Source organism: Erigeron canadensis, chromosome 9 (assembly GCF_010389155.1).
Source record: "Erigeron canadensis isolate Cc75 chromosome 9, C_canadensis_v1, whole genome shotgun sequence".
NCBI lineage: Eukaryota > Viridiplantae > Streptophyta > Magnoliopsida > Asterales > Asteraceae > Erigeron > Erigeron canadensis.
Genome location: NC_057769.1, coordinates 29,238,236 through 29,309,288, shown reverse-complemented (window position 1 = coordinate 29,309,288; position 71,053 = coordinate 29,238,236). Strand labels below are relative to the sequence as shown.

At 34.4% G+C, this 71,053-nt stretch overlaps 10 protein-coding genes across 12 annotated transcripts; 6 read left to right on the top strand and 4 right to left on the bottom strand.

The window, feature by feature from the left end:
- Positions 1–7,731: 7,731 nt before the first annotated feature.
- Positions 7,732–10,608, bottom strand: LOC122582390. Its single transcript, XM_043754776.1, has 5 exons — positions 10,427–10,608; positions 10,197–10,322; positions 9,498–9,568; positions 9,372–9,422; positions 7,732–8,163 (listed from the first exon to the last, which is right to left on the bottom strand). Exons 1-5 carry the CDS (start codon positions 10,488–10,490, stop codon positions 7,855–7,857), a joined length of 621 nt encoding a protein of 206 aa, XP_043610711.1. The 5' UTR covers positions 10,491–10,608; the 3' UTR covers positions 7,732–7,854.
- Positions 10,609–12,478: 1,870 nt separating this feature from the next.
- On the top strand, positions 12,479–13,683 carry LOC122583040. The gene has a single exon (XM_043755483.1). It carries the CDS (start codon positions 12,504–12,506, stop codon positions 13,467–13,469), a length of 966 nt encoding a protein of 321 aa, XP_043611418.1. The 5' UTR covers positions 12,479–12,503; the 3' UTR covers positions 13,470–13,683.
- Positions 13,684–16,935: 3,252 nt separating this feature from the next.
- On the top strand, positions 16,936–18,386 carry LOC122583510. Its single transcript, XM_043755906.1, has 2 exons — positions 16,936–17,500; positions 17,644–18,386. The coding sequence occupies exons 1-2, from the start codon at positions 16,936–16,938 to the stop codon at positions 18,384–18,386; spliced, it is 1,308 nt and encodes a 435-aa protein (XP_043611841.1).
- Positions 18,387–20,045: 1,659 nt separating this feature from the next.
- Positions 20,046–25,799, bottom strand: LOC122580905 (pentatricopeptide repeat-containing protein At1g06710, mitochondrial). The gene is made up of 5 exons (XM_043753052.1): positions 22,845–25,799; positions 21,938–22,220; positions 21,031–21,204; positions 20,655–20,907; positions 20,046–20,310 (listed from the first exon to the last, which is right to left on the bottom strand). Exons 1-2 carry the CDS (start codon positions 25,797–25,799, stop codon positions 22,179–22,181), a joined length of 2,997 nt encoding a protein of 998 aa, XP_043608987.1. The 3' UTR covers positions 20,046–20,310; positions 20,655–20,907; positions 21,031–21,204; positions 21,938–22,178.
- Positions 25,800–28,757: 2,958 nt separating this feature from the next.
- On the top strand, positions 28,758–33,759 carry LOC122581397 (PTI1-like tyrosine-protein kinase 3). Of its 3 annotated transcripts, XR_006321008.1 has the most exons (10): positions 28,758–28,935; positions 29,693–29,866; positions 30,006–30,259; positions 30,463–30,589; positions 30,686–30,959; positions 31,454–31,586; positions 31,711–31,797; positions 32,428–32,570; positions 32,842–32,913; positions 33,624–33,759. XR_006321008.1 is itself a non-coding variant. In XM_043753623.1 (9 exons), exons 2-8 carry the CDS (start codon positions 29,776–29,778, stop codon positions 32,551–32,553), a joined length of 1,092 nt encoding a protein of 363 aa, XP_043609558.1. In that variant the 5' UTR covers positions 28,758–28,935; positions 29,693–29,775; the 3' UTR covers positions 32,554–32,570; positions 32,842–33,056. The 3 variants fall into 3 exon arrangements, 2 of the variants coding, with proteins under 2 accessions (XP_043609558.1, XP_043609557.1); XM_043753623.1 differs by lacking the exon at positions 33,624–33,759 and having other exon boundaries at positions 32,842–33,056; XM_043753622.1 differs by lacking the exons at positions 32,842–32,913; positions 33,624–33,759 and having other exon boundaries at positions 28,762–28,935; positions 32,428–32,782.
- Positions 33,760–35,405: 1,646 nt separating this feature from the next.
- On the top strand, positions 35,406–43,438 carry LOC122582071 (U11/U12 small nuclear ribonucleoprotein 35 kDa protein). The gene is made up of 8 exons (XM_043754420.1): positions 35,406–35,678; positions 35,783–35,883; positions 41,248–41,299; positions 41,538–41,608; positions 41,712–41,802; positions 41,882–41,957; positions 42,041–42,119; positions 42,811–43,438. Exons 1-8 carry the CDS (start codon positions 35,519–35,521, stop codon positions 43,183–43,185), a joined length of 1,005 nt encoding a protein of 334 aa, XP_043610355.1. The 5' UTR covers positions 35,406–35,518; the 3' UTR covers positions 43,186–43,438.
- Positions 43,439–44,212: 774 nt separating this feature from the next.
- On the top strand, positions 44,213–47,163 carry LOC122582286 (pentatricopeptide repeat-containing protein At2g13600). The gene is made up of 3 exons (XM_043754655.1): positions 44,213–46,394; positions 46,812–46,862; positions 47,122–47,163. The coding sequence occupies exon 1, from the start codon at positions 44,274–44,276 to the stop codon at positions 46,380–46,382; it is 2,109 nt and encodes a 702-aa protein (XP_043610590.1). The 5' UTR covers positions 44,213–44,273; the 3' UTR covers positions 46,383–46,394; positions 46,812–46,862; positions 47,122–47,163.
- A 5,980-nt stretch (positions 47,164–53,143) lies between these two features.
- Positions 53,144–54,408, bottom strand: LOC122582287. Its single transcript, XM_043754656.1, has 2 exons — positions 53,892–54,408; positions 53,144–53,478 (listed from the first exon to the last, which is right to left on the bottom strand). Exons 1-2 carry the CDS (start codon positions 54,355–54,357, stop codon positions 53,399–53,401), a joined length of 546 nt encoding a protein of 181 aa, XP_043610591.1. The 5' UTR covers positions 54,358–54,408; the 3' UTR covers positions 53,144–53,398.
- Positions 54,409–60,344: 5,936 nt separating this feature from the next.
- On the bottom strand, positions 60,345–61,676 carry LOC122583509. Its single transcript, XM_043755905.1, has one exon. The coding sequence runs from the start codon at positions 61,674–61,676 to the stop codon at positions 60,345–60,347; it is 1,332 nt and encodes a 443-aa protein (XP_043611840.1).
- Positions 61,677–69,161: 7,485 nt separating this feature from the next.
- On the top strand, positions 69,162–69,905 carry LOC122583508 (uncharacterized mitochondrial protein AtMg00310-like). Its single transcript, XM_043755904.1, has one exon. It carries the CDS (start codon positions 69,162–69,164, stop codon positions 69,903–69,905), a length of 744 nt encoding a protein of 247 aa, XP_043611839.1.
- Positions 69,906–71,053: the final 1,148 nt, after the last annotated feature.

Here is a 71,053-nt window from a genome sequence, read left to right as displayed (position 1 = left end):
ATGCTTTTGTTTGTTTTCTATTTAAAACAAAAGGATAGAAGAATATAAAATCAAAAGATATCACAAGGTCACTTGAAATATGTCATTTGATTTTTTTTTTTAAAGGTTTGGATAATTTGTTCATTACAGGAGATCCAACTTAAACTGTCTTAACCGGGTTTGCACTAGAGAGCCCCTCACCCTCAATACCTAGTAGGAGGAGAAACCCTTAACTAAACCGTCCGAAGGCACGACTTTTAATTGGGATAAAACATTGCCCCTTCTGCAGGACTCAAACTTGATTCACTACAGGACTTTATTTATGAAATTTCATAAAATGTCTTTCTCATGTCTTGAACTCAAGATCTTCAGTATGTAAAACTTAAACTTCAATTTAAATTCATTCAAGTTATGATAAGTTTTTTTAATACGACAAAAAGAATATTATTATAGAAAATAAATCTAGCATGGTACAGTGCTAGGTAACGAAGTACAATGCAATACATAAATACAAACAGAAAACAATTCTAGACCTACACCATAACCAGTTAACCACGAACTAAAACCATCTCAAGATACGACAAGTTAATTTACTAGAAATTTTCAGCTTTCGACTTTGGTTCCTTTTGAACTATTAGCAATTAGCCTCATTTCAAGAGTGGATAATGTTATATACGTTATACGTAAACTTATCAATCGTTGACATAAACCACTAATAGCCAACATTTTACTCTAAGTCTTGATAGAATAATTAAAAAATAAATTTTTGAAAAACGTTTTGTCCTCCAATAAGTTGATTTTTAACTTTTTTTTTTAGGAAAAAATTTTCTAATCTATACATTTTAGCTTATTCGGGAGAAAAAATCTCACTGGATATCTATCTTAAATAAAGATAGTATATTTTGTCGCTTCAATTTTAAGAGAAAAAAACTTACTCATTCAACTTATCTATGTTAAATTAAGAAATCTCTGATATGTTATTAAAAAACCATTTTTTCTAAAAGTATTATAATTTTCTACTTAAAACACTCAATATGTCAAATAAATAGAGATTTAGTAATATTTTCAATGTTTTAAATGAATATTTAAAACATTTTGAACAAGTAATGAAAAAACATTTAATGTTCAAATATTTTAATATATAATCTTTTATTAATGCATGTGTGATATGCTTTATTTTATACCCATTTTCCACGTCTTTATTAGTTGTTTTTAAGTGCTTTTCGAGTTGTTTTCGTATACATTTGGTGCGTTTATGATATTTGTTAGTGTTTCAGGATATTAACAGATACTTGAGCATAATTTATGGAGAAAACGACATTTTGAAGTGAAATGAGCGTTCACGGAAGATTTATTAGACACAAATCAAGAGTTGAAGCTGTTCAGCACTAGGATGCTACGCAGTCAAGAAACTGCGTCGCAGTGGGTTGCAATCTAAAGGACTGCGTTGCAGTTACCAAACTGCGCTGCAACTTTTGTTTCGAGAATTTAACTGCGAAGCAGTAAGGAAAGTTGCGTCGCAGTTGTACCATTTCCATAAGCTCACCAAGTCAACGGATTGAAGACAGACTGCGCCGTAGTGGCGTCGGGATTTTGATTATTTTTTGGAAAAATATAAATAGCTTGCTTAATTATTCATAAACCCTACCTTTACTTTTTCGTAACCGTTTTAGAAGATAAAAAAGGAGATTTTTCATTCGTTCTATCACCTTTGAAGATCAATATTACGATCGGGATTATCTCGTTCATTGCTTTTCATTTTTATCATTCGGTAACAATGAATTCTTCGATTTTGATTTGTTATTCCTTTTCAATAATGAGTAGCTAATCATTTCATCATCCATCTTGATGAAGTGAGACAATATGTAAGGATCGCACTCTTTTATTAATTCAATGTTGATTTCATTAAACGTTATATCGTGATCTTAGCGTATTACTTCCTTTTAATTTATCTTGAATCGGTTGGTGGTGTATGTGTGTCTTTAATGGTAATTATTGCCTACACATATTTTGATTGTTTGGGTACAAATGATTGGATCTTTGACGGATACGGTAGATAGTCATTCAATGATAATAGGGATTAATGTGTTAACGGTTGGGTACAATCGGTAGATATAATTGTTATCTTAGTAACCAAAACCATTGTTTGATTAGAGAAGTTATAAAAGATGTCTTGGGGTACCGGTCTTTGTAATGAAAGTAGTTTAAGGAAGAGAATCAAATAATGTCATTAACTTAACGGGTACGGGGTTGGTGCTTTGTTTGAGTCTCGGTTATTTAATCAACTCAAATTGATATTGAACTTCATTTATGTGCAATCTGAACATGTTGTTGAACGAATTCGAGATGAATGTCTTTTAAATATTGTTTTTAATTACAAACTCTCTTTTCGATTAATCCTGCGGGATTACTATTTGATCTTACTAACTTTTGCAACGTGACAATTCAGTCACAAAACCCCCCATTTCTACTTAAACTGTTTTATTTTAACAATTGCTTTAGTTTAGTCTTATGATTGATCTCGGAGTTACCAAGTTAACTATACTATATACGAACGGGTTTACATCAATGTGTGGCTTTTAAGAGGGGATAATAGTTTGGTTGGCATGGGCTATTTGAAAAATGTTATTCTTGGACGAAAGTTGTTGATTGCAACGGATTTAACCCTTTTCCGCCTCTGCATATCAACGTCAAATGAAACTTATTTGATTACATGAAAATTTCATATCATGTTTTTTATTTCTTTTTAGTCATTAGTCCATGTAATTTGACACATGTATTTGTAAATTTTTGTTTGTATATAATGTGTAAGTTTAACATTTCTTTTTTTAAATATCCCATTAATTAAATTACGGAGTATATCATGTGAAGTTGTACATAGAAAGTGGTTGGTGAGGCGATGGGAGTCTTGGATGTATTATCTCTTACGTATGCTGATTTCGTTGGATATGGGGTTAACAAATAACCCTTTGAGTACGTAAGATATTGACTTATATAAGTGTTTTCTTTTGATTGGTCAAAATACAATCTATCACTCCCAGGGAAAAAAAAAAGGTATGTGGCCTAAAGAATACAGAATGGGTCAAAATACGTAAGCTGATTCAGTGCTATGTTCTTTTCTTTTTAGTATATTTAAAGGTAGATAACAGATCTTTTAGTCACAAAAGAAAGCAAGATAAAAATCTTTTTAAAGTTAGGTTTAGAGGTGTCACCACACCACAGTTACACTATTCACTTTCAATCAATCTTTTATCTATCTTCATTATTTCTTACTCGCCCCTAATTTCACTATTTTGATGATAATATTTTTCTCGGTCACCACTAATATTCTTCTAAAAATTAGCTTCAAAATCTTCTTAAAACATTAAAATTGTGACATGTGGATTCAATTAATTTTCTTTTCTAGTTTTATCACTTGTTTTCATCTTATGACTAAAAAGATTTATAGGCTATTTAGTTAGAAAAATTAATCAATATTCATACATAAATATAAGTAAAATAGGAAAAGACAAACTAAAAAAAGAAAAAGACAAAAAAAAAACAAAAAAAAAAACAAAGAAATGCCTCACACACTCAAATGCGGTATACTACCACGGTACCACCCATTTACTTGCCACACTACAAAAAGAAAATGTTTGCGGTGGTGTTCTAGTGTTGCACCATGCCCACACTTCGCCTACCACTCATGTAATGCCAACACTCTAACTATAACGTATTTTTGTAAAATGTTCACTTTTAACATTATATATAATGTTTCATTAAACGAAACCGTATATAAAATCATTAAATATTTGTACACTTATCAAAAAATTTAGTAAGCGAATTTTTAATAACAAATTTAAATTTTCTTAACGTTAAATACAATCCTTTTAACATTTCCTTATATATATCATTTTTTTTTCCAGTTGGGTCTCTACTACTCGGTTACTTCTTGTTTTGGAAATATATATGACATTTTTGTGCATAACGGTACATAACTTTTTATTGTAATTCAGTTGTTAGATTACTTTTTCAACATTAATTGAGTTGTTAGTTTTCGATTCTCATCCCATGCAAAAGTTGGAGAGTCTTTTCTAACTAAAACAAACCACTCATTTTATTCTTTAAATTTCTACCTTTGAAAAAACCAAAAATACCATTCACCTTTATTCACTAATTTAAACATCTTCATCTAATATACTTATAATATTCTTAGGCCTCAGCCAACCGATGGACTAGTTCATGCTCTTCCTCACTGCCACATCAGCTTTTCTCTCTTCTAAAACACCTCTTCCTCATTCACTACCAACCCCACCTCTTCCTCAACTTTTATTTTATTTTAATATATCAAAATATAAAACACAAACTTAATTTTATTTATTAAAAAATATTACATTACATTTAAATAAAAACACAATACATTAATTAAAAAAAAAAACATAACAAACAAAGTACATAATTAAAAAAACACAACACATTTAAATTAAACTACATTATTCAAACTAAATTAAAACTACTCGTCGCCCTCGTCTTTGTCTTCGGCATTTGCATAGAACCTGCTCCCCCACATTTAAAATATGGGTTCACGAAACAACTTGCAGAAGGACCCATATTGGGTAGCGGGTTTGAAGAACCTGTCGGTTGGCTTGTTTGCCCTTGGTTTATAATGAACTCGCCGGTGACGCAAAGTCGAGAACTTGTTGCCACATATCGGTACCAACGTTTTGTTGTTGGTTGAAGTTATCATTGTTGTTGTTCATGATTTTGGTTGAGGGGAAGTTAAAGAACTTTTTTAGTTTGAAAGATAGAAATGAATGTATGTGTGTGTTATTTGAAAATTGAAAGTGACATGAGAAATGATGGTGAAATGGTTGTTTAAATATAAAAGGAATAAAACAAAAAAACAAAAAAAAAAACTACCGTTAGAATTCAAATTTTTTTAAAAAAAAGCTTTTTTATTGTTTGATTCTCCATCGGACCCCACCCTCACGCTCCACCTTCCCGTCGTCCCATTTCCTTCCAACGACACCATGCGGTCGACGGACTCCATGAACTAGCCGCTGCCAACGGCTTCGTCGTCAACGGAGGCCATGGACGAGCCACAAACTACACGTTGGCAAAGGCCTTAATGAGATAATTTACAGTATAGATGCCCCAATACTTAAAATAAATACAATACTACCTTTAACATCAAATACTTTTACATTCACCATCATCGCTGCCCCCATCACCGTTCTCACTGCCGCCCTTACCACCGTCACCACCACCACCTCCGTTATCACTACCCCCACCGCCGCCGCATTGCGCGGACATAAATCTAAACATTTAAATTTAAATGATGCCTTAACTTTTGAATCTTTTGGAATTATATTTTTTACATACCATTTAATGTTTATTTTAACTATATATTAATTCCAAATTTAAATATTTTGCTTTTTAATATCGCAGTACGTATCCCGACCCTCTTTTTTGGTATTTCGACCACCCACTTTTTGCATTGAGGGTCGTTGCAAAAAGTCTCGCCACGTCAGATTTCCACTACCACCACCTTTAATTGTTTGACCGCCTTTAATGTAGTTTTTGCAGCGCGGATCGCTGCAAAAACCGTAGTAGGAACCATTTTCAAAATAAAAGCTATCAATCCATCCATTCCATCATTTTCATCATAAAAATCAAAAAACAAATTCTCCCCCTAAACTATATAAAAGTTAATTAAGAAAAAGTGAATATAAAAGTAAGTATAAGAAAATATATATATATATATATAAAATACATAGAATTACGTACAATTAGTATAACAAAAATATAAAATTTAGTAAAAAAAAATACAAAACTTTAAAATAACTACTTAAAACGTATAAAAATTAGTGTAACAAAAATATAGATAAAAGTAAATATAAAAATTAAGTTAAAAAGTATTAAATATGACGTTTAAAAAATTTAGTAAAAAAGTTAAACATAAAAACGTAGATATAAGTAAACTATATTAGTATAAAAAGAATATTAAAGATTACGTAGAAAAAACATATAAGTAAACTATATTAGGTATAAAACACAAGTAAATAAATAAGTAAAGAGAATAAGAATAAAACTAAAAGTGTAAAAGTTAATATAATTTTTAATTTCTTGTTTGATGTTTGTATAAATTTTTAATTGCGCTAACTATTACTTTAAAAAATTTGTTTTATTCATTTTTTGCAGCGACCCTCGCTGTAAAAAGTGCTGCAAAAAGTGAATAAAACAAATTTACACTAATGTCTGTCAAGTCAATACTGTACGGATAATGATGGTAACTTTTTGCAGCGACCCTCGCTACAAAAAGTATAGTCCAGTTACTAAAAAGTATACATATGTGTTGGGACTATTTAGAATCGACGGTCAGGGAAACCGGCTATATGCAACCATCATGTAAATGATGCCTCATTGAATGAAATCATCCATTACTGTGCATTGCATGGATTTTGTGGTACAAATAATTTATTTTTAAAGTGGAGTTATCTATACTATTTTAATAAACGAACTATTTTATTCTCTTTTCAACTTTCTACCTTTAAAATACCCTTAATTTTTAACACAATTCTAACTCACACACTAAATCTACCCAATATATCCTTTAAATATATTACACCCACATTAATCTAAATTATCCATTACACCCACGTTAATCTAAATTATCTATCTCTTTTATTAATTAATTTAAATATTTCCATCTAATATAATATTCTTAATAAAGTTATTTATAAAAGATACATCTCTTAACCATAAAATAACTACACTACCATTTATGTCAATTACTTTTAGATTAATAACAACATTGTTACCACCACCGCCACTAGCATCACCCGTTGCGCGGGTACCTATCTCGTATATGTATATTTATTTTATATGTTAAAACTAGTTGAAACAATAGCGATTATTAAATGAAAAAAGAAAAAAGAAAATACATGATAAAAGATGAATGTTATACATTTATGTCTTTAACATATAATTATCCAACGTCGTTTTTATATAGTATTAATTAATAAAAACAGACTATTATTAGAATTAAATAAGAGATTTATGTTAAAAAGCTGACTTATAATAACAAATCACCAACCGCTTAGATATGGTTTCTTTAGTCGGTAACCACTTCAACGTGATTATGATAAGCTATTAGACTTGTAAGTTGTAACAACGATATATAATAACCTTTTTTTATCTTACTATACATTGTCAACCATCGAGTTGGTCATGACAAACGGGTTGTTATACATGGTTTACACCTACCAACGTGTGGCCCACTTTATCTAGACTCAGTTGACCTAAAACCAATATGTTTGATCCATTTGATCCTACGCCAATTTGATAGAGCCATTTGAGTTGAGGCCAAAATTGTTTTACCCGAAACTAACCCGTCAGTCAGTTTTAACTTTATTTTTAAGTCATGTTACATGTTACGATTAAATTTAATAACTCAATTATATTATCAAGTCATTTTCCACCCTCGAGCACAAACATGACTTTTAAGCCAATCGTCGTTTATATAAAGCTCGAGTCCTTTTGACATAAACATGCTACATTTTGACGTTGCTACAAAGTAATGCGAATAGATTTAGGAGTGGCTCGAAACTCATGGTGTATTTCGGATTAACGTTCAAACTATATAGTAAATGATAAACTTAATTTAGTTTGTAGTGGTTTAAAAAATTTGACTATAACGATACGTTTACTATTTCGTTGACCGGAATTATTATACATGGTTTACCCTACAACAGTACAACCCCATATTCAAAATAGAAAATAACAAAGCAGTTAAGATAAATAGACATTAAGAAAACTGTTTAAACCCGAAGGTAATATTTCATACATATGCTACAAGTAATTGTCGTGCTTTCTTGCAGTCTAAATAGATACAAATTATGAAAGCTCAACGATCTTTGATCGTTTCCTTTTTTGACTTTTATCAGGCACTGCATTTGTCGGTTTCTCATTAAGAGTTTGACTTTTTGACTTCAAAGGGGAGCAGGTACCCGTGTTAATTTCACCATTGGTATCGTCTTCTAAGTCATTACAACTATCATCATTGTCATCTTCACTGCTATCTTCCGAGTCGGAGTCACTGCTACTAGCATCCAGAGAGATGACTGGCTGAGAACCAGCAAGCGCTAATTCAGCAGCAGCAACAGCCCCAGGGGTGTTTAGATCAGCAACACCTAGCATTAGATCCTGCGAAGGCCCGTGAACATTAACTTATAATCTCTAATTTAACATGCATTTGTTACAGAAATTTAAGACCCATTAAAAAAAGAACAAGAAAACATGGTGTAAACAATATTGAAGAGCCATTCACTTTTCAAACCGTAATACTTGGCTATTCACCAAACCATAATAAGAATATTTGTTTCTTAAAAGAGAATAGAACAATCCTCACATAGGTTGCAAGATGATTTGTGTTGATTTTATAGTGTTAACATTCAATTTCCAATGTGAATCGATTTTATCAAAGCTTATTTAGGTTAGGACTTCTCTGTAGACAGCCAAAGAAAGAAACAAGTGGAAACAAATAGACCCCAACTTGAGCCATATCAGCAGGCTGGCCACTGTGGTCTTCGATCTCATGATAGATTTACAACAACCAGTCAACCACTATTCCGTGAATGCAAGAGTTGCAATGGCTATGGCTAGAGTGTTTTTCTTTTTGTTTTTGTTCTTCAAATTTCATTCTGCTTTTCCACTCATTACCAAGATGGTGTGCCAACAGGTTGATTTCAGATGAAACAATCTAATATATCAGTTGACCCACCTAAGCAGATTATGATAAGCCCCTAGCTAATGGATTGTGATGTGACCCACGATTTATATAATCTAACCAGATAGACCATGTACTATATTCACCCATTCAATTTTGCCATCCATTGGATCAAATAAAGATCAAGATCAAACATAATGGTTATCAAGAAAACACACATCCTTATATAGGTTATGGAGTGGTAAGATAAAGTGACAATGCTAGCAAGATAAACATAATGGAGTTGCAATTCTAGCACAAATCCTACATCCTATATCATAAAACACACAACTATTATTCTTAAACATAGAAACAAGGGCAAGGGTTTGCAATGACTGATATGGGGTAAAAGATCCAAACAGTTTCTGTGTGCAACTATATTTTTACAACTTCTCTAAAATAGTTTTTTTCATATCGAGATATAGAGTCGTACTTCTTGCATTTCTTATAAGAAAGACGAAACTCAACGGTTATGATGCAAAAATCTAATCACCATATACTGTATTAGTTCATAAAGCATCACAAAAAGCGGGGAAAAAAAACTTAAATTGAACTTAATAGGTCAGCATAGTGTACCGTTTTTTACTGTCTACAAAGAGTGCATGTAATTTCAAATGTTTGAAGTGTAAAGATAGCTCTTACATACCATTTCGATATACTCAGATTCATCCCCGGTGAGAGCCTCAATATCATAGTTCTACATACAAAAGTACATAAGTTGGTAAAATAATATAAGCAAACGTTAAAGAAGAAAAGACAAAATGCTCCATACCAGCGGGTTTTGCAGCAACTTTTTGTTCGACTCTGCCATGACTCCTAGAAAGTCTTTCAGTTTTCCCATAACTAAAACAGAGATAAAAACATTAAGCATGGCTTAAAGATAAAACATATTTTAAGCAACAAAGTGTGTAATAAGTTACTTTGTTTTACTAAAATATGAGATATGGATGTAGTTCATTTGTTTATCTAGCTATCCTGGAATAAACCGAGGGACGAACGGTATACATTTGTTTAAAAGTTTGGACCATGTTATTTGCCAAGTGTGCCAATGCTGGTTCGAATGTATACTTTTGCTTCGGTTGTATTGAAGTGAATTGAGAATCCCATTACATGAATAACTAGAAATGTGGTAAGCTCTACTTTTGGGGTAACGTAATGTATGCGGATATGGTGATTGTTAACAAGTTCACAATATTGGCATTAACCGAAAGATGAAACCAGCAGATGGTAAATAAATCTATATCTGTCCAGTGACTTGACTGTTTTGTGACGAAAAAAAAATTATGTGATTTTTCATTAATCAAGAGTTATCATTATGAATCCCTACCTGCATTTTGCAATCTAATCATATTTGCATAACTACACAAAAACCAACTCGATCGTCGCACACTCGCTCTCTTTCGTGTTAAAACCAATCTAATCATATTTGCATAATTCTATATATAACACAAAAATATCGGACAATAATAACCTTGGCTAGGAGGAGGTGCGGAAATAGTAGGTTTGGTAAGAGGAAGTGAGCTTGCTTTTGCTTTCGCGGCTTCGAGCTTTTTCAACAGACGATCATCACCACTTTTGCATACAAGAAGTGCTGATTCTATATATATTATATATTTTATATAAGTGTGAGAGTCAATAAATAGCTTTACAAACTTATGATAATATGATTTAAATTAAAATAAAAAAGGAAGAATGTTATACCGGAATTGTGAGTATTGTTTTCTATATCGAGAAGAGCTTGGCTGCTTCCGGTATTAGGCCCCATGGTTGCTCGCCGGAATTACTACACGCACCAAATACGTGTATGTGTTTGTCTGTCTGTGTGTGTGAGAGCGGCAGGGGCCAGGTTCTGTTTAGGTTATGTTTTTAGGGCCAGGTTATGTTGTTTTTGTTTTAGGGGTGGAGTTTTAAAATTTTTATGATTTTTTTTTAACTTATTCTACGAGTATATCTATATTTATTTTGGAAAAATAATGGTATTTTACCTAATTTTAGGTACTGGATAAATTAAACCTTTGAATTTGATAAACATACATAAACCTTTGAATTTTACATAAATCCTCCTAAATTTTATATAATACCCCCTATTTTACCTAAGATAGATACTGCATGTTTTACCTAATTTTTCCTCAATTATTTTTCTATGGATGACATGCGTAGCTCGGGTTTTGTTTTTTTCTTTTTAATCCTATACTTACAACTAAAAATGATAGTTTCTTCGTCCTATTAGAAGTTTCATATTTTGAATTATCAAAGTCTAATACAAGTAATTTTGACCTTAAATAATTTATTTGTGTTAAATAATATTTGATAAAAATTGATTATGTTTTAAACGTATTTTTTAATGATATAACTTTTATCAAATTTTATATATCACAACAAAATATATTTAAGGTCAAACTTTAAAAATAAATCAACATATAATTAATCAGAATAGTAAAGGAAACAAAAAATAAAAAGACATGTAAAAATAATAATCCACAAAATTATAAAAAAAAATATATATAAAGGATCCAAAAATAAGCAAAAAACTCTAAAATGAGAAATGTTCAAACCAAGAGTGCAAATACTTATGAATATGGGTTTATGTGACAACTAGTAAAGTATTTAAATCCAATCCTATCTACTTCATCCAATCTTATCTTTATACGCCTACAATATGAAAGTCATCCTTAACATCTTCATCTTTTACATCTTTACGTGTACTTGTTGTTACGGTTGCAGAAGTTGTTGATCGTAAACTTGGTTCCAGTCGAGAAACTTGTTCCATTTGATATCCAGTTTTTGAGTTCTCATCCTATGCACTACAAGATAAAAAAAAATGTTGGACCGATCATGAGACACCGATTCTTTGCAAATTGCTACCCGCGTTTCACGCTGCGTGGTTTTAGTTTAGTATCAGACTATCCGGAGCAAGGCTTTCCTTTGAAGCCCCTCCTAAGGACTTCTCGCGACACGTGGCAGCCTAGTCATTAGAGGGCGTTCCATAATTTTTGTAGGAGAAAGGCTTCCTATATTAAAGCCCCTCAAGGGACCCACAATTTATATAATTCTATATTTTTAATTAAATAAAACTTTAATTGTTGTGTTGTCATATCCCTAGTGGACAATAAATATGTCATTACGTGAACTAAAAGCTTGTTGCAGTGATTCTCTATTCAACTCATGTCTCTTGAATCAAGTTGTCAATTTGTGGGTCCTACCTGTGTGTAAGGCACACCTATTTGTGGGTCCTACCTGTGGGTAAGGCACGCCCAAATTTCACGTCATCCCATAATTTTTTACCAATAACGCCCCTTAGGCCAATATTCATGGCATACCATAGCTTTTCAAGGCGTTCCGAAGCTGAAAAATGAAAAAGAAACGCTTTGTGCCGTTGAGCCTCAGTTCCGTTTAGTACAACACCTGACAGACATATGTCCAATAGAAATTAACACATGTCTTGTAATGTTTCATTACAATTCTTTTAAAAAATCCAAATTTACCACAAGTGTTTTTGGATATGAACCAGCTTAAAATGTTGGTTAGTTAAACGGCTTATAAAACCTGGCCCAACATTTTTTATAAAACGGGGGTTTAATTCCTAGTTTAAAATAATCAACAGTAGTTATGTAATTCACGCTGTTATCGTAAGACTTGGCAATGTAGCCCCATCAATAAAACGAGTAATATTTATTTTGAAGACTTGGCGCTTAAAATCGTACTGTATATAAATGGGATCATACATATCAAATCCACAACACCAATCACATCTTTCACAATTTTGTCCAATCGAGAAATGGGGAATGTTTTTGTTTCGTCTCCGTTTAATCAATTGAGTCAACGCATGATCTCGGTCAACAACGAGATTCGAAGATTGAATGAACTAGAAGCGAGGTCCGGCCGCAACTTTCCAGGCTCCGATCACCGCCCGATTGACCGAAGAAACTGGATATCCGGCCTTGACCCGGAGAAGGTCCACCTGAACCAGATTGTCTGGCCCGGAACCCATAATTCCGGCTCCAACCAGATAGGAGACATCTTTACTCGACCATTCGGTGAGTGCCAATCTCTGTCCATTTATGACCAATTAGTACTCGGTACTCGACTTCTCGATGTTCGGGTCAACCAAAACCGCAACATTTGTCACGGGCCACTTGTAAGTTACAATGTTGACGTCGTGATAAACGACATCAGAAGGTTTCTTTCAGAAACAAGATCGGAAATAATAATTCTTGAGATCCGAACTGAGTTCGAGCACTCTGACCCACCCGAATTCCAGAATTACCTGGAGCAGCAACTTGGGGAATACTTGATCCATCAAGATGATCAAGTGTTTCACAAGACCGTGGCGGAGATTCTTCCCAAACGAATCATATGCATCTGGAAGCCTCGAAATACTGACCCTCCAAAACAGCGTAGCCCGTTTTGGAGTTCGGGCTATTTGCAAGATGATTGGATCAACACGAATTTACCCGCGACAAAATTCGAGGGTAATTTGCAAAATCTGAGTCAGCAACCCCCGGTGAGTTCCCGTGGGTACTTTTACCGGGTGGAGAATACTCTGACAATACAGGATGTTCCGTTTGAAGACGTGCCCACGGTTACATCCTGGATTACTGGTTTCAGAAGGTTGTTCATTGCACAATGTTTTTCCAGAGGTATCGCAAACCGGTTGCAGGTGTTTTCCACGGATTATATTGATGAAGACTTTGTTGATGCCTGTGTTGGTCTTACGTTGGCTAGGATCCAAGGGAGAGCTTGAGTTTGCAAATTGTAAGTTGTAACCGCTGACAATATAGCGAACGGAACCGGTTGCATTCTTGTTGTATGTTTGATATTTGCTAACTTATTTACGTATAGAGTCAAAGATTTGAGGTGGTTATTTCATGTATGTTTTGACTTTATCAAGTTGAGTCTGTATTTTGTTTTGTTAATTTTATGAAGGAAAAAAAAAATAAAACAGAAAATTGCTCCAATCCTCTTCTTCTTTCTTTAGATCATCCCGTACGCGTCTCGATCAATTCTCTTGAGTCTATTATTGAGTGTGAAGCCACTCAGTGAGCCGATCAAAAGCAACGGCAGCAGAACACAAGGCCGGAAAACAAACAACCATGTTGTTAGTCAACAAGGTAAACAGTGGCAGAGATGGTCATATCTATATCTCGGATGCATGTTTTGCCTAGGTTCCCTATGGTTTCTTCTTTTGATCAAATCTCTAGCAGACTGTCTTTGATTATGTATGCAATAAGTTTACTTATGCTTCAAACAGAATATAACAAAAAGAGATAGGTTGAAAATCAATAACAAAAGATATAGAGGAAACCTTAGGTATAATTAAGGCGTATAAGAGCGATGACAATTCCTTCCTTTCTAACAACCTGTCATGTGCCATTCACTGATCATTGTAGCATCAAGTAAGTTGAGCAGAACCAAAAAAAATAGTTTAGTACGTTGTACGAGTAGTAAACAAAAGCGTCATAAACATCGTGCCCCTCAACCAACTTGCCAAAAGAATTTTTACTTCGCTAAAGGATCCTTATTAACAAGTCATTCCAGCTAATGCTAATCCCAAAATAATTAGGCTGTTATTTTAATTTAAGTTGATTTTATCATTATCTATAATGTAATAGAGATTACAAAAGTAAGAGTCTGAACTCTGAAGCGTTGTTTCTGGCGAACCATGATTAAAGAAAAACAAATAGTATAAATTTATTTTTATTCTTATAAAATACAACTTAATGTAGAAACCATTGTTATAAAAAAAAAAAAGCAAATATTATTAATATTATTTTTGTTGTGTGTGTGAACGGCACTGCCAAAATTATTAGTCGTCAATCAAATTTTTAAAAACCCCTAAATTCAGTTGTTATATTAATGTATACGAGATATAGTGTCCGCGCGTTGCAGCGGTAAGATGGTGGGGTGGTAGGTAATAGGAGGTGATAAGGCATAGAGTGTGATAGCCAAATGCCTTAGCCGTACGCCTCAAATTTGAAAATGCGTCAAAGGTATATCGAATGACATCTCTAATGAAAGAGTACGAAATTTTAAGAACACCCATACAATTTTTATAATTTATCGGTATACGGTTTTTGAGATAAAAGATCTTGAATAAATTAGAGGAATAAAATTATTTATGGAGGAGAGAGAAAAAATGAATGGTTGAGATTTGAGAAGAGAACGAAAAATGAGTAATTGAGATTTAAAGGTATTATAGGTATATTTAATAGAGATGTTTAAATTAGTGAATAAAAAAGAGGGACAATTTAGGTACTTCAATTGATCTTTTGAGAATTTCAAAAAAAGGGGGTCATCCTTTATAATATAGTATTAGATATCCCTACATTATATAAATCTCACTTCAAAATTTGTTAGTTATTGTCTATGTGGCATGCTTAAAAATGCAAGAAAGCCCAAAAGTCATTACAATATTGCTCCATGGAAGGCCTACGGATTAGTTACTTTTATAAGAAGTTCAAATTTTCAAAAACGGATTAGTTATGCTTTCAAGAAGTTCAAATTTTCGAAAATTTGAATATGTAACCGTTCGTGTATTGCTTGTGGTGGTTACTTCCTTGCATGTCTATGTCTATATAAGCCAATTCCATTCAGTTTTAAGGCATTTCAAAACGTAAACACATAACAGATCAATTTTAGCATGACTTCACTAAACCATGTTTCAATTAGAAATTTGCGTCCAAATAATAAGCCATGTACGATAACGGTTAGAATTTGAGGCTATGGAAGCAACCTCTATATGGAGATGTTAATAACATAGGTAGTATTGAGATGATCCTGTTGGACGAACATGTAAGTATTCATTGTTTGTGAATTTTTTTTTTTGATTAAATTACTTTTTAACATAACTTTCTTTCGAATTTATAACTAGCTTTTTAACATTCTAATGTATAAACATTTTCATTTTGACAGTTTGATAAAGTGGTTGTTGTTGCAACAATCGGTTTTATTCCAACCGATCAGTTATGGTATTCAATGGAATGTGTGAACGGTTCTCAAGAAGTTAAGTTGACCGATCTCTACATAGATGCAGTCGACATTATTGATGCTTTAAGGGACAACAAAATGTGGATTTGTTGTTCATGTAACAAGGAAGGAGTTCTCATCAATCCTAGGTATATATTTATATTTCATATTAAAACTCTATAATCATTAAGTTGTGTGGTAAAATTGTATCTCTGTTTTTTTTTGGTAGGTTTAATATGCAAGTTAGGATTGTAGATGCCACTGGTGCTATTGGAGTTAAAATGAATGATCAACAAATTTCAAATCTTATACAAAGAACAGTCTATCAAATTTGTGATGAAAATTATGAGGTATATTTGATTTATTTTAGTGCTAAATAAGACATTTCTATGCATTTTAAGTCATTATTTTTTTTTAAAAAATGGTCATTAGTTGTAATAGGAGTACATTTACTTCGCTACATGCATGCTTAAACTGGTGTTAAAGAAATTATTTAAGGTTATAGCGCATCCACGTGGGTCTATATATCAAAGTGGGGGAAAATTCATAATACCTATCACATCCCGGTAACCAACATAATCCTTCTTATATGCGCCTACTATGGGCAATCAATTTTATAATTTCTCTCCGGCGTGCAATGTATGCGTTTTAAGCCCTCGTGTATCATTAATAAATCCCAAGGTATATCTAGCATCCTTCTTCTTTAAATTAATCAACTCATAAGAATATTTTTATTATGTCCAACTCAGTTATATTTATTCATTGATACAATCTTAAAATAAATTTTAAGAAAAATTATTTTGGGTTGTCCGTGCATCGCACGGGGTCTAAGCACTAGTTAGATATATATATAGCTAGAATACAGTAATAAAATACAGCAGTACGTAGTTATTAAAATACTTTTACCCCAACTATGCGTTTTTATATTTAGGACCTAGTCTTGGACAAGTGATGTATGATTAAAATACTTATACTCGTTAACGAATTACATCCTAATGTACCAACGCCCATCAAATTATATTGAGGTTAAAAAACTGCAAATTGTTGGCCGTCGATCAGTTATTAAAGAAAACCTTGTGGCCAGTAGTTAATAATAAAAGAGAACAACATCCTTGTAGTCGATCGTACGTCACTTAGAGGCCACGCGAGGTGTGGTTGGGAGAGGGCGCCGGCCAGCCTTATGGTCTTCTATATAATAACATAGTCTATGGTAGCTATGTACTTGTCTTGAACCATTAATTGCAATGGCATTGCTTCCAAGCTTTTTCGTACTAAAATCAGGTGAGAAATATTTGAGCGTGAGAGAAAACGAGTCAGAAAGCAGTAACCTACCACCAGGGTTCTTGAAATTCAATGAAGAAGAAATTTGGAGTCCCCGAGTCAAGTTTGCGGTTGAGCCAGCAGAAACTGGAGGTGGTGCATTGGTGCACATCAGATCATGTTACAACAACAAGTATTTGGTGATGGAACAATTCCGTAACAATTTATGGATTGTTGCTTCTGCCAAAAAGACCGAGGAAGACCGAACAAAAGCATCATGCACCTTGTTCGAGCCTCATTCCTTGTCAGAACTAACAAGTATCCGTTTACGCCATGCTCAGACCCGGGTCTATGCAACCCACATGTTGAGCCCTGATGGTGACACCCAGCAAGGCATGCTAATATCCTCTAGTAGTGTCGGATCTGCTTTTCGTGCAATTGATTCGAAGAGTGTGACAGTGCTTCCCTCAATAGTCTCATTCAAAAAAGACGATAAAGCAGCAAAATACCTCTGCTCCCGTAAAATTAGAAGTCTTCCATGGCAGGCTGGTTGGCCATATCTGCGGTTCGAGGATGACCACAATATCGGAGATCCACGAGTGGCCAAGCAGCTCTGCCCCACTGCTGATGGATACGTATAAAGGACTTGTACTTTGATAAGTTTTGGAGGCGTAGTAAACCTTCCTGGCCAGGGGCTAACGCCAACTGGATATGGGCTGATGCCGGACCTGACAATTACTCTAATGAAACCTTGTTTTCCGTTATCAAATTAGACGACAATGTCATCGCTCTTAAAAACTTGGAGAATAACTCCCTCTGTGGTCCACTATCCGCGGAGAACGAATCAAATTGTATGAACGCCCATTATCCTACTTTGACAAACCAGACAAGGCTGGTTATAGAAGAGGTCATCCTTCAGAGGACGATCTCAAAACTCAAATACCGGCTATCCAACTCCAGGATATATGGGGAGCACATCATAGAATGCGACCATGCTTTTGCAACCAACGACAGCCCAGACGAAAAGACCACTGTATGTGTCAATTTTTCCTTTACTAATTCCAAAACCAGTAGCTGGAGTAATGCCTTGTCAATAAAATGTGGTTCAAAGATAGGATTCGAAATAGAGAAAATACCATGTATTGTGTCTGGGAAGGTCGAATTGTCAAATGAAGTTGGTAATACTAATGTGTGGGGAGGCTCTGTGGTAGACACGTGTACAAGAGGATCGACCTACAGTGTTCCAGTTCCAAAATTAACAACAATGAAGGTGACGATGTTGTGTACAAAGGCTTCTTGTGATGTCCCTTTCTCATACACTCAGACTGACCTTCTTCCTTCTGGTATGACGGTTTCCACTCGCAAAGATGACGGCCTCTTCACTGGCATAAACTCCTATAACGTTCATTATAAATCCAAGGTGGTTCCAAATTAATTCAGAACTACTGTAATATGATGATGTGTGTTTTGTGTGATTTTTATGTTTTTAAATTCTGCTTGTTAAGATTTCCGAGGTGGATTCAGTCAATGTATGTACGCTGCTATATAGCGCAACCCGTACTTGTGTATGTAATTCCTGTTTGCTACAATAAAAAATAAGATTAGGTTCCCTAACAGATGGTAATAATCAGCTTGCGCTTCATTCTATCAAAATTGGGGAATATACTTTTCTTTTCATTTCAATTGTATTCCCTTTTGGTTCTCATTGTGTTTTTTACACCTACCAATAAGCTCTCTTTGTCATCCCCTTCCTCAAATATTTAATTAATTCAAATACAAATGTTAAATGAGAAAATATTTCTGCAGATTATCTTAGACCCACACCTCACTACTACTCACCATTGAGACCACGACGCCATGGTGCTTATAAGGTCATCCCATGACGTGTCCAAGACGTCTTGAACTAGTCATGGTGAAAAATGTTACACAAAAACCAGTTTTCGAAATTGAAGAACAAATACCGGTTTTAGCAATTGAAGAACAAATATAGGTTTTCGAATAGAAAATATTCTATGAATAACACGAGAACAGTACTAAAACCGGTTTTGGAGTAAACCAGGCTTAGATTTCAAATATCCACAACCACACACCCACACAAACAAAAATATGAATTAAAGAAAAACCGGTATTCAAAGAAACTATCGGTTTTCAAGAAAGAAAACCGACATAGTTTGTGTTTGAGAAACCAAAGTAAACAGTACTAATATAGGTTTTGGTGTAAACAAGTATTAGATTTCAACAACACAAAAACAACCACACATCAAATCAATAAATAACCCTTAGCAAATACTGGTTTGTGAAAACCAGTATGTAGACAGTAAGAAAACCGGTAAAAAAAAAACCGTATTATAACAGAAATTCAACAATTGAAATTTTGAATTCGTTAGAAAGGAATAGGTTATGAAACTTTCCAGTTATGATTATGGGATATAGATGAAGTGAATTTAAGGAAAAGGTAAGGAACTTGAACGTGAAATAAGGGAAAACGAAATGAATTGAGGAAAAAGGTATAAAGAGATCGAAATCTAGCTAAAAAGAAACAAAATCAAGCCATGGAATGGATTGGGATCAATCACCAAGGTGATTTTGCTCTGATACCAAGTGTAGTCATAAGCTAGATTACGAAAATGCAAAGTGTGTGTGTGAGAGAGAGAATTGAGAGAAAGATGGTAAATGTGATGGATTGTATTAAAATGTATGAAAGGCTACTTACAAAAGGTGGTGAGGGGAGGTATTCATACACAAGGGAATTTTCATTATACTCCCCTCCATATCTAATCCATTACTTAATAAACTTATCTATATTTACAAAACTAGCACTAATATTACTAAATCGAACAGCTTTTTTAATAACAAAGCAAAAAAAGGTAATAATCTACAACTCAAATGGTTAAAAAATCATGTTTCGAATCTTGGTCACAAGTCAGGATACCATAAAAACTGTTATAGCTCAAATAAAGTATTCCTATAATCTAAATATACAACTTCCATTGAACTTGAGTATCTAAGCATCTAACTTATCACATTCGACTACTGACTTATACGATATTACCTTCTTTTATGATCTATTAATACTAAAATAAAGAATAAAGTATGACTCATAACTTAAAAATTGATCACTAATGTAAACCTTTCTTGAGCAATTTGAATACTATAAAAAATGTCTTGCAGAATGAGCGTATACTAATAAAAACTAACATAATAACACTTAAATGAATTAATACATGGCCTCACCATAGAATATCGACAGTTGCCTTTACCATTCTTGTCACAAGCCCTCATAGGTCAGTGCTTAACTTTTCCAGGTCTCGTGTTAATCTCTGATCTGCATCAACACTAACTGCTGACAAGTGAAATACCTGAAACCAGTAGATATTTAGCAATCAATAACTGTAAAGCTTTTCTACATCAAGAACTTGACAGCTTTATGGGGTTAAGTCTGTATGTCCGGCTATATAAAGATAAATGTTACAACTGCTTGCACACATCAAATCATTTATGCATCGACATATTATTCTATTTTGGGTTCCAAAATAAAGATATGATACAATTTGCATAACAAACATGTGTTTAAATTGACATTTGGCTTTGTTACGTTTACTTATATTTGGTCTATATAATGCTTCAAATTTGATCAAGAGAAATGACAAAGTTTGTAAATTCTGGAAAAAGAACTTTTGAAGTTGTACAATTGTTTACTTACCTGGGTCAAAAACTCGTTGCTAGTTTCTTCCTCGGTAGAAACATCGAGTTCTAAACGGCCACCGTTTTGCCATTATTCAAGTCTGCAAAGAAAACTTTTCCATATGAACCTTCACCAATCAATGCCTTTGATCCAAAGTTGTCAGTTTTTTTTTTCAGCTCATCTAATGAAATTGCAGGCACTTGAATTGTTGGCATGGGTTTTGGCACTTCGGATTTGACTGCAGGAAGTACTTTCATCCCCTTCTGGTTCCCTAAAAATAGGTAAAATTTGACAATTACAAAAAACTGCATTACCTATTGTGCCGCTGTTGTAACTTTCAACGAACTGACAAAAATAACAATAAACATTAAATTAAAATAAAATAAAAAAATACCATCTGTGTAGCTAGGAAATTTTTAAGTTCATTGTCATTTGACAGGTCAGTCTCCTCCACTTGAAAAAAACCACAAAGCCATCTCCGCATCCTACTTGGCTTCCCCAAAAATACATCATCTTTATCAATTAATTTTCCCAAATGTAGTTAGCATCCAGCAAGAGGTGAATGTGCCTGTTTAACCATTGCACATATGAAATTAGCTAGAGGTTGCAAGATGAGTGGGCTGATCAATGGGTTTGGCCGTTTGGGTCAAAATGGGTAATAATGCTACAGGTCAAAACGGGTTGAGTCGGGGTAAACTCGCCGGGAACACTTCATGCCCAAAAGTCTCAGCTTTTAAAAATAACTAGGGTCTTAATATCATTTCAAGAACTATATAACTCAAGCTATCTGATTTTTAAATAAAACGATTTAGCGGGCTGAAAAAGGTACTTTTCCAGTTTGACCTGTTTCCTATTTTTCTTTTAAGCTATAACTTCTATGATCTTACATGTTAAAAGATTAACACAAGTGGAACCATTAATAAGTGAATAGGCTTGATATCCTACATTAAATAACTGACTAACTGTCTCAAAGAAAGCGTTTTTAATAGAGAAAGGATGCTCCCAATAAATCCCAGGAATCGAAGGAACATTAAAATGATTTAATCGCAATTTGAAGCTTTAATAATCAGATTTTTATATCTTAAATCTTCTAATCCTAATACTTAGTCACTAAATAATCATTCTCACCAAGATCACTCTAATGTCTCATCTAAAAACACAAATCTTGAAGAATGAAAAAGATTTAATTTTTTAAACTAAAAGTAAAACAAACAGTTAAAAACAATTCAACCATACAATATCAAATGGATCATTCAAGTATGACTGAAACTAATACTATAAATTTTCTTTGAAAGATTTACCTGCGTATTCTGTCCTGCATATACTGTCACTCACACTTTCTTGGTTTTGGGTTTTTTAGTTTAATGAATGAATGAATGATTCCATAAGTATAGAGAGACAGCTGATGTTGTTGACTAGGTAGAAGGAGAACCTTCCTAGGCAGGCAGTTAACATCTTGTTATAATCATGAATGGCTATTAGGGCCACATTTTCACATTGGGTCACTGCAGAATTGAGCTCAACTTCGAGCAACTGCAAATACTACTTCTCGTTATCGTTTCTATATGGAAGCCACTGAATATCCTGTTCACATGCAATAATCTTCTTTAAAAAATAGATACAAAACAATGTAATATGTACACATCTGAAGAAACTATCATGCTACAAATATTTTATAACAAATTGTAACTGTTTATAGCTATATACGTTTGGCGTGCATAGAAAACGATAACCCTTGGATCCCACCAAAATTGTGACATTCGTCCTACATGGGAGTTCCTAAGTTGAAACCATCTATTGGCTCACTGTAATCATCACTAACAAAAGTAGACTGATGGTATGGACATGTTTACAGAAGGACAAAGCCTTTGTAGAAACTATGTTTCGAACATCACATTACAATATACATGGAACTAAAGATATTTTAGATAAGCCAACAAACGTATAGTTAACTGATAACCTTGATCCACCAAAATGGTTGACTATTAATTATTTAATTAGATAGCAAAAATACTCGTAAAATAATTCAAGACAATAAAATATAAACTACAGTCCAGAATCAATGATTTGTGATGACAATAACGAGTAAAAACGTCATTATGTTGTAGAAATATTTATCCGAAAAAGCAGACTTGCAACAGCTCTATAACCTATGTTTCTACCAAAACAAGTTATTTATAAACATAACAATGATTGAAAACCACATACCATGTGACATAGACCATGTGAAAGTTGAATTGCTTCCTCCCAATGGTCGGCTCTGACGAGACCTTTGACCAGGTTGACCAAAAGGCCCAATTCAGGAACACCACCTTTACTTATCATCTCTGCATATAACACAAAAGCTTTCTCGAACTTATGTGAAACCGAAAGGCTCTCAATTAATGAAATATACAGATCTTTATCCAACGGAGAAGATAACGAGCAGATTTCTTTAAGTAACTTTGACGCCACATCTAACTTTCCCGCCTTTCTATAGCTATCAAACAAAAGTTTATATATTGGAATAACCGGCACATCATCATACTCACTTATACCGTCTAAAAGACCTAGATTAATCAAAAAATCGCGATTAAAACCTTCAACAACCTTTCTATAACTGGACATATGTTTGGGCCAGTACGTCTGTTTCATCTCCTCTAAAAGCTCATGAGCTTCATCCAAAAGGCCCGCTGCACAACAATGGTGAATCAAAACTCTATATGTAACATAATTTGGAGCACAACTTTTACCGCCCATTTGTCTAAAAATTTCAAGACTTTTTTCAACATTACCAACTTTTCCAAATCCATTTATCATAGCTGTATATGTTACAACATTTGGTTTACAACCTTTAGTCTCCATCATCTCCATCAGGCGATAAGCCTCAACTACCTTTCCAACTTTACAAAGCCCATCAACCATTTCCGTGTAGATTACAACATTAGGCGGGCAAGAATTTTTCTGCATGTTGGATAATACCCGTGAAGCAAGATCCAAACGATTATCTTTAAACATCTTATCTATCATAGACCCATAAGTAAAGATATTTGGATTATATCCTTTCTCACACATTATTGTATACAATTCTTCTGCTTTCTCTAGCTTCCCTTCTTTTAACAACCCGTCAATTAAAGCATCGTACACGACACGATTAGGTTCACAACCTTCAAGAGACATCACATCCAAAAGTTTGACTGCCTCGTCAGCTTTATGTGCTTTGCACAAACCGTCCATCAAAGCTCCATATGTTACAACATTTGGATCCAGCATGTTGCTTTTTTCTGTGCTTCTAAAGTACATATTTACATCAGGGATTTCTTCACCCTTCATTCTTGTATAAATTTGCAGCGCCTTTCCAACTTGACCAATTTTACAGTGACCATCAATCAGAGCCGTGAGTGTGACAACATTTGGAGAACAACCACATGATACCATCATTTCAAATAACTCATTGGCATCTGTTAGCTTATTAGCTTTGAGATAAGCATGAATAAGTGCAGTATATGTGACCACGTTTGGTGCACAACCATTTGTAATCATTTCATTAAACCAGTTACGAGCCTGCGGAAGTAATCCCGCTTTACAAAAACTGTCAATCAATGTTGTATAACTGTGAACATTTGGAACAACACCGTTCTTTTTCATCTCATTAAACAACCAAAATGCCTTCTCGATCTTAGAAGAATCACACAAAAAGCTAATGACTTTATTATAAGTACCGGTGTCAGGTATAAAACCTTTTTTCATCATTTCATGAATAACAGTATAAGCTTTCTCAAATTTCCCAACCCCACAAAGACATTGAGCGTAATTAATAGCATTGACTTTATTCAACACAAAACCTCCCTTAAGCATTAAAACATAAGCGATTTCAGCCAATTCTAACTTTTCTGGACCTGGCTGCTCAGTTACACAAATCCCACCTATAAATATGTTATAAATTACATAACCAGGTTGAACACCATATCTTTCAGGGTCTTTAACCAACTTATATGCATATGCAAAATCTCCTGATTTACAATAAGCATGAACAAGAGAATTATATATTTTAGGACTCGGGTAACAACCTTCTACAATCATCATACTAAGAATTCTCTTACATCTACCCAACTTTCCTTTATTTAAACACCCACAAAGCAAAGTCCTATAAGTAACTACATTAGGTACACAAGAATCACACCTCATTCGGTTCAAAAATTCCATCGCTTCTTCAAAAAACGAACCTTCACACAAACCACCGATCATCCTCGTATACAACTTAGTATCTGGAACAAACTTTTCCTTATGCACCATATCAAGCGCCTCCCTCCATTTCCCAATTTTACACAAAGAATACGCGAAAGAACCCAACGTATGTGCATCCATTTTATATCCCAAATCACCCATCTCCCGATAAATAAGATCCGCTGAATCCAGCTTACCTGCTTCAAGAAACACTTGAACCAAAGCATTATAAGTCACTCGTGAACCTTTGTATCCAAAGTCTTTAAGCCTACCAAGCTCCTCAAGTGCTACATTCCACGACCCGTTTTTACAACACTTCCGTATCAAAACATTAACCAATTTTCCAAGTACTTCTTTATCGTCATCATCTTTAATTTCCCGAATCAAATGATCTGGGATCCCATCACTATTTTCACACCTCATTACATCTAACAAAGTTTCATACACAACTAAAGTATGACTATACCCAATTTGCCTACCTGCCCATATAAAAAACTTTACGGCTAATTCGCCATTTTTAAGCAACTTCAACACATCAACAACCAAAGATTCACTAAGTTTCCCCCTAAATTTACTTAAAAATTTCTGGGTTTCTTCCCTAAATACATCTTTACTGTCTCTAATAGCATTACATATTATATAAGCATCTGTATACTTACAAGTTTCAGTCTTTTGTACTGACAACATACTCTGCAAGATTCCAAAATTTTCATTTAAATTATCATCGCTTTTGGAATCAATTTGTGGGTTTGGCTGTGCTTCTTGTGAATTAAAATGGGTATCAATCAGTTCTTTCAAATTATCAGTGGATGATGTGTTAATTGATTTCTTGAAAAATGAAGTTTGGCGGGAAATATTTGATGAATTAGGGTTTGGAATTGGAGAAATTGAAGTGGGGAATTGGGAAGAATGTTGTTTTGGTAGATTGAGATAAGTCTTTAGTGAGGTTTTTTTCATTTTATTTTATTTTTGAAAATTTTCTGGTGGTTTGAAAATTTAGGGTTTATGAACACTGGTGATTTTTTTTCATTTTTTTTAATCCATTACTTACTCGAAAATGATTTTTTTAATGAAAGAAAAAGAAAATCAGCTAATCCAATCGAAACGTGCAAAAATATGCATCTAAGATTGTTAAAAACTTAAAACATATCTATAAGACTATAACTAAAATTGAATACAATGTTCATGAAAATGTTAGTTAAAAATTTTTATAACATGAATACTATTTACTAGTCTTCAGTCTCGTCCGATGAACGGTAGTTTCATAATATATTAATTAAAATTAGAATTCCATTTAAATATTGATTATAATTTACTTTTTTTTCAACATTAATTAAATTAAAAAATTACTACAAACACAATTTATAGTATTAGCCTGGATATGTAAAAAACAAAAATCATGTTGGAGGTATTTACCCACCTTGCATAACCAATTAACCGAAGTATGTAGCCTAAATGTTTAAATCATCTGACATTGAAAGGCTAAATTGTAGCTGATGAGATAGGATTAGCTAACTTGGTTGGGGCTAACTTAATTAAAACTTATTTCTCACAAAGATTAGTACCTTTGAACACATATGATGGCTTACTGGCTTTAACCATGCCTAACTTCGGTATCTTTGTCGCAAGAGTTGTTACTATCGAAATTCATTTAGCTTCTGAAAGCATAATCCAATGAAAGAAAATCATCAATATTTTTTCAAATTAATTCAAGTTTCAAGAGTGAAAAAAATAAAATATGGGTTTTCATTAAAAGCTTGAATCCTACCCTATTAAGTATTAACTAATGATTATAAATAAAATCACCCCAAAATCATAACTAAATAATAATAATAATAATAATAATAATAATAATAATAATAATAATAATAAAGAAATCTAATTATTAATCAACTAAAATCAAATATATCCTATAACTAAAATTGAAAACAAACACTTATGAAATTGGAAAAAAAAGTTGTCAAATAAAAACTTACAGAAAAGTTTTTTTTTCTTGTGAAGTCTGTCGTGAGGTTTTCTTAAATATAATATAATGGTAAATAAAATTTAGGTTATATATCACGTTTACTTTTAAAAAGGTAGGCTATATATCACGTTTACTCTAAATAAGGTAGGCTTAATAATTAAAAAAATATTTAAAAAATAGAGGATTAACGAGGAAGGAGTGTTAGGCTCAAGGAGGGGATTAAGGGTGTCAAGTGTACCCACAACCCCCTCTTTTAGTTATATTATAGATATTATAGTTTTCACACGTTTAATTTTAGTTTGTAATGTCTATAAATAAACAACAATAAAGATATTATAAGTGAATCAGTTATTTGTGATTTTAGTTTCAAATCAAGTTTGAGTACTCTATAAAAGACATCAAGTCGGCCAAGTACTCTCTGTTTTGGCTACTTTGACTCCACGCATATACCAAAATACTAGCAACTCTCAAGTCGGCTAGGGCCTGTTTGTTTTTTTAACCATTAAGTGACTAAATTGATATGTGACTGAATTGATAAATAATGTCTGAATGAATTAAGTCAATACAGTTGTTTTTTTGTTTATTAAGTCAAAAAACAAACACTTTTGATGACTTAATGAATTAAGTATTTTTGGTTAAGTCATGACTGAGTTTATTAAGTCTCAAACAAACACTACTTAAGTTGATAACATATATCGTATTTTGCAACCTTGATCAATTTGAATTAAAAATGAAATAACAACTTATAATAAACGTATTTTTCCACATTTTCTCTTATATGCAACCTCGTATGTTAGTACTTGTTTGATCCTTTTTGATATCCAAAATTTCATATTTTCCCACATTTTCTCTTATATGCAACCTCGTATGTTAGTACTTGTTTGATCCTTTTTGATATCCAAAATTTCATACTTTTATATCACATTTAGCCATGATAGCTGGATATTTTAAAAATATCTAAAGCGTCAATCTTTATAGTTCAAATAACTTTCACTTTTAACTATTTTTAATTATTTATCGGTACAATTTCAATATCAATATTTAGATTTACCAAAATTTTAGGTATCGATAATTCTACTTGGTATTTATCAGTCAACCTTATTTGTTAATTTGATATCCATTTCTTTGGTCCATAATTGCTCCAATTTGAACTATTTGAACCTGTAAAAAAAAAATAGGAAAAACATCGAATAGCTTGTCAGATTTAGTGAGCACATACTTAACAATTTTGGTTGATATCAAATCAAAATAATATTGGTAGTCAAATAATGACAAAATCAAACGCGCGCATATAATGAAAGAGATCACACTAATGATCACATTGGAGATTAAGTTGAATCATGTCGTGATTAACAATTAGCATATGTGAGTTTTTTTTAATGTAATTACGCTTGGATTTTTTTTTTCCAAAAAAAATGAAATTGCTAACAAAAACTTATGATATATTTAAGCTCATCCTAATTGTTTTTGACAACATTTTACTGCACGAGTACTTTATTGTACGTTTTTTAATAAATTTTGTACCTTTATATAAAATTTAGTTGATATTGACAGTCTATGTTAAAAATAAGATATATTTTTTTGAAACATTATTAAATATAAGTTAATTAAATGGATAAAATGTAGATATGAGGGACAAGGGTGCAAAGTCGATTTGCTAATTTTTGACAAATTTTTAGCCACTCACAAGTTGACATGTGGCAATGCCAAAAACCACCAAAAAGTTACCAAAATTAAGAGTAGAGGGAGATAAAAAATTGTCGATCAACCAGTTGTATACTCTCAATGTCTATTTCAATCGCCAAAAGCTAATGAAAGTCAAAGAAAAGAGCGGATAAAACTTGACGAATGTATTCTTGCACCTCATGTATTTGAAACGATAAAATAGTACTTTAGAATATTTTAAAACTAACATGAGGAGTAGAAACAAATAAAAAGGGGAATAACCGAATAATTATAACAACATGTTAAACTGCCTGCCTAGGAAGGTTCTCCTCCTACCTAGTCAACAACATCAGCTGTCTCTCTATACTTATGAAATCATTCATTCATACATACATTAAATAATTCAAAAAACCCAGAACCAAGAAAGTGTGAGTGACAGTATATGCAGGACAGAATACGCAGGTAAATCTTTTTAAAGAAAATTTATAGTATTGGTTTCAGTCATACTTGAATGATCCATTTGATATTGTATGATTGAATTGTTTTTAACTGTTTGTTTTGCTTCTAGTTTAAAAAAATTGAATCTTTTTCATTATTCAAGATTTATGTTTTTAGATGAGACATTAGAGTGATCTTGGTGAGAATGATTATTTAGTGACTAAATATTAGGATTAGAAGATATAAGATTTGAAAAACTGATTATTTAAGCTTCAGATTGCGATTAAATCATTTTCTTGTTCCTTGAATTCCTGGGGTTTATAGGTAGCATCCTTCATCTATCAAAGACTCGTTCTTTGAGGCATTTATACTATAATGAAATTAATATAAGATATCGAGCGAAATCCTGTTTGCTTATCAATGGTTCCACTTGGGTGTTAATCTTTAACATGTAAGATCATAGAAGTTATAGCTAAAAAGGAAAGTAGGAAAAAGGTCAAACTGGAAATGTACCTTTTTTCAGCCCGCTAAATCGTCTTATTAAAAAAATCAGATAGCTTGAGTTATATAGTTCTTGCAATCATATTAACACCCTAGTTATTTTTGAAATATAAGATTTTTGAACAGAAAATGTTCCCAGTGAGTCTAACCCCGACACAACCCGTTTTGACATATAGCAATATAGCATAAGTACCCATTTTGACCCAAACCCATTAGTCAGCCCATTCATCTTGCAACCTCTGCTCCTCTAGCTAATATCATATGTGCAATGGTTAAGCAGGCACATTTACCTCTTGCTGGATAGTAACTGCTTTTGGAAAATTAACTGGTAAAGACGATCTGTATTTGGGGAAGCCCTGTAGGATGCGGAGGTGGCTTTGTGGTTTTTTTCATGCGGAGGAGCCTGGCCTGTCAAATGACAATGAACTCAAAAAATATTCCAGTTACACAGATGGTATATTTTTTCATTTCTACGTTGCTCTTTTTAATTTAATGTTTATTGTTACTTTTTGTCATTTAGTTGAAAGTTACAACAGTGGCACAACAGAGTAATGTAGTTATTTTTGTAATTGTCTAATTTTACCTATTTATAGGGAACCAGAAGGGGATGAAAGTACCTCCTGTAGTCAAATCGGAGGTGCCAAAACCCGTGCCAACCATTCGAGTGCCCGCAATTTCATTAGATGAGCTGAAAGAAAAAACTAACAACTTTGGATCAAAGGCATTGATTGGTGAAGGTTCATATGGAAGAGTTTACTTTGCAGACTTGAATAATGGCAAAACGGTGGCCGTCAAGAAGCTTGATGTTTCTACCGAGGAAGAATCTAGCAATGAGTTTTTAACTCAGGTAAGTAAACAATTTTACAAACTTAAAAGTTCATATTACAGGTGGCCAAGTGGGCGGGTCAGGTTAGGGTGACAGGTCAGATGGGCAACTTTTAGGAACCTGTCAGGTTGACCTAAAAGATGTTTTGTCCAAACATTTTATATTGTTACATCTAGTTCATATTTCTCTCTAATCCAGTGATATTTGTCTTTCCATATCACAAGGTTTCCATGGTCTCCTCATTGAGTCATGACAATTTTGTTGAGTTGCACGGATATTGTGTTGAAGGAGATGTTCGTGTCCTAGCATATGAATTTGCAACCATGGGATCTCTACATGACATCTTGCATGGTACGGGAAATATAAATTTCTTACTTTTCTTGGTTTAATGTTTTTGTGACAAGTTTATATAATATATATATGTATGATAAATATGTGCGTGTATAGGTCGGAAAGGTGTGCAAGGAGCACAACCAGGGCCTGTGCTTGATTGGATGCAACGAGTAAGGATTGCTGTGGATGCAGCCAGAGGACTCGAGTACTTACATGAGAAAACGCAGCCTTCAATAATACACCGAGATATTAGATCCAGCAATGTGCTGTTGTTTGAAGATATGAAAGCCAAGATTGCTGACTTTAATCTTTCGAGTCAGGCACCAGATATGGCTGCTCGTCTGCATTCAACCCGAGTTCTGGGAACTTTTGGCTATCATGCACCAGAGTAATGCATCTCGATTTCTACCCATCATGTCTAGAGGTGGCAAGATGCATGATTTGGCACTTTGGCCAGCTTGGGTTATAATTCAAAAAGGGTTGGCTTGAAACCAGTCATATTTTTGTGAATGTTACAATGGATTGGGTTGACATGTAAACAACTTTTTGCATAATTTATATAAATGACTTTTTCCAAATAAAAATTTAAATCTAATTGGATAACAGTTATCGTTTAAATCCCAAAAAATGATTCAGGAGGTTGTATGCATTAAAATAGACATAGACATAGGGTGGCTTCAACCACGTTTGGTCCATTCTTTTATATCTAAACTTTTTGGTTCGACTCTTTTTGAGAATTGAGATAAAATACAACTCAAATTGACTCGTTCATATGTTAATGGGTCAAAATATCCCCCTCTAATCATGTTTATACTCGTATTTGATTACCTATTGGATAGAGTCCTGTTAATTCAATCTTTTTATTTATGGATACTTGTGTAGATATGCAATGACGGGACAGTTGACACAGAAAAGTGATGTTTATAGCTTTGGGGTTGTGCTACTTGAGCTTTTAACAGGTCGGAAACCTGTTGATCATACGATGCCACGTGGACAGCAGAGTCTCGTCACTTGGGTGAGTTCCCATTTTTCCCCATCTAGAATCTGGGATCAGTAGTCATATATTCTGTAGTTCTATATATGGCGTACAAGATAAGATGAAAGTATTGAAATGTTCTTGTGGGTTGTGATTTGAACAGGCTACTCCAAGGCTAAGTGAAGACAAAGTTAAACAATGTGTAGATCCAAAACTTAACGGAGAGTATCCTCCAAAAGCCGTTGCAAAGGTCTCCCTCCCTCTCTCTCTTACACTTGATTCTACTAGAATTTGCAACATTAAGTCAACTGCAATATTAAAATCAACCAGTCCTCACCAGTCTTAGGTCTTATCTTGACCCACTATGGTTTCAGAACCAAATCTTGTCATCGTCAGGTTTCAGCCCATGATAAAGTGTGTCTATGTCAGGAGTGGACCTACTAAGGGTTCTGGGCAACAGATGCTATTGGTCAATTTCGTCCGTGAAGTGTGAATTCTTTTCAGTATTTTATTATATTGAACATCTTTTGAGCAACCGGCAACTACCATGCATAGTTTCTGAAAAATTGACCAAAGTTCCAAACATGAGAGCCACAAGTCACAAAAAATACAAGAGTTCAACACAATTGTTATGGTCATACATTTCATATCGCAGGAAAGAGGTTGTGATACTGGTCACCTAAAGTCTTGAGTCCGCCACTGGCCTATATCTGGCCGAGCCTAACCAGTCCATTAGGCCCAGCTACTTCCGTTCCTTGTTGGGTCTGATCCAGTCCAATTTTCAGACCCGGGGCTTCTTCCCAACCTCTAAAATCTGCACACACACACACATAGATGATGGAAGAAATCTAATAAACCATCACCCGTGATTTTAATGCAGCTTGCAGCAGTGGCAGCATTGTGTGTACAGTACGAGTCTGAATTTAGGCCAAATATGAGCATTGTGGTCAAAGCACTTCAACCACTCCTGAAGGCAGCCACTCCTGCACCTGTGGCCGAGGTCTAGGCATCTCTTAAAATCAGGTGTGGGTTTGTATGTAGATTCTGGTTTGGACCTCACTCTATTCATATATAGATAACACTCGCTCTATTTCATTTTTTCTTTCTACTTTCGTGAAAAATGTCCCATTTTTGGGTTCAGATCAAGTCAACAGTTAGCATTTCATTGAGTTTTATTTTGTTGTGCTGTACAAGTTTATTCACATTACATTTTGAATCAGCTGAATATTTGAACATTCGAATATCTTTCTTAACTGAACTGGATGTTGAAGAAGTACAAATATCTTCTTACTAGGTGTCGATCCAGGATATTAATAATGGAACCGGTAACCAGACAGATGACGAGACTGCCTCTGATTCAGAACAGGTTCGGTCTTAAACTGGTCCGTTAAACTGATACTATCTTTGGGTTTACTATGGTTTGAAAAAGATATACAATTGAGAGATGATACTGGTTTCGATCCCTGGTGTCATCAGTCGAAAATGGACGTTTAGTCCTTTTGATATCCACTCGTCTTCTTCCTAAATGACTGTGACGCAAGAGCCTAGATGAGTTGGGCATTCAAATATGATAAACTTAAAAGATACAGAAAGAGAATGAGTGTATAACGCATGATGAAATAAGAGTGATTTTTTGGGATAACCACAGAGACGATCTATGTAAAAAGCTCTTATGATAATATTTACCACGAAAGTTAAAGCTTTTTAAAGACTCTGGTAAATATTTTTACAACTTCTTGTACAAAAAAATCATCTTACATTCTTATTCCCTTTTCCTAAAATAAATATGACCTTTTTTAAAATGAAAATTCTATAATTAAACAAACAATCCAAAAAGTTTAAGAATAAAAAGATGTAAATTTTCAAAAAATGAGAGAGTTATCCTTCACCTTTTAGTTGATAATTTAACTTGACGTTTGTAACTTTAATGTTAGCCGTAAAATTCATCCACCATCACACATCATTCGTGCACAATTCTATTTATCGTGTAGTGTTAAAGTTTGGAACGTGTTTCATTACCAATAACAATTCCCATTGATCAAATTTATGGAAGCATTTGCTTATGTTTATTTGTAGGATTGATTTTTTTTTTTCCCTCTTCAAATGGAAGCATTGTTGTCGATTATTATATGTACTTATACCTTGTGTGTGATAACAAATACTACAATGATGTCAGTTTTTAAAATATATTTTATGATTTTGGTTTCCGCTATCTGGTTTCTTAGACCATATAAACGTAAAAATGTTGCTCCGTATTACAAAGGGTGTCAAGTCGAACCACACAATTTGTTTTCATGCAAGAAGGTTTTTAGAATGTAAAGTCTAACCATGATGTATTTTTGACAATTGACATCCATATGATCATATATTAGGTAATGTTTTATTCTTATTTATCACATGTTGATGGCAAAGCAAACCAACCTGTGACAAAGCAAACATGGTTGTCATGTAGTTTGTGCTAACCATTGGTTGATATTTCTACACAAAGCATTTGCGACAAAAATCTCAAAATTTTATATTACCTGTGAAGTTTGGGTAAGTAACTATTTAAATAGCACATTTATAAAGCCTATGCTTTATAAACAAGTGATAGATTTTTGATAATTTCCATTTATCTAACCACTATATGGTTTGATTGTTCAAGATCTCTAAATGATGTGAAAATCATCAGCTTTTGCTTTTGATTCAATCAACCATTTCTTACAACATATCACACTTGTAGGATAATGAAAACTTCCATTAGTCGTTACCTTAGGCTAATGATTAGCAAAACCACTATAAAGAAAGTCAATGATAATTAGGACTCCACACTTTGTAAATACAAGATTGTTGTGCATTACTAACTTTTGGTATATTATAACTTACAATCAAAACCAAAAAAGCTAGTCTGATGTTGTTTTATGGTATTTGATTATGTCAAACAATAACTTACTATATAATCATTTTTCAATTTGATTTTTTTGAGGACAAGTTACCATTACAATTGGCTAATGACCTATAGGTGGAACAAAAAGACATTCAGTTTTTATTAATGAGATCAGCAGTTCAATTTTTAGCTGGCACCTTACTTATGTTTAGTAATGAAGCTAAATGGTAGATTTGACCTATCTAGCGTTGTCTATGAATATTCATATGAGATGACATTTTACTCTTGGGTTTAGGGTTGCTTAACTTTATTTATACTCCCTTAATAAGCAAACTATCCCACCCTTTTTTAACACCTCTACCTTTAAAATGTCTTTTATGCCCTCCTAATTTACACTACCCTATTTTTTCTCCATCACGCTTATTACACACACATACGTTCATCCGATTTCTGATTTTCTCTCCCTCCCCCCTTCTCTGATTTTCTCCCCCCATAAACACCATCCACCACCGTCCCAAATACCACCATCCACCGCTGCAATCCACCTTCTATGTACGTTATCCCCCATAAACACCATCCACCACCGCCCCAAAAACCACCATCAAACCACCATCCACCGCCGCCGGCTTATTTTTTTTTCTTTTTCATCGCCGCCGCCCCACAAACCACCATCAAACCACCACCATTTTTTTCTTATTCCCCGCTGCATCGCCGAGTACAACGCTAGTTTGTTTAAACAAAGAGTATATTACAATCGGACATTTACATTTATTTACATTTTAGACTATTTACTTTATTTGGTTTGGATCAATAGTAAATACCTCGATGCCAATCTTCCTAACCGCGCATGGGCTTAGAGCGCGTGAAACTCATCACTAGAGACAGATGTCATATTCAATGGCAAAAGTTTTTTTTTTTTACATTTAAAGAGTCCCTCTACCTAAATAAATAAAGATTATTTAGGTAAAGGTCTAAATCTTAACCTTTCATGGATTTTTACATTTTAAGACAAACAAAATCCCTGAACAGGCGACCGGACCGTGAGACCAAAAAGAAAAGAAACACAAATCCATCCAATTAAACTCGGTGAGAATAATAAGATATCATGAGCAGCAGAAACAATGAGAATAACAGCAGTAAATTAAACTCGGTGTTTTACGCAAAATCATATCACCCAATTCAAGCCGGCAGTATTGACGGCACCGACATTCTTCCTCATGATAACGCCGTTTACCGTGCTCTCTTATGTTCTTCCGCTGGCCTCTGTAATCTTCTTCTTTCCAATTATTATTATTATTCTTATGTGTATATCTATCTAACTGAAGTCACTTATTATTGGTTAATTAATTTTTTTAGTGAAATTATGTAGATGACCCGTTTGGTGACCCGAATGTAATCGGTGAAGATCCATATTGTACTCTTTTTGTTGGCCGCTTGTCTCGGCTCACTACTGAAGATACTCTTCACAAGGTTATTATTATTATTTTAATTGATTTAATATTAAGGTTTATGAAATGAGTTATTTTGAGTGTCTAACCTACGTTAGTAAAATGTGTTTCATTTTAATGATTTCCGCTGGAATTTGTTGTGTTTATTATTTATTATGTTTTTTTATCTATCTTTTTTTGAGCCGAAATATACCGACTTAATTTTCTCGGTTTACGGATTGTTTTTGTCGTTGTAGGACTAGGGTACGTGTGAAGTGCTATAAGCGCGTTTATGTTATTTTGTTTTAGTAGTTGAGTGTTATAATTGCGTATATATGCGTTTTTAGCTGTTATTGTTTATATACGCGTTTGGCTTAAACGTTTTGTGTTAAAATTAAACAACATTTACCTTGCTTAAAAGTGTGTTTTTCTATCAAAAGGCTAAAGCAGGTAATAACCAAACACTTTAAACTGCATTTCTAGCTTTCGATCAATGCAATAACTTATACGTACTCCCAAAAACCTTCTGAACAGTAGGTGAATGTAATATATATTTTACTGGAAATCTGACATTATTTTATAAATCCAACATTTTTATGTAAGTTTTTTTGGTTACTGAACCCAGAAGTCGGCTTTATGTTGTCCAAACCGTCTTTAATTACTTGAGAAAAAAAGTACAATGGTAAAAGTTACAAAATGAAAAAGTGCATTCTGCATTGTTATTTTTATGAAACAAACCATTGATTTGGTTATCTGGAGTTAGTGGCGGAACCAAGATTGCGAGTGTCTCGTAGCACAAACTTTTAACAATAGCCTCATATTCGTGCAATGTAACATTAATGACTAGATTGTTATGATTTTTATGCATTTTTTATGGATTTTTTTGCTATTTTTAGCATTTTATAAGAGTTATAGTATTTTTGTTGGTTTTCTATCCCATTTACATGCTCAAATACCTCTATCTAACTTTTGTTCTTATAAATATCTTTCAAAAGTTTAAAGTTATCTATATGACCAGTATCCCAAATTTCGTTGACCTGTAGCATGATAGAATCTGGGATTTTAATCAAATATTACTGGAGTCAATTACTGACATTGATAGGCCCAATTTGAGAAGGGCAATTCTCCAATTACAAACAAAGATAATGAGAATATTTTATTGGATGATAGAAAACTAAAAACATAACGTGCTATATATAATACATAAATTTAATAACAACTCTTGGAATTTGGATGGCGAGGGACTCCTCAAATTCCTACTGCCATGTTGCATGTTTGACCAAGTGGGTCTATCAAATTCCTACTCCTCAAATTTTGAGCGGAATTGTATCATTACATCCCTCCCCGTAAAACGCCTTGTCCTCAAGGCGAATGTTAGGGAATTGTTCAGCCAAGAGGTCAAAAGATTCCCAAGTAGCTTCTTCAGTAGGGCGATGACGCCAAGAAATCAAGAGTTCCAACACTCGTTTTCCTGCCTCCGCCACCCATCGATATGATACCACAGAATCGGGTTCTAAATCAATTTCCCAATCTTTAGTAATAGGAAGAGGTGGGATAGGACCTGCAGCAAGTGCTCCCTGAGCTGGTTTGAGCATTGAAACATGGAATACAGTATGAATTTTGGCATCCGCAGGTAACTCAAGCTCGTATGGGCCCCCCATATGGGTGTTGTGTGCTTCCTGCAGCAATGTGAGCTTGATACTGGGCACGTCGGGATCACCCAACGCTTCTTATAAAAGAGAAGCTGATCTACCAAATTGAAATCAGGAACGGATGCTGGATCAGAAAGCAATTCTTGGATGATATTACTGGTGTAGGGATCAGTCTGAAGCCCCTCTTTAATCTCTGCATTTTCTACACAAAAAGGAACGGTTAAAGTTAATAAGTCATCAGAGTGGGGCATCCGAGACAAAGCATCTGCCCCACGATTCTCTTTCCCAGATCTATGACAAATAGAAAAGTCATAAGGCATAAGCTTGAGTAGCAATCGTTGCTGTTCGGTAGTTATACGCTGCTCAAGTAAGAACTTCAAAGTGTAGTGATCTGTACGGATGATAAAATGGCGACCCATTAGATAGTGGTTCCATTTTTTGTACAGCGAGAACCAAAGCTAACAACCCTCGATCATAAGCTGATTTCATCCGGTTAGAAGGTGAAAAGCCCTTGCTGAAATAGGCTACCGGGTGTTCATCTTGTGACAGGATACCTCCTACTCCATCAGATGAAGCGTCACATTCAACCACAAAAGTTGTGGAGAAGTCTGGTAAACGTAGGACAGGGGCAGATACTAGGGTCTGTTTAAGGGCTTTAAAAGCCTCTAAAGCTTCATCAGATCAAACAAATCCATCTTTCTTAGTAAGAGCTGTGAGAGGCCTTGCAATTGAACCATAATTTCGCACAAACCGTCGATAATAACCTGTTAAGCCTAAAAATCCTCGAACCTGCTTAACATTAGTCGGAATTGGCCAGGATTGAACTGCCAAAACCTTATCCTGTTCCACCTGAACCCCTTCCGGTGTAACCAAGTGTCCAAGAAAAACCACTTTAGATTGACCAAAACAACATTTAGTTAATTTGGCAAAAAAACAGTTATCATGCAACAACTTCAAAGTTTGTTCAAAATGTCCTACATGTTGTTCCATGCTAGGGCTATATATCAAGATATCATCAAAGAAAACCAGTATAAAACGACGTAAAAAAGGGCGAAACAGGTCTTTCATAACGGCTTGGAAGGTTGATGGGGCATTTGTCAGCCCAAAGGGCATGACCTACTCATAATGCCCTAAATGAGTGCGAAATGCTGTCTTCGGCACATCCGGGGCAGCAACTCTAATCTGATAATAGCCCGACTGTAAATCCAATTTTGAGAATATTTTTGCCCCATGTAACTCGTCCAAAAGCTCATCGACATCTGGAATAGGGTACTTGTCAGCAATAGTGATCTCGGTAAGTGCCCGACAATCTACACATACGCCAAGAATTATCCTTTTTTTTTAACCAATAGGACGGGGCTTGAGAAAGGACCGGTACTCGATTGGATGAACCCGGCTGTTAAGAGTTGCTCCACTTGCTTCTCTATTTCAGTTTTTTGGGAGTGGGGATATAAGTAAGGGCGAATGTTTGGTGGAAGGGAATTTGGGATTAAGGTAATTGAGTGAGTTTGGGTACGGGTAGGTGGCAAATCTTTCGGTTCGTCAAAAACAGTTTGGTATTTAGTAACAATAGACTGTAACAAGGGTGGCATTTTAGGGTTAGCTTCAGGGTCGATAGCTAAATGCTGAAAACTAGATGATATTTGAGGCCCAGAAGGAACACCTTGCAATTTGTATCTCTTCCCATCCACAGTAAAAACCATAAACATCTCTTTCCAATTCGCTTGTACCGTATTCAAGGTAGCAAGCCATTGTACACCTAGCACCAAATCAGCCCCACCTAGAGAAAAAGGATGAAAATCTTGGGTAATGTTGAGGTTATTTATCAGCACAGAAAGATTTTTGCAAATTCTACCACAACGAATCACATCCCCGTTACCCGATTTCAACACCAAATGGAGCTACCAATTGGGTAACAAGTTTCAACTCATTTACCATAATTTCAGAAATAAAGTTGTGGGTAGAACCCCCATCAACCAGAATTAATACCTTAATAGAGTTGAGTGTACCGTGGACTTCCATGGTAGTGGGATGTGACTTCCCCAATAGTGCATGAAGGCTAATTTCTGCTGTGTCTTCCTGCACATCATATAAATCTATGGCTTCCTCCGGAGGTTGCTCAACATCTCCCTCATTGGTTTCAAAAGTTTTTAACGTTCCAGTTTTACACCTATGCCCCGGACCATACTTGTCCCCACATCGGAAGCACTCGCCCTTAACGAAGCGTGCCTGTTTTTCAGGATCAGTTAGTCGAAAGTTGGGTTTGGGTTCGGCTTTCGGTTGGTTGGTGGATGATGAAGCGTAGGTCACTGGAGTGTAGGGTTTTGAATCAGGTTTCAATTGAGAGTTACTTGTGTTTTTCTTTTCGGGTCGTGAATGGTTGAGTTTGGATTCAAATTCAATCGCTAGGCTTACGGCTTTGTAAACTGAACGGGGTTTATGGATGCGAACGTTCGCCTTCAACTCATCCTTGAGTTCGTTTAGAAAGACTCCTAACAAGCCATGTTCGGGCCAATTGGAAACCCGAGATGATCTACATGCAAATTCCTGACGGTACTCCTGAACCGTTCCGATTTGCTTGATACTACACAAATACTCATCCGGGTTCTGGAACTCTGGTGGCCCGAAATGTTTTTTCAAAGCAGCGATTAAATCTTCCCAAAATTCAAACTCTTGCTCAGCCGATATCCATGAGTAAAGGTCCAGTGTATCGCCTTCGAAATGCATAGCTGCAATATTGAATATCCACCTTCTCTTCATCCAAGGTTTGGTAAAATTGAAAGTATTTTTCTGCTTTCAGTATCCAACCCGTTGGGTCTCCTCTGCTGAAAACGGGAAATTCAATTTTGTGATAGGGACAACGACGGAAACTAGAATAACTATGCTCCCCTTCGTCATGCTTAGTTCCGCTACTACTCGATTTCTCTCTGGACGCCGCTTGTCGTTTTAACTCAGCCATATTATCCCTTAAAGATTCCATGGCTTCAAGTTTAGCAGCAATTGCACTCAATTGTGCTGTGATAGCATCTGGTTGAGAACCACTGGTTTCAGAGCCGCTCCGCATGTTCACCATAGTTGTTTCTTCGATTCCCAGCAATGGAACCAAATGATAGAATCTGGGATTTTAATCATATATTACTAGAGTCAATTACTGACATTGATAGGCCCAATTCGAGAAGGGCAATTTCTCCAATTACAAACAAAGATAATGAGAATATTTTATTGGATGATAGAAAACTAAAACATAACGTGCTATATATAATACATAAATTTAATAACAACTCTTGGAATTTGGATGGTGAGGGACTCCTCAAATTCCTACTGCCATGTTGCTTGTTTGACCAATTGGGTCTATCCAATTACCAAAAACTGTATTAAATTGCTCCAATTCAATTGGACCCGAACCCGCAACAGCACGTTTCTTCTTCCGGGTATAAATTTTGAGCGGAATTGTATCATAGCATCAATAAAAAAACTGACATATTTTGAAAATATTTTCACTACATCGGTTGAGCGGACCCGTAGCCACGGCTACCCCTACCCTTAAGGTAATTCCGTGTATGTCTGGAGTTGGCATTCAGTTAGCATAAAAGCCAAAAGGTGATGCTAATTTATATTCAGTGGACTAGTGGATACCTTGTAATATTAAGATAACTACGTAAACTTTATTTTGTGTTCCTTTGTTGTTACATGCGAGAAGTTATACCACATCTTCAAGGCATTGAATATCTGTTGTTTCTTGAATTGTTTTATAGGCTATGAGCAAATATGGAACAGTGAAGAACTTGCGACTGGTCCGGCATATAGGTAATGCATATCGCTACAGTGTTCTGACAATCCAAATCTTGACATTCATTGATAGATTGTTTTATTGGCTAAATTTGATTTTTTTGAACTTTCATAATTGCAAAATTAGTGTGCCCTGATTTATGTGTCTTTTTTCAAAAGTTTATTACAAGCTGTGGCATTATTATATCAAAAGGAAATATGTAGTCTTAAACTAAAGTTGTATCTCCTTGATAATAATGAGTGGGCTGTTTGACAGTTACTGGTGCTTCTCAAGGTTATGCATTTGTGGAGTATGAAAGTGAAAGAGAGATGCAACGGGCATATGAGGTACGAATGTATGATGAAATGATAACACTTTTTTTTTTTTTTTTACTTTTGACTTTGAGTATACACGCTGATGCGTAAAAGATTACTTTTTTCTTGTGTGCAGAAAGCGCACCATTCATTTATTGATGATTCTGAAATTATAGTTGATTACAACCGCCAACAACTAATGCCAGGGTGGATTCCAAGAAGATTAGGTCAGTTGGATTTTTGCTCTTTGAATACTCTTTTTTGGCGTACGTGACAATTGTTATTGAGGTTATGTTAATTTTTCAGGAGGGGGTCTTGGAGGTAAAAAAGAATCTGGCCAGCTTCGGTTTGGAGGACGTGAAAGACCATTTCGTGCTCCATTGTATGAATTCTTAGCAACTGCTGTATAATTTTACATATAAATATGAAACTAACTTGTCTTTTTCTTTTTTATACTTGATTAAGGCGTCCAATTCCATTGGATGATTTGAAACGGCTTGGAATCCCGCCTCCTCCTGAAGGAAATTACATGTCACGATTTGAGGTATGTATTCTCATTCTTGCAACTGCGAAAAGCCCTTAGCTTTCTACTCAGTTATGTTGTTTTTGCTTGCCTAAACTTTCCGAATTCCCGGAGAAAAGGCTCTTTGCTAACCAACATGTAATAAGGTCTCTCCTTGTGAGCAGAGGTGGCAATGTTTGGCCTTTTGCTTATGAATATGATGAACGTGGCTACATTTTACGGTTAATCGTAACAGGTTACAGGTCGAAACTCGAAAGTGTACTTTAATTAACTCTTCCTAAATGGCTAAATCATTTTACTTGTAAAGTTATATCAAATTATCTATATTTAAATAATAATATATTTCTATAATCATATATCTGGAAGTTTTTGCATTTTGGACAAATGTGTTTTGGGTCAACCTGAATAGTTTTGGCCCGCACCCAAAACTCGTTTCTTTTGAACGTTACCAAACACGCCATCTTTTTTGCCACCTCAACATAATGTGTCCTGGGTCATTACTCTACCAGTGCAATAGTAGAAGTCCATGTGTTGCAAAATTTCCCAACTTTGCCTAGTGGCACTGCATTGATTTTGTAGTCATTGACATGTAGTATTCTGTAATTTTTAACTGAGGACCCATTAACGAAAGGTTTTTCTTAATCAGCACTTATTATTTTTGTTAAAGCAGTATTGTGTATACTGTCAACATTACTTCCTATAATTGGTGTAGATTCCATCGCCGCCCCAAAGGAAAAAACACACAGACAGGGAGGATAGAAGCCCCCGACATGGGAGAAGATCAAGCAGCAGGGACCGACTACATGGGGAAAGGGAGTCCGTGGATACCAAAGATGGATCCAGGAAGAGCCACAAGCACAGTAGAAATTATCATGATGAACGCGAAAGGTCCTACAGCCATGACCATCAATATGATGAGAGGGAAGACAACTCCAAAAAGAGTAGAGATTCTCATAGACATAAGAGAACATCTAGGAGTCGTGATCACCGATCTGATGCAAGACGATCTAGTGACAGGGAACAACGATCTGAAGCAAGACGATCCAGTGACAGGGAACGGTCTCACAAACGCCACAGATATGAGTAAGTTGTATCCAAGATGAAAGTACGGATATATGTATATCGACTCATCTTAGTAAAACATGGTTGAGCATAGGATGCCAATGTGTTGCTGTTAAATCGTTTTGAAAAAAATTTAATCGCAACGTGTTCCAGCATTCGGCCCAAACAAGTTAAGTAGTTGACGAGGTCAATAGGATACAACCTAACCATGTATGTAACAATTACGAAATGCAATTTTATACTTATTTTAAATGTACAAGAGAGAATCATATACATCATCCATTTACTTCCAGAGTCTTGATTACAAAAATTTACAACCCCTCGAGAACAAATTCATCAAAACTCCTTCACGAGACCAAGTTTAATCACTTTGATAATCCATTAATTTGATGCCATCATCTCAACCCGATAATTTCAAATGTGTTAATGAAAACTCCCATTAGTCCTTATGCTAATGATTAGCAAAACCACTATAAAGAAAATCATTGATAATTAGGACTCCACACTTTGTAAATACATGATTGTAGTGCATGACGAGCTTACAATCAAACCAAATAAGCTAGTCTAATATTGTTTTATAGTATTTGACTATGTCTAAGTTAATAGCTTGCTATATAATCATTTTCCAGTTTGGTTTTTATGCGTCTAAGTTATTATTGGCCAATCACCTACCGATCGAGTAATTCCAATCAAACCTTTCGACTAAGTAGATTACAAATGGCTATAGGTCACTATGTAAATCAAACCTTTACGTTAAGTAGATTACAAATGGCTAATTTATTCATGAGCTCAACAGTTTAAGTTCTTGTAATAAAACTTATGGTGGGGTTGAACTATCTAGCGTTGTCTACATTCGTGAAAGTATAGGGTCACATTTCGCCGTGGGGTTACTCAAGTAGTTGGACTTTATTCAAAGAAAAAAAAAATCATAATTGAACAATTACATTTATGAGGATTGAGAATATATGAATGTCTTGTAGCTAAATCAGCTTTTCTACATTGTTATGGACATCGCACAATGTCAAAATATTGGAACTAAAAAACTCTTCAAAACGGGTGCTTACTGGTGACTTAAATTTTAAAAATCCCTATATACCCGTTACTAAAAAATACATGGCAAAATATTTATTCAACAACAATAATTTCCAACTTATTGACTCATCCCCATTAGCAAGCTTATTACAACAATGTCTGAAGTCAAAAACATTATCAAAACAAACACCATCCGTACATGCCCACATCATCAAGTCTCCATTTTGGTCCGAAACTTTCATACTAAACAGGCTCATTGATGTCTATGGAAAATCTGGTTTTTTCGAAAATGCATACAAGGTGTTCGATGAAATGCCTGAGAGAAATATATTTTCTTGGAATGCTGTTTTGTCTATGTTAACAAATGCAGGTCTTTTAGATGAAGCAAAATCGGTGTTTCTGTCCATGCCTGATACTGATCAGTGTTCGTGGAACTCTATGGTGTCGGGTTTTGCTCAATGTGATCGGTTTGATGAGGCGATTGAGTATTTTGTATCTATGCATAAGGAAGATTTTGTGCTTAATACTTATACGTACGGGAGCGCGCTTAATTCTTGTGCGGGTTTGAGGGATATGAAGATGGGTGTTCAGATTCATGGTTCGGTTGTCAAGTCTCCGTATGAAGGAGATGTTTATATGGGTAGTGCACTTATAGATATGTATTCGAAATGTGGAAATGTGGATTGTGCTCAAAAGGTTTTTGATGGGATGGGTTGGCGTAATGTGGTTTCTTGGAATAGTTTGATTACGTGTTATGAACAAAATGGTCCGGCTGATGAGGCTCTTGATGTTTTTAAAAAGATGATGGAGTTTGGGATTGAACCGGATGAGGTCACTCTAGCTAGCGTAGCAAGTGCTTGTGCTAGCTTGTGTAAGTTGAATTTGGGACGGGAAATTCATAACAGAGTTATCAAGTTTAATAAACTGAGGAATGATATGGTCATATGCAACACGTTGGTTGATATGTATGCAAAATGTGGTAGAATAATTGAAGCAAGACGGATTTTTGATGCGATGCCAGTTAGGAATATCATAACGGAAACTTCAATCATTAGTGGTTATGCAAAGTCTGATAATGTTGACACCGCATGTTCAATATTTGTTAATATGCCAGATAGGAATATAGTATCATGGAATGCGTTGATAGCCGGCTACACACAAAATGGAGATAATGAAACTGCTTTAGGACTATTTCGGAAACTAAAACAAGACAATGTCTTTCCAACACATTACACTTTTGGGAATCTTCTTAGTGCATGTGCAAACCTTGCTGATTTGAGATTAGGACAGCAGGCTCACACCCATGTCTTAAAACATGGATTTAGATTTGAAACTGGACCCGAAAGTGATGTTTTTGTTGGAAACTCTCTTATAGATATGTATGTCAAATGTGGATCCGTTGAAGATGGAAAACAAGTGTTTAGACATATGGTTCATAGAGATCAGGTATCATGGAATGCAATCATAGTGGGTTTTGCTCAAAATGGTTATGGGGCCGAAACTCTTGAATTGTTTAAGGAAATGGTGGCAGCTGGTGAAAAACCAGATCATATTACAATGATTGGACTGCTTTCTGCTTGTAGCCATGCCGGTTTAGTTGATGAGGGCCGTCATTATTTCTACTCAATGAGTAAAGATTATGGAATACAACCAACGCCTGATCATTACGCCTGTATTGTGGATATACTTGGTCGAGCTGGCTGTCTTGATGAAGCCAAGGATTTAATCGACACAATGCCGATGCAACCCGATGCTGTTGTATGGGCGTCGTTGCTTGGTGGTTGTAAACTTCACGGTAACATTGAGCTAGGGGAGTATGTGGCGGAAAAGCTGATAGAAATTGATGGTAATAAATCCGGTCCATACGTTTTGCTTTCAAACATGTATGCTGAAATTGGAAATTGGGGAGACGTTAAACGAATTAGAAAGCTTATGAAGCACCGAGATGTGGTTAAACAACCGGGTTGTAGTTGGATTGAAGTTCAGGGTAAAGTTCATGTGTTTTTGGTAAAAGATAAACGACAAGCTAGAAAGAAAGAAATTTATAACATGTTGAGAACTCTTAGTAGTGTAATGAAGCTGTTCGGGTATGTTCCTAATGCTCATGATTTGGAAGAAGATGAAGAAGAAAGTTCAGATATTAACACTTGTAAAGAACTTGAAGTACCAATAACTGTGGAAGTTGCATAATATTCAGATGAGGTATTAACATTTTAAGAACATTGTAATTACTAATTATACTGCTTGAGTGTAGAATGTACACTCGTTGTACAATATGTATGTATATTGGTGTTGCGATAATAATTAATTTTATGCATGGCTGGTTCACTGCACTCTGCAGACTGCAATTTTACTTATCATCTCCATTTCCATTAAATAGCAGGGGAAATACAAGGAACAAATGCATAGTTAGATATGCCCATTTAGATATGTATTATCCGCATATTATGCGGGTTAATAAGCTAATTATATTTATTTGAAACATAAGGTATAATATTCACTAATGTATTTATGTTTGTTGTTTACCCACACTAAGTATACTTGATACATAAACTTGAAGGTATCTATACCACATCTTCAAGGCATTGAATATCTGCTGTTTCTTGAATTGTTTTATAGGCTATGAGCAAATATGGACAGTGAAGAACTTGCGATTGGTCCGGCATATGGGTAATGCATATTGCTACAGTGTTTTGACAATCCAAACCTAGATGTTCATTGTTAGATCGTTTTATTGACTTTATTGACTAAATTAGATTTTTTTAAACTTTCATAATTGCAAAATTAGTATGCTCTGATCCTCGGTGTATGCCATTTTTTTAAAAGTTTATTAAAAGCTGTAGCCTTATTATATTAATAGGATTTGTAGCCTTAAACAGTTAAACTAAAGTTGTATCTTCTTGATAATAATGAGTGGGCTGTTTTTCAGTGGTGCTTCTCAAGGTTATGCTTTTGTGGAGTATGAAAGTGAGAGAGAGATGCAACGGGCATATGAGGTATGAATGTATGATGAAATGATAACATTGTTCTTTTTTCTGCTTTTGACTTTGAGTACACACGCTGATGCTTAAAACTTGTCTTTTTCTTTTTTGTGTGCAGAAAGCGCACCATTCATATATCGATGATTCTGAAATTATAATTGATTACAAGCGCCAACAACTAATGCCAGGGTGGATTTCAAGACGATTAGGTCAGTAGGATTTTTGCTCGTTGAATACTCTTTTTGGTGTACACGACGATAGTTAGTGAGGTTATGTTAATTTTTCAGGAGGTGGTCTTGGAGGTAAAAGAGAATCTGGCCAGCTTCGTTTTGGAGGACGTGAAAGACCTTTTCGTGCCCCATTGTACGAATTCTTAACAACTGCTAAATAATTTTACATGCAGAGATGAAACTAACTTGTCTTTTTTTTTTTACTTGATAAAGGTGTCCAATACCATTGGGTTATTTGAAACGGCTTGGGATTCCCCCTCCCCCTCAAGGAAACTACATGTCACGATTTGAGGTATGTTTTTCTCTTTTTAGCAACCATGATGAGAAGACATTAGCTTTCCACTTCAGTTGTGTTGATTTTGCTTATGAATATGATGACCGTAGCTATGTTTTACTGGTTATCGTAACATGTCAAAAGTGTACTTTTGATGCATAACTTAACTTTTCTTAAATCACTTTACTTGTAAAGCTACATCAAATTATCAATATTGAAATAATAGTATATATCTATAATCATATATCTGGAAGTTTTAGCACTTTTGGACCAAATGTGCTTTGGGTCAACCTGAACAGTTTTGGCCCTCACCCAAAACTCGTCTGTGTTGAATGTTACCCAACATGCCATCTTTTTTGCCACCTCAACATAATGTGTCCTGGGCCATTACTCTACCAGTGCCATAGTAAAAGTCCATGTTTAGCAAAATTTCCCAACTTTGCCTGGTGGTACTGCATTGATTTTGCTAAGAAGATCACCTTGTTTTGTAGTCATTGACATGTATTCCCCAATCTATAAGGCCGCTCCTTATAAGGGCGTCTAGCCCGCTTCTGACGCCGATCCAATCCCAGACGCCGTTAGCACCAGCACGTCTTCGTCTGCGTCCAAGTGGTTTCTTCCAAGTGTAGACGAGGCAAAGGAAAGAAAAGTGGGGCTCGATTTGTTGCTAGATTAAAAAAAAAAAACTGTAATTTGTTTTTGTGTGTGTGTGAGATATCTTTTTTTTTTTTGAAATTTAACTATTATTCACAACGGCCATCCACCACCAAATAGTGGTGTGGCAATATATACAACCAAAACCTTACATCATGGTGAAATTACACTACTTTTCCCAAGTTATTGAATTCTTATTGTTTCTACTTCTATACCCACAAAAACCATGGACTTTAATTTCCTCAAAAATCCTATTGACACAAACTTTAACGTTCTCAAACATCTTCTCGTTCCGGGCTTTCCAAATACACCAACACGAGACAAACACAATGCCTTGGAGAGCCTCAGTAGCCTTGGTCCCAAGTCCCTAGTCCCTGGTACTTGTGTATGCTGAATAGGTCGAGGACAGAAAAGAGAAAAATAGGTGGGACGTTACACCAACTGCCAATCTTCTGCCAAATTGCCAATGAAATATCGCAAGAGCAGAAGAGATGTTCAGTGCTTTCTTCTTCCTTATTACTCAAACTGCACAGGTTATTACCAAAGGAGCAATTACGTTGCCTCAATGCCATCAAAGTCGGAATACGATCCAAGCTCACTTTCCACATGAAGATGTTAATCTTCTTTGGAGCCCATTTCGACCACTGGAACTTGAATCTGGAACTATAATCCTCATTGCTATGGAGGAACTCTTTCACACCTTTAACACAGAAAGTTCTCTGCTCACCACCGATCCATTCCTAGCTATCCCTCCTACTCGATAACAATCCCCATCCATAAGTTGTCTCACATCCGTAATCCCACTTTCCGAGTCTAAAACAGTGGAGCTGAACAACGACCCGCCAACAACACCCTTAAATCTTTTAGTATCCGGGTCGAACTTGTCATAGACCGACCCCTTCTTGTCCCTATCAGCCTTAAACAGAATAGGGTGAGTATAGGACAAAAAAAAAATGTAATTTAATATTTATTTAAATTTTGGTCCCTGGAGTTTAGGTTATTTACAAAACAATATACTTTTTAACTTTTACTTTTTAAATCCTAAATTTCTATATAGATTTTTTGAAAATTGTAAAATATTTATTATTGTTAATAAAAGTTTAATTTAACTTGTTTAAAATTTAGTTTAATTATATGAAAAAAGAAAAATGAAATAATAAAATATTAGATGAATAGTGAAAGAAGTGGGGAAGAAGTGGGTAGTATAAGGAGAGGGGTGTTCTAGAAGAGATAAAGCTGATGAATAGTGGAAGAAGTTGGGAAGAAGTGGTATGTATAAGGAGTGGCCTAACTGAATACCTAAGGCCTCTCCTTATAGACCTTCAACCCTCGCGTCCAACCGTGTCCGACGCGAGCAAACCCGAAGATGCTAGTAGCAGGGGCTGCGTCCAAGGCTGCGTCTGGACGTTTGTTCTAAAGTCAGACGCTCGTCCAAGGCTTCGATGTGGGTCCCTTTGCGAGTTGAGCCACTGAAAATAAAATAAAAAAACTTTTTTCCGTTTCGAAATTTCCGATCTTGAATGTTGCAGGTAAAGATCTTGAAGAAGAAGATCACGTGCAAGAATTAACATATTAATATTTAATATAAATTTTCAATTTAACCCCTTGATTATTATTTGTTTACAAAATAATCATTAAAGCTTTAACAATATCACTTTTACACCCTATACATATATATATATTTTATAGTTGCATAATGTTTTTTTATTATTAATAATAAAATTCCGAATTAATTTGTAATTTAATTTAATAGAATATTGTGAAAATAAAATAATAAAATAATGAATGAATAATAAAAGAAGTGGGGAAGAATAAGTGGTTATAAGGGTGGGGGGAGGGCTTCCCCACTCCTCCCCTCCCCGATTTTTCTTCTTCTCCTCTCTCCTAATGCTAGGAGCACCTTGCCACCCCTCCCCTCCCCACCCTTTTCTATTTAATTTAATTTCTATTTATTTTTAAAAACTAAAATTTTTATTTAATAATTAAAACACAAATAAAACACATAATCTTATTTAAACACACAAAAACAAGTAAAAACATACAACTTAATCAACATAAACATCCAACTAAGGCATTGGCCATCCGTACTTCTCACAAAAACTTGCTACGCCTCTACATGCGGAAACCCGGACTTGTTATTGTATTTCCGCATATACAATGCCACAGCCGCCTTAAACACATCCTCGTCACTTTGACCACTCGACATCTTATTTTTCTTCGCATTGTAGATACCACAAAAACCCGAAACCTTAAGCTTCAAATCCTTCCATTTCGACCGACACATTTCCGAGTGTAACACCCCAAGGTTTTAAAGATAAATAAATTAACCCCTTTTTGTAGTTTTGACATTAAAATAATTTCCTAGTATTTCAATTCTGAATCGGGGGTTAATTTAGTTGGAACTTTAGCGGATAGTGGGTAAAATGCCCACAATTGGAGAAATGGGTCGTGGCATCTCTAGGAAGTGCCAGCCAACTCTTTTCTTATGAGTCATGTTTCCACTTCATTCATTTCTTCCCCCATCATTTCTTTCATGCAATTTTTATTGTTCTCTTCAAAAATCAAACTAAAATCCTTCAATTCAAGAATAAGATCATCCATAAAAATCATCACCATCATCATCAATAATCTTTACCAAGCAAATTAAAGCTAGGGCTTGCGGGTTTTGTGGTGGTGGCCGAAATTGCTATAGAAAAGAAAGGAAGAAGAATTTTCCAACTTAAGTCTAAGCATTAACCTATTGTTTGTTGAGGTGTTGAATTCCTCTAATTTAGTTTTTATCTTTCTTTTTGAATTTAGGGTTCATGGATGAACCAAATTGGGGGCTTTTGCTAAAAAATGAATGGTTAATTTCTCCCAATTCCTTAGTTAACCTAGTTGTCATTGAGTTATATGATGTGTTTGATTATGAAATTGATAAGTTCAAAGTAATAATTTAAGTTTGTAAGAAAAGATAAAATTTTGCTAGTTATTGTAATATGGTTGAAAAAGGTAAGATGAACTACCTAATATAGTTGTTAAAGGTGAAAATAACTCAATGACAAATGGGTTGGGTTTTGGGTTTGGAAAAGGCTAGTGAATGAGAATTTGGTAATTTTGAGCAACTATATGAAATGGCCACATGTTGGTGGTAAAATGAGATTTTTAGCAAAATGATAGATAATTGAGATTGATGAGTTAGAAAGATTGAGCTTTGTTAAGTGAAACTTGATTTTAAGCCAACTCAAGGAAATTGGGTTTGGGTGAATATGAATGCTAGTGAATCGTTAGTTTGGCTAAGTGAGTTAGCCAAGATTGTGAATAGAGTCTTATGTGCATATTGTATTGAATTGATAGGTTGAAAGCTTTGCACTTGTTGTTGCATTGTTGATTGTTGATAGTCGCGGAGGAGGTGAGTATATTTGCATACCTTTATGCATACGTTGGGCCAATTACCATGAGATGTGAATGTTCCAAGCATGGTAATTGGTTCGGCGTTAAGCCCATGTGGGGCATTGTTTATGAGGCCTAAGAACCTCCGGGGCCTAAGAACCCCATAGTTGATATGAGATAAAGGCCTAAGAACCTTTGAGGCCTAAGATTCTCTTGAGATTATTGTTTAGCGTATATGGATCCATGTATGTTTTGTTAGCGCAAAAGTGAGTATGCAAGTGATGATATGACGGTATCATTGGCTACATGCGATAGTTTTTTGTGTTTTTGCCCTCCTTCGTATGTATAATTGTATGCAAGTATATTCACTAAGCCTTTGCTTATATTTTAGATGTTTACCCTCTTATAGGTAGTTCCGGAGGAAGGAACTAGTGATTGTTGATTGAAAATAGTTGATTTAGAGTTTGAAGCGATTTTTGGACGTCTTGAAGGTAATTAGGTCATTCCCGGGCGAATGACGATTTTTTGGTATAGAAGCTTAGTTGTCCCTCATTTCTTGGCTCATGGTACATTTTAGTTTGGGGTCATGCTTTTTGGTAAATTTCTGTAAATGTTCCAGTTGTAAAGTTTTTGGATAGTTGTGAATTCATAATTTTGATCAAAAAGGTGTCAAAGTGGGTAAAAATGACCCCGTTTGATGGAAATCTTGATTTATGTACTCGTTGATGTTGTAAATGTGGTTGAAATGTGTCTTTATAGTTGTTGGAATATTTGAAATTTAGTTTGTGGAAGTTGAGCAAATGAATATTATAGTTTGGAGTTGTTTGGTATGTCAAATGGCTGGTTTTTGCATTAGATGCAGGTCAGAAAGTTCCCACTGAGTCGCAGTGGGAGGTGTCCTAACCCCACTGAGTCGCGGTGGGAGGTTTTTCGCTCGCAGATCAGAGATTTCCCACTGAGTCGCAGTGGGAGGTGTCCTAACCCCACTGAGTCACAATGGGAGGTTTTTCGCTCGCAGATCAGAGATTTCCCACTGAGTCGCAGTGGGGGTAAAAAAAAAAAATCTTGTATTTTCGGTTTATCGAGTCGGGTTCTTTCACCGAGGTACGTCCCGAATCACGTTTTCGAAGATACCCAAGACCCAAGTCTCTTTCATTATGTATTAGATTATATTTATACAAACTAACAATATTTACAGTCAAAGTTATAAAAGAAAGACTCAACAAGTCAATTTTGGACAATTAAATTGGGACAGAGGAAGTAGTAAATACTCGTATCATACAAGGTTGTTTGTTGTATGCCATTCTGTTGCTGTTAAATCGTTTTAAGTAAAGCATATAATCGCAATGCGTTACTGCTCAAACAATTTAAATAGTTGACGTGGTCAATTGGCTAAAATCAAATTATGTAACCTCTGTCAATATTTAGCTCATGTAACAATTACAAAATGCAATTTTATTTATTAAATATACAAGAGAGAATCATGTACATCATCCATTTACTTCCAGAGTCTTGATTACAAAAATTTACAACTCCTCAAGAACAAATTCCTCAAAACTCCTTCACGAGACCAGGTTTAATCACTTCGATAATCCATTCATTAGATGCCATAATCTCAACCTCATACTCTCAAATGTGTTGTTAATGGTCAACCCCAATATTAGATACATATTAACCTTTTGGTATGGGTTCATTTCAGCTGCATAATTTGACTGTGCAAGCAACTGCTTGTGCCCAAAATTTTAGTCTGGCTTTCACATCTTCAGGATCATCACCTGCACATATTGATACAAAATTATAAGTCAACTTTAGCTTCACTTTCATCTAAGAAAAGACTACTAAAAGCATTCCTTTACAGCTTTCAGCCAACAAACCATATATCTTAGGTATATGCTTTATGACCCATGACTTAACATAGTCATAAAGTGATCAACAAAAAAAAGGCAAAATCATGAGTCATGACTTAGATTTCTAACATTATGTTTTGGGAAAACAAATTTTAGCTATATATAACAAAATCTGCATCATGCAAGTTATATCCTGTGCATAAAAATTTGTATGTTTGTAGTATATGGTTAAATTTTGTTGTAAGAATATCACTACCCGTTTTGAGAAATGATATCCAATCGTTTTTAGTAATGCAAAGAAACAAATAAAAATTCCAACTTTATTTCTTCAAGACACTCACCAGGACTAGAAATCTTCCAATTAGCTTTCCCGCCACCACCACTCGCCGGCGGCGACGATGACTCACTTTTCGGCGACTTTTGATGGTTATCAAGATACTTTTGACTCATAGAATAACACAATTCCAAAGCAGGCAAAGTATTACAAAGCTCAGGAATCTCATCATAACTAAACCCAAATCCTAAATCCAAACACCCCTTTAATTCTTCAAGATCATCATCAGTCAAACTTTTAGCTCTCACTAAATCTTGTTCATCATTTGTCTCATGAACATATCCTTCAAGGAAAACTTGGTTTTTTTTCTTATTGCTTTGTGGGGTTTGCCAAGAATCATCAATCTTGACATACCCACATCCTGATTTTTCAAGATTTGGTGTGTTTTGATGTGGGTTTTGTGAATCTTGAAATGGGGTTTTGGAAAGTTTTGATCTTGATTTGTTATTGATATCAGGTATTGTGGTTACCATTTTTGGTGTTTTTTTTTTTTTTTGTGTGTGTGTGTGTGTGTAATGTTTTGAAAGATGGTGTGGTTTATAAAGATGATGAAGATGTTAGTTTGGTATAATGTGTAAGCTATGTATATGTTGTGCTGTGAAGTTACGAAAAGGCCCTCTTGGGGTTTAGATACTTCTAGATAATGTGTGGAAGAGTTGAAAGGGTGTACTGTCGGATGACAAAAATACCCGTATCTAATGGAAAATTTGATACCTAAACCTGATTTGACCGGGAAATTTTCGAGTTGACCTGGGATAGAGACGGGTATGAGGATGTAATTTCATTCCCCAATGAGATTGAGGACTGGGATGAGAAACCATAAATCCCTGATTACTATACCCGAACTTGGAAAAACTATATATATTTAATATAATCACATTAAGTATTTTTTTTTTATTTGTTAATCACTCTAAATTCATAACTACTTTATTTAAAACTTTTTATATTATTTAACATAAATATTAGTTTGTATATAAAACTATATTCATACTTTATACAACAAAAAATCAAACTATACATTTTCTTAGCTATTTTTTACTTTTATGAATTTATTTATTCACAAAAAATAAAATTCTCGGTTACTCGATGGGATCCTCGATACCTTACGGCGAGTATGAGGATGTAATTTATTTTTCTGATGGGGGATGGAAACAAGGATGAAAATTACAATTGGGAATGAGGATAGAGTATAGAAATCAAAAATTAAGATCCCAAATAATACCCGCCTCACTCTTATCCCTATTCTCTAAAGACTCAAAGTTGCGAAGTGTGAATGTAGTGTTGGCTTCAAAAGTCTTTGTTTAGATACGCTGGAATAGCACGAGTAATATTTTATATTAAAATTATTAGTATGTCACATTGTTTAAACAATTCACTATGTCACATTGTTTAAACAATTCATAATTAAACCAGTCAATGTATATGTAGGTCTCTACTCGCTTCGAATTTAGTTTGAGGAATAATTAAGTTAATATATTATGAGGATCCATCATTACTCTTTTTAAAAATCTAACTAAAAAGAACTTAATTATATGCCAATATGTTTCCCTGTATATATGCAAGGGTGAGTTTTAGACGTATCAAAAAATACGACTTATATATGTGAAAAGTATATTTTCACATGTGTAATCATTGTATAAACTTATTGTTTTTGTAAAATAATGAGAACTGAAAAACCAAATAGATGACGTACTAGAAAATTACTAATCATTTAAGTAACTTAACAATCATCTAATTATTACTACAATCAAGTATATATTAGTGTTCAGGTTTTTCTAACAAATATGTAACGTCCTGAAAAATAGTATTATGTGGTTGTGCTATGTTATGAAAACCATGATTGTACAAATCCGAAGTTCAACATAGCGTTCTTGAAAGTTCTTAAACGTGCACAAATCTATTTGATAACTAAAAGAAAAGGTAGATGTACATTTGGCATCTTTTAAAGCGCACTCTTTTTTATTCTTAAACTTTCTCTTAATTACTCTAAAGTTATCTTCTTCTTTTTTCAAAATTTCTTTTTATTTTTTATTTACCTATTAAATAGATAATTATATTTAAAACTTTATCATTAATCTTAATCTATTAAAACAAATCTTTTAAAATTTTAAAAATATATAATATCCTTAAAACGATCCCAATAACTTATTATATACACAACTTAAATTTTTATTAATTATTTTCATTTAAATTAATCTTCTCCTTTCTTTTTTTTTTTTATAAACAAATCAAGTTCAGTAAATTTCTCAACAAAAAAAAAACATACATTTTTTTATACCACTTTAATTTTATTTTTGATATTTTGTTCGTGTATGTTTATTATTTGATATTAACTTGTTATGTTATTGATTTTTTTCATCACTTTTGTATGTTATTCTTTTTGCTACAAAAGAGTTTATTTTTTAAATTTGTTTTTTTTTCCATGTTTTGTTATTTTTCACCCCTTTTTTTATTTATTATCTCGATATTTACCTTTGATATGTATATATATATATATATATAAATTCCTACGTGACAATAATTTAACATAGGTTTAGCTTTGAAGAGGGCTTTATAAAGCTTGGTTAACTACTCTTTTAATATATATATATATATATATATTGAAAAAGTGAGTGTGGGGTTGTTCTCCATCTAAGCTTAGATGAGAAACCCCTCACATACAAATATTTTAATATTTACTTGAATTTTAAATAAATACATGGCCCCCATTGATTTTTATGATTATAAAAACCAAATGTGAGGGGTTTCCCATCTAAGCTTAGATGGGGGACAACCCCATACTCACTTCCATATATATATATATATATATACCAACAAGGAGTTAGCCTACTGGTAAGGCAATCACTTGATGACCTTAAAGTCTCAAGTTCGATCCCCGCTTGGCGTAAAAAAATAGTTCATTTAAGGTACCCGTTACCAATGAAGCCTAGATTCACATGTGATGTTTAAATACACGGGTTCGATCCTTCGGGGTGCCCAGATCATGTGGAGATTAGGATAGATGTATTGTACCGGCATCATATGACTCATACGGAGTGAGTCGATGGGTATCCAATTGTGGTACCAGGGCTATGGCTCCCTCCATTACCCTTTTTATATATGTATATATATATATATATACATTGAGACTATCCGTCTATCGAACGGGTCTGAAGACTAGTCCTATAACTAAAACAGGAGATTTGGGGTATACTTGACACCCCTTAAAGCTCTTTTTAGGTCTAAAACTCTCTCCTAATTACTACAAAGTTATTTCCTTTATTCTAGATTTTTTATATTTTTTATTTACTAATTAAATAGATAATTATATTTATTTCGAAATTTCCTTTTAATATATATATTTTGAGACTATCCGTCGACATGCCTAAAAACTAGTTTACAAAGAAATTAAAACAGGCAATTTATTGGTTAGATGAACGAACATGATTTTTGTTTATTCATTTATGTTTGTAAAAGTTTGATAATTTGTTTAGGAACAACCAATAGTTTGTTCATATATTTTATAGCCATATGACATTTAGGTTTTCTTAAACATTTCATATTTCATATATTTTATACATATATTATTTAATTTGTGGTTGAGCCTGGTACATTCGTTTATATTTGTTCATAGACATAATGAACGAACATAGATACAATTTTACATTATACGAGTATATGTTTGTGAAACGTAGTTAAATAACAATCAATAGTTAAGTCCTATTTTGTGTTCGTTTAGTTTGTTTAGAAGGTTATTGAAAACATATGGATGAGCAATTGTGCGTTATATAAAAAAAGAATTGGTAGCGTGAAAATTAAAATAAAATAAAATAAAGAGATGAAAAGAAAAAAGAAAGAAAGATGAAGACGAGGTGTGGCACTGAACAGCTGTAGCGATGTTGATTGGCTAATGATGACAATAAGAAATGTGTGTATAATTTCAACGTTCATATTTACGAGCAATATAGTGGAAAATGTGCACCAAATTTCTTTCGGTAGCATAATATAAATAGCCAATGATGACTAGTTAGTCAAACGGGTAGAAGATATCTTAGGTTTTATTTAAGGTTTTAAATTTGATCTTTAGGATAACAAGTCTTGGAGTTTTTTCTTTCGAATACTTGTAATGGCCGATGGTCAATATCTTGTTGTCTAAATTACGTGCAAGGCTTCACCATTATATAGTGAGTTTTCTTAATGTTGAATACCGACTAAATGTTTGGAAAAAAAAAGCAGAATGAAAATATGAAGACAAATAATTTTTAAGGGAAAATTGCAGAAAAAGTAACTCAATAAAGGAACCTAAAATGTAAACATACCCAAAAAGGAGTCTGAAATGCAGTTTATAACTTTGGAAATATTATTATTTTAATGAATTTTCTTTTATGCCTACATGGACACACAAGTGTACAAGTAAAACTATGTGGTATTCGTGATTTGACAAAACTCAACATAAGTTAGCTTACATGGACATATATTTGCATGAAATAGCTCACATGAACCCGTATAAGCATATTGATATGTGAAAAGCGCGTCTAAAACTAAGATAAACAATTAGTTAATTACTCCATATAATTTAACTTGATTTGATTATTATGTTAGAGGAAAAAGAAGATGCATATGATTTCTTGTTTTTGCCATTAACATCGACAATTATCATAGTGAATTCAATTAAGCTTCTTGCATAATTTAATTATAGTTTAAACAAAAAGTCAAAACGTGTTAGACTTTTCACATTATAAATAAAAAACAGTTACGTTTATGATATGATGTAATTCAACTTCAAATCATACTAAGATGAGTCTAAAACTATATATGATTAATAACTATTACTCTTTCTATCTCGAAGTTAGGCCTGGGCTTATAGCACACAACTTCTTGGAACTTCTTCAGTGCCACATCAGCATCACATAATCCAGGACTCTCCTCAAGACACTCAATGTTTATAAGGACAACTTCTTCAGAACTTCTTCGCCACATCGTCAATTCTTTTGTCATTTATTTAATTAACAAAACACCATTAAAATATAATAATAAACACATTTTATTAATAACACACAAATTACATTACTTAAAAATAAAAGACAACACAAAATATAAAAAAACATAGTACTTGATTAAAAATAACGAAATACATAATCATTAAAATTACTATTCATCTTCATCATCTTTGATTGACATTTTCCTTAAGCCACGGTAAGCGGTTTCGTTTGCCCACCACTTGTCGTGTTGCGGACATTTAACTTCCCAAGTACTTTTGCCTTCCATGCAGTTGTCGTGATACGATTCGGCCCAGGTGCACTGGTCACCCAACGTGTGACCAGCGTTAAAAACGTCATCGACCACCCTTTTTATCTTCTTGATTTCATCCTGCAAAAACATAGAATATGTCTCTTCGTGCTTCGAGACCTTACGACCTGGTGCTTGTAATGCCTCAAGCTCATGCTCGCATTGTCGCCTTTTCCTCCGTAGGTAACCCATTTGGTTAGAGAGTTCAGTTTGAAGGAGGGTATCCTCTTTGACATCAGCCATGATTCGTGTTTTCATCTGTTCTTCGGTCAGACGAGGTCGATGAACATTCTTGTTTGATGATGAGGACGCCATTTGGTTAGAAAGAGTGAGTGAGTTTGTACAATAATGAAAATGGGTCTGAGGATGCAACTGAATTGTGCTATGGGTTGGTATTTATAGCCTGGCAATCCAACCAGCCATTCAGGGACTGAAAGTGTAATTGTTTTTGAATTTTTGGCCGTTTGAAGGACTAAAACCGTAAATGATTTAAATTCGAACGTTGGAGGGACTAATTGTGTAAATATTTTAAATTTTGAACGTTGGAGGAGCGTCTTTTTGTTCAGCTATAAATATTGGCTCCTTATCAGATATTTCTTATCAACTCTCAAACTCTTATACATCTTAAATGGCTTCGTCATCAAATGTCTGTCGATCATGTAACCATAAACCACCAATGAGTGTCGATCAAGTGAATGACAGTATCATGGCTGATATCCTCGACCACGAAATGTTCAAAGGGGATCTTGTTGAAATTGGTCTAAAACTGGTAGCCAAAAAGATATGGTGTCAAGAACAAATCCGTTATATACAAACTGGGCATTGTACTGAGCTTGAGTGTCAATACTTCACTTATTTGCAGGGGAAGTGCGACAAAATTCAACTTGCTATTGAACAACTTGCTAATGCGGTTGACATCTTCAACGAGTTCCTCCCAAATGCCAGAGCAGTCTATGAGATGAAGAAATAAGTTTGTTTTTTAATAATGTGTTATATGAATTATCTTGTTGTATGTTTCTCTTTAATAAGTTGTAGTGTTTTTAAATTATGAATAAAAGTCTGTTTTTATTAAAATACAATTAAAAATACATTACAACATTTATTTAAAAAACACAATTAAAAAAAACACATTACAACATTTATTTAAAAAAGTTACGATCCTAGACATAATAAAAACATTAATAAAACATCATCAACGTTGACGGTAATTCTCCGGGAGGTTCCAAACATGTTCCACTAGAGCAGTGCGAAGTCGATGGTGCGTCCTTCTATCACGTAACTCCCCGAAGGCCCGCATTTGCGTTGCAACCCTTTCATCCCACGTACGTGTTGGCACATTAGTTGGATCGGACAAATAATCTTCCTCAAAGTCGGATATTGCGTTACCGTTGTCTTGAACAATCATGTTGTGTAGAATAACACAAGCATACATAATACGTTTTATTTTGTTCACCGAAAACGGGCGGGCATTATGTTTAAGGATTGCCCAACGACCTTGAAGCACCCCGAAAGCTCGTTTGACATCCTTTCTTGCAGCCTCTTGATAACGCTTGAACTTTCCACTCTTTGAATCCATCGGGCATTTAAAAGACTTGACTAGTGTCGCCCATTCCGGATAAATACCGTCAGCTAGATAATATCCCTTGGTAAACTCTTCACCGTTAACAGTATATTGGAGTGCAGGAGCCCTATCTTTGAACAAATCTGATTCATTAAGCATGTTGATGTCGTTGTTCGAACCTGCGGGGCCAAAGGAAGCATGCCAAATCCACAAATCATACGAAGCTACTGCTTCAAGCATGATCGTTGGATGTCCTTTGTCGCCTCGTGTGTACTGCCCTTGCCAAGCCACTGGACAGTTTCTCCAACCCCAATGCATACAATCAATACTACCAAGCATACCAGGAAAACCATGTACCTGTTCATGCTTGCTTACCAAACGTTGGACATCTTCACTTATCGGCTTTCTCAAGTACTCATTATGATATAAATAATAAACACACTTACAAAAGTTATTTAAACATTCCATTGAAGTTGCACGACCCATATGCAAATACTCATCTAGTTGGTCAGGATTAGCACCATACGCCAGTTGACGTATGGCGGAAGTACATTTTTGGAAAATGTTGAAACCATGCCTACCAGTGCAATCGGTTTGATTTTTTTGAAAAACCTGAAAGTGTTTGGGTAGGGGTTCGATGGCGCTAAAGCTATGTATAGCTTGGCATATGCGGATAAACATATGTTTGCGCATTCGAAATCTTCGTCGGAAATAATCGGCCGAGAACGTTGGTGCATCGGAAAAGTAATCATTCCATAAACGTACCGCGGATCCAGTATGATCTCGTGATAAAACCCTTCTGGTTCTAGGAACACGCGAACTAGACGTGTTATCGTTTGACTCTTCTTCGTTACAAAGCTCAAAAGCGACGCTTGCGATCTCTGGATTAAATAGCGTGTTCATTTGCGTAACGGTGTTGGTAAGAAAATTGTATTCTTCACTTGCGGATGATGAAGTAGACATAATTTGGGTGGTGTTTGAAATGAAATGTTTGTGTGTTAAAATGAAATGAGAGGTTTGTTTGAAATGAAATTGTGTGTTAAAATGAGAATAAGGTTGATGTTTAAATAAGAAAAAAAAAAAAAAAATTTCAAACGGCTGGTGGTCCCACTCCGATCGTCCTCCGACTTCTGCGTGAAGAACAAACCCAAAGACGCGGCCGCTTGGACGATCAATGCTTATAAGTCGTCGGCGTCTTCTTCGTTTGGGACGCAAGGAGGACGGTGCTATAAGCACCGACCTTATTGTCTAACTTTCCATTTTAGTATGTTTCAAAATAGGGGAAAGGTTAGGTAAAGCATGCAGTACCTATCTTAAGTAAAGCAGGGGGTGATTATGTAAAATTCAGGGGGAGTTTATGTAAAATTCAGGGGGGGTTATGTATGTTTATTAAATTCAAAGGTTAAATATGTAACTTTTTTTAATGTGACAGTACCTAAGCTTAGGTAAATTCTGCAGTACGAATCATTTTCCCTTCAAAATAATAGAGTAACTCAGTAATTACTTACAAATCCTAAACAAGTATTAATTACAAGAGAGTGAAAGACTATAGTTTTCATTGTTTTGCAATCACTCACTTGTTGAATTCAAATACTTGCAGGATCGTATTAGTCTAGTAGTCTACCATATACCCATACAGTAAATAACACACATCATTATAGGAGCATAACATTTTTTTCACATGATAACACACTTAATTATATGATGACAATTCATCATTAATTTCACGCACAAATTAGATAAGAGTATAATTACATGGGTAGAACTATAGAAGTACACTACTACTCGTATAATACGTATATATGAAACAAGTGGTCCCATATGCCTCTCTCGTAGTACTCCTGCGTGAACCCAAAGTAACATCGCGCATAATTATGTTTTATTACATAAAATTTTTCCCAAATGGGTGATAATTTTTGCCAAAAGAGTTAAAGGCATTATGTATTAGATATTTTCATTTGCTCTTATATGGTTATCGAATGTCACTTCAACATATATACGACTAGGCCTGTCTTTTAACATATTGTGGGTGATCTAACGGACCCATATATTTTCAATGCTTGGATATAATCCACATGATTATACATCAATCATCATCATTGATGTGGTCCAATGCTTATTAATGACATACGAGAGAAAGTAACCGTATGTTGCGGCGGTGAGATGGTGAGGTGATAGGTCATATGTGTGATATGTTATAGGAGGTGATATGTCATAGAGTGTGATAGCCAAATGCCTTAGCCGTACGGACTCCGCCATCGGATTTAAAAATTCGTTGAAAGTATATCGAATGACATCTCTAATGAAAGAACATGGAATTTTAGGAAAATGAGTTGTTTAGATTTGAAGAGAGAGAGAGATATGAAAATAAGAGTTGAAAGATGAAAGTTGTGGGGCATTGACGTATTGTACATCATGCATTATCATGTGTACATTGTTGAAATTGAAAGTTGAAACCTTATTTGCTTTATAATATAAGGTAATAGGATGGAAATCACCATATAGATATAGATATAGTTAGATATAAGCCTAATTTTCATAAGTCTATATGTAGAAGAATGAGATCAACATATATGTATAGACTTCAAACATGTTTATTGTGTGTATACAACTTTTAAATTATGTATTTTATGCATCCGATTATATATATGGTGCCCATATGGAATGTCACATCTGTACCAGGTAACCACGTCATCCGTTTAGATGATTTTGAATGGTCGTATTCATGAAATGGTAGAATTTGAAAGTTACGTACATACAATAAATTTATTTGAAGCTCGATACTCGATATACGCACTATAGATTTTGAATTATAGTTTAATGCATTTTCATATATTTTTAATTAATTAACTGTCACACTTGTGTGTTAGTTCAAATTATTTATACAATCAAACAAATACTTGTTTCTAAAGAACCCAACAACTTGGAGTATAAATTCTCGATCTATAAGGATCATATTTAGAAAGGAAAATAAATGATGCCATATAATATCAAACCAAACAAAAGGTTCTAAGACAATTGACCACTATCAACCCTGAAATTATATACCACATGGTGAAGATATATGACAACGGCAAGGTGAGGTCCATATGGGGCCACGAATCACGTGGCCTAATCACCATATTGGCTAATTATGTATACACCAAAGCAACAACAAAGCCACTCAGTAGTTTGGTGAACCATCGACCACTACTTTTTCCCACATATTGGAGTTCACTCCTAGACTTTGATAGTAACTTGTATCGGGTAGGAATAAATATTGCAATTACAAATAATATTATCTAAATCGATTATTTTTGTTGATTAAACTTAAATTTATCTATAAGATTAAACAAGGAATGATTTGCCTGCACAATGTTACCAGGCATTTTTTTTATATAAGTCGAAAATCTATAAAATCATTTTTTTTCATTTGTATGAAAGAACTATGAAATAACTTAAAAACCTTCAATAAGTCACGGATATATAGTAAAACAAGAAATTTTAACCTCGGTGTTGCCTGGGAACACCGGGAGACAGAAAAATACGTAAAATAAAAAAAATGAGGAAAATTAAAAATAAAAAAAAAAAAGAAAAAGGAAAAGAAAACCAGATTAAAAACTATAACGTAGCAACAAAATATAGCATAAATTTAAAAGGTAGAAACCATTAAAATGCATGAAAATAAAAACCAGTTAAAAAATATAATATAAATCTTAAATACTAAAACCGATAAAAGTTTAAGGAAAAAATCAAACAAAAACACAAAGAACAAATGTCTAAACAACATACCAATAATCTTAAAAGCTAAAACCATTAAAAATTTAAGTGGTAAACAAAATTGAAAACCATTTAAAAAAAACAAAAAAGAAACAAAGAAAAAAAAAAAGAGTTACTGTAGCAATCACTGTAGCGGCTACAGTGAAAGCTACAGTGGTCTGTGAGGGGGGAGGTGGCCACATGCTTTGTATATATTAACTAGTGTTCAGGCCCGTCTAATGGACGGACAGTCTCAAAATATATTAATCAAAGTTAAAAAATTGGAATTCAAATATGTTAAACAGATACTGAAATCAACTTGGAAATTTGCTAGCTGAATAGTCACTCAATCGGTCAAAATACTCCTAAAATTTCCACTCATTCGCCATTGACGAGCCACGTATGGTAGTGCCCTGTAAATAGCAAAAAAAAAGGAAAAAATTGGTAAGTTTTCTTAGTGTGTTTCTATGTGTTTAATCCAATTCTAAAAAATAAACCCCAAACAAATTAACCATAAGAATCGAATAAACATCTTTGCATACAGAATCTTACAGGAAAATTATTCTGGATATAAAAAGAAACCCAACCAAGGACATTCCAAACGTTGATCAAATGATTTTATCGGCTAATGCAAGAAAGATAAGGAAACAAATTCTTGATCAAAGAAGGAGTTGAGCCAAAAACCTTACAAAGTCGTCCCTTGTTGTGTTAAATCCTAAACATAACGTGGATCAAAGGGTTTTATCTAAATATATTATTTAAAATTGGTTTCATGCTTTTCATAAGATCCAAAGTATATCTGTCATATACAAACTAAAATGATGAATTGTTTTACCATGCTAAATAATCATTGATGTGCAAAATCGAGCTTTAAATTTTTAAAACTAAAACTACCTAAAAACTCACTACTACGCACTCACGGGCAGTGGACCCGATCGTTTGTAATATAGTTAAGAGATAAGTCCGAGTTCGTTCTCAGGGTTTGGAAATGACTAGTTGCTTTGTGTAATGGTTTGAAAAACGGGTATTACTTCGAAAATCCTTTTTGACAATAAAAGTAAAAATTGATTTGCAAGACAAATTGCATGAAATTAAAAAGAACTTCAGACAATATAATTAAAAGTCATCCACCTTGACTTCCCTCGACTTCAAATGTGATTGCATTTAATTAAGAACAAATTCTCTAGAGTTTAAGGATAATCGTGACAAGATTAAAGTGCTCACGTGGTACCACCAACCGTGAACAAAATACCAAATCACCTATTGCTAGTTAAATTACCCAAGCCGGTACCACCAAAACAAAGACAATTCTTCCAACAATTAGTTTTATTGACTATCAAATTATCAATTGAACCTATGTGACAATAACATGGTACCACCAACCGATATCAATCACGTTGACAAAATTAATCTTTTCTTAAAATGATATTCACTATCATACCATGAACTAGTGATAATTACTCATAGACAAGTAACCATTTAAAATCACATACACATTCAACTGGTACCACTTACGAAGAATTATATGCAACCAGTATCAATATTAATTAATAAAAAGAATTAAAATCATCAAGATCACAGAACAACGATACCTAAATAAAGTCTTTTGAATTAAAAATATTGCAATCACATTATCCGTCTCGTTTCATCAAGGTGGATGATTAAACGTTTAGCCACTCATGATCAATCCACAATAATAATTAAAATAGAAGAGAAACATGATGTACCAATCGTTTGATGAAAAATAAATTGCAAGACAGTAAGTAGATACGATTTAGATGGGTGCCCGTGAATCTTCAACGAATCCGCCTAAGAAATTATCTTGATTGGAGATTGAAGAACCCTTGTAGAACAGCTCCTAGAAAGATTTTTGATCCTCTCCATTCGACCTAGGGTTTTTGCTTATATACCCTCCAAAATCTGATGCAGAAAACAACTTCAGGCACCCTTTTCCCGTGTACTCACTGCGGCGCAGTGGGGTTGTGCCTTCCCTCACTGCGGCGCAGCGAGTAAGATTTGACTTTGACTTCCTAATGACTACGGCGCAGTGGTTTGTGTGACACCCACTGCGGCGCAGTATATTTCCACGTCTCAAATCCTTCTTCCAACGACGGCGGCGCAGTCGTCCTTTGCAACCCCCACTGCGGCGCAGTGGGGTAATTTCTCCTCGAGGCCGTAGATATAGACTGCGGCGCAGTGAACAAAGTTCGTCCCACTGCGGCGCAGTCATAAACATGTATACAAACATCTTTTTACGACCTTGAAACTTGCTTAACTCGCCATCTTTTCCACTTAAATCAACTCTTGACAATTCAACTCAACTTCTAGGCCAATAAATCTTCCGAAAATGCACCAAATAAACGCGTTACCTATTTAGAGCCTGTAAACACTAACAAACACTATAAACGCGCCAAATGCATACAAAATATACTTAACACACATAAGAAATAGGCCAATAAGGATGTGGGTAATGGGTATAAATTAGTCACATCAATCATACTAAAACATTCAACACCATCTTAATGTGTAACATTTTTCTATGATAGAATAACAGCGGCTAAAAATCTACACCATTAATGAGCTACTTTCAAAAGAAATTCAAAATAATTATAGTCGATATATTAAAATAATCAGAATCTTACTCATAGAAAAATTTGTCTTTTTTTTTTATCTAAAAGCTTATAAAAAGATATAATCGTAAATCTTAAGTATGCACCATTAATGAGCTACTTTCAAAACAGAATCAAAATAATCAAAATCAATATATTAAAAAAATTAGAAACCTACTCATAGCAAATTTAGACTTTATATCTAAAAGGTTATAGAAAGATATAATCATAAATCCTAATAGTTAATATAGGTTACAAATACAAAATTTAATATATAATATTTAGATTAGTTAAGTCATATATCACAAATTAACCAAAAGAAGAAACATACGAAAATTAACTCCATATAAATATTGATTTCCAGTTTACCCTTTTTTTTTTTTAACTTTAGTTAAATAAAAAGTTTACAGTTTTTTATATTATAAAAGTGTAAACTATATAATTTGAAAAATACATACCAATTCATCAACAAAGACCATCTCGAACGTTTTGATTTTCTTCGGGTTGTTCCACTCTGAAACAGTTCATACATGCACAACACGAAGTCGTAAATGATGGTTAACATATGTTGGCTTAAGATCTTCAAAATGAACTAATGTGGTCATATTTTTTGTTGTTGTAGGATAAGTCATAACGAACCTATAATGGACAACAAATTAAATTAAAAGAAATAATACTAACAATAACATAAGAATTCAATGTTAAATAATAATATTGATTAATTATGTGCAAAGTATATAAAAAGAAAAACCCTTTTGTAGTTGATCGTAGCTTCTTTTTTTTTTTCGTACGTGAGTTATATTATAGATTAGCAATAAAACCGAAAAGTGTAAATTAATTATTTTTAAATTGAGTGAAATTGAAAATTGTTGATGGAAAATCAAAAAGTATAAATTAATTATTTTAAGTGTAAATTGGTGATGGAAAACCAAAAAGTATAATATCTTGGATTAAAGCATGCCTTAGTTCTGCTAGAGCTTCAGAGTTGATTAACAGTAGTCCTATCGAGGAATTTTCTATTGAGCGCGGCCTTCGACAAGGTGATCCTATGGCACCATTTTTGTTTATTATTGCTATGGAAGGTTTACATATTGCTATTGATAACCTTGTCAAGAATGGTCGGTTCGAGAGTGCCAAGATTTTTATGCGATTGTCTCATCTCTTTTATGCGGATGATGTTATGGTCGTGGGTGAATGGTCAGAGAACAACGTGACTAATATGTCTAATGCCTTGAGATTTTTTTATGCTATTTCTGGGTAAGGCTGGCATAACAGGTCACACGAAACCTGTTAAGACACGGACCTGTTAAGACACGAACCTGTTAAGGTCAAACACGAACACGACCTGTTAACTAATCGTGTCATTTTTTTCAAACATGAACACGACACGAAAATTAACAGGTGCACCTGTTAATACCTGTTAAGGAACCTATTAACATGTATTTTATAGAATTCTTGACTAATATTGGAAAAAAAAACTTAAGGATACAAAAACTTTTACAAATCTCAACTATTTTATAGCGACAATAATCCTTAAATTACAAAAGTTCATAAATATCTTACCTTATAAAAATCATATATCAAATCATAATATCAATTCTTGGTATTTTATATATATGTATAATCTTAATATGTCTTAACAGGTCCTAACAGGTCCGGATCTGTTAAGACACGAATCTTAACAGGTCTTAACAGGTCCGCACCTGTTAAGACACGAAACCTGTTAAGGTCAAACACGAAACCTGTTAAGAACAGGTCGTGTCGTGTCGTGTTAACAAGTTCCGTGTCAAAATTGCCAGCCTTATTTCTGGGCTTAAGATAAACTTTGAAAAATCTTCCATTATTGGTGTCGGTTTGAATAAGGAGTGTGTTGAAAATTTGGCCAGCTCGATTGGTTGCAAAGTGGAGAGTCTTCCTTTTAAATACCTCGGTATACCCATTAGCGCTAGCCCGAAGAGGGCCTCTACTTGGGAACCGATTATTTCAAAGTTTCAGAAACGTCTCACGGGGTGGAAAGCAAATCTAATGTCCATTGGCGGAAAATTTACTCGTTTCTTCGGCTCTGGGTTCCATTGGTAATTATTTTCTGTCTATCTTTCATATGCCAAAAACTGTTAGAAATAAATTGGAAGCTTTGAGGTCTTCATTCTTTTGGGGCGGGTCCACTAATAAGAGAAAAATTCATTGGGTTAAGTGGGACTCGTTTCTTGCGAGTAAGGAAAGTGGCGGCATTGGAATTGGAAGCTTAGAAGCCATGAACTTTGCACTTTTATATAAGTGGGGATGGCGAGGTTTGAAGAAGACTGATAGTCTTTGGGTTCGAGTAATTTCTGATATTCATGGTGGAGATTGCTTCTACAACATGTCTGCGAAATCGAAAGGTACATGGAAAAACATAATGCTGGTCGCGAATCACATTCATCAGAAGGCTATTTTACCAAGGGATGTCATAAGTAGGAAAGTCGGCAATGGGAAGTTAACTAGATTTTGGATAGACACATGGTGTAGCAGTCAACATTTAGCTTCCCGGTTTAAACGTTTATTTGCCATAGATACTGTTAAGGATTGCTTGATTCACGAGAGACGTTCAGATACTTCATGGACATGGAAATGGAGACGCGATCTCAGGGATGGACACGAAAAGAAGCAGCTTACTAACTTGCTGAGCATTCTGCCCAGTACATTAACTCATGAAGATGACACATGGTCTTGGAGTTTTGAAGAAAAATCTGAATTCTCTATCTCCCAAATCCGTAAGTACATTGATAATAAATGCCTTGATCATTCTGTTAATTCTAATCTTTGGAATAAATGGGTGCCGAAAAAGATTAATGTTTTTATATAGAGATTGGCATGCAAGGGTATCCCTACTAATGTTAACTTGTTCGGAAGAGGTGTGGATGTGAATTCTTTTCGGTGTATGTTATGTAACTTTGGAATAGATGACATATCTCGTATCTTTGTGGATTGTGGTATTATACGTGAGACCCGAAAGAGGCTCAACGAGTGGGTTCAAATGGATATACCTGAAGACGATCCTAACAACGTGCTCTTGTGGATTAAGGCTCGTCGATGTAACGCTCAAGTTCGACAGATTCTTGAATCTTTAATCTACATCTGGTGGTGGCAAATTTGGAACAAGAGAAACAATTGTATTCATAAAGGTACGAATACAGTTGCTAATAACATCATGAACACTATTATCTCAACATCTTTTCTATGGATCTCAAATAGAGACAGGAAACATAGTTATTGTTGGAACGACTGCATCGGAAACCCCTTATATAAAGGATGAGTTGGCTGTTAGACGTGTGGTGCTGCTCGGCGACACGGTTATCTTTTTTAATTCAACTTCTTATTGTTTTTGCTATCTTTGTGGTTCCTCGTTACAAGTTTATGATACTTCGAGACATGTATGGGAATACATCAAAAACATCACGAAGTGAAAACCGATGGCTCGGCCTTCGTCGTTTGGGAGTTTTTCTCGTGTCCCGTGTTGTAAGAGGCACACGTTTTTTTCACTCATTTTGTAATTTTTGCATTTAATGTCTCGAAAAGGGTCTAGAATAGTTGTTTTGTTTATCTCTAGATTAATTGTATTTGTAAGTGTACTTTTTAGCAACTAGCGTATTGCTAGTTGCTTTCTTAATAAAATCATGTCGTTCTAATAAAAAAAATTATTTTTAAATTGGGTTAAAGTGTAAATTGGTGATGAGAAATCAAAAAGTGTAAGTTAATTATTTTTAAATTGAGTTAAAGTGTAAATTGGTGATGAGAAACTAAAAAGTGTAAATTAATTATTTTAGATTGGGGTTAAAGTGTAAATTGGTGATGGAAAACCAAAAAGTATAAATTAATTTAGATTAATATTAAAAAATTAGAGGATTAATAAGGATGGAGTATTAGGTTAAAGGAAGGGCTTAAGGGTGCCAAGTTTACCCCAACCCCTTCTTTTAGTTATATTATAGATAATTTGAATAAATTGAGGACAAC

Bases quoted from the DNA above. Each gene is read 5' to 3' on its own strand.
- LOC122582390 (XM_043754776.1), bottom strand. From the start codon at position 10,490: ATGGGGCCTAATACCGGAAGCAGCCAAGCTCTTCTCGATATAGAAAAC. The intron at 10,323-10,426 runs GTATAACATTCT...TAATATATATAG, and splicing joins AAACAATACTCACAATTCCG to AATCAGCACTTCTTGTATGC. The intron at 8,164-9,371 runs GTATGTAAGAGC...GGGCCTTCGCAG, and splicing joins AATCTGAGTATATCGAAATG to GATCTAATGCTAGGTGTTGC.
- LOC122583040 (XM_043755483.1), top strand. From the start codon at position 12,504: ATGGGGAATGTTTTTGTTTCGTCTCCGTTTAATCAATTGAGTCAACGC.
- LOC122583510 (XM_043755906.1), top strand. From the start codon at position 16,936: ATGGCATTGCTTCCAAGCTTTTTCGTACTAAAATCAGGTGAGAAATAT. The intron at 17,501-17,643 runs GTTGGCCATATC...CTTCCTGGCCAG, and splicing joins AAGTCTTCCATGGCAGGCTG to GGGCTAACGCCAACTGGATA.
- LOC122580905 (XM_043753052.1), bottom strand. From the start codon at position 25,799: ATGAAAAAAACCTCACTAAAGACTTATCTCAATCTACCAAAACAACAT. The intron at 22,221-22,844 runs GTATGTGGTTTT...GCATGTGAACAG, and splicing joins CACATGGTCTATGTCACATG to GATATTCAGTGGCTTCCATA.
- LOC122581397 (XM_043753623.1), top strand. From the start codon at position 29,776: ATGCGGAGGTGGCTTTGTGGTTTTTTTCATGCGGAGGAGCCTGGCCTG. The intron at 29,867-30,005 runs GTATATTTTTTC...ACCTATTTATAG, and splicing joins ATATTCCAGTTACACAGATG to GGAACCAGAAGGGGATGAAA. The intron at 30,590-30,685 runs GTACGGGAAATA...GTGCGTGTATAG, and splicing joins TCTACATGACATCTTGCATG to GTCGGAAAGGTGTGCAAGGA.
- LOC122582071 (XM_043754420.1), top strand. From the start codon at position 35,519: ATGAGCAGCAGAAACAATGAGAATAACAGCAGTAAATTAAACTCGGTG. The intron at 35,884-41,247 runs GTTATTATTATT...ATTGTTTTATAG, and splicing joins CTGAAGATACTCTTCACAAG to GCTATGAGCAAATATGGAAC. The intron at 41,300-41,537 runs GTAATGCATATC...GCTGTTTGACAG, and splicing joins GCGACTGGTCCGGCATATAG to TTACTGGTGCTTCTCAAGGT.
- LOC122582286 (XM_043754655.1), top strand. From the start codon at position 44,274: ATGGCAAAATATTTATTCAACAACAATAATTTCCAACTTATTGACTCA.
- LOC122582287 (XM_043754656.1), bottom strand. From the start codon at position 54,357: ATGGTAACCACAATACCTGATATCAATAACAAATCAAGATCAAAACTT. The intron at 53,479-53,891 runs GTGAGTGTCTTG...CAATATGTGCAG, and splicing joins TTGGAAGATTTCTAGTCCTG to GTGATGATCCTGAAGATGTG.
- LOC122583509 (XM_043755905.1), bottom strand. From the start codon at position 61,676: ATGTCTACTTCATCATCCGCAAGTGAAGAATACAATTTTCTTACCAAC.
- LOC122583508 (XM_043755904.1), top strand. From the start codon at position 69,162: ATGCCAAAAACTGTTAGAAATAAATTGGAAGCTTTGAGGTCTTCATTC.